General features: G+C 41.6%; 1 long non-coding RNA gene across 1 annotated transcript; it reads left to right on the forward strand.

Annotated features, from left to right (window-relative positions):
* Positions 1-9,721: 9,721 nt before the first annotated feature.
* On the forward strand, positions 9,722-56,943 carry LOC117201082 (uncharacterized). The gene is made up of 10 exons (XR_007477912.1): positions 9,722-10,177; positions 16,265-18,876; positions 19,887-19,972; positions 20,192-20,294; positions 43,046-43,127; positions 44,552-46,658; positions 47,502-47,715; positions 54,236-54,285; positions 54,673-54,960; positions 55,946-56,943. It is a non-coding gene; the product is annotated as an uncharacterized LOC117201082 (long non-coding RNA).
* The last annotated feature ends 15,146 nt before the right edge of the window (positions 56,944-72,089 follow it).

The following is a 72,089-nucleotide window of genomic DNA, read 5'->3' on the forward strand; positions in this document are numbered from 1 at the left end:
ACATGCAGCCCAATCAGAATTAGAGACCCTCTGAAGCATGAAGTCCCCAAAATAGCAGGTTGCAACTCTTGGGTGAGAAGGTGCCCCACCCAATGCTTCCTCCAAAGCCTCGGAGGAAGGAAAAAGCAGCGAGGAGAGAGGACTTTACTCAAAAAGGTGACACATGTTTTCCAGGAGCTGCCTCCAGAGATGGGATGGAGATTCTGAGCATGGTGGTTTTAAACGTTTCATTCAATTTTTCATTATTGCTTCAGGCCTGGGCAAGGTTGGACCGTTGAGTCCAAAGCAAAAATGGAAAAAAAAGGCTTTAAACTGCAGGTGGAAGGAAACCATTTCACTGTGTCTGTTTCACATGGTTCTGCTTGTGGGAATGAGCTAACCAGATTCTACTGCCCTGGTTATCTCCGGAAACAGGGATCCTGTTTGGGGAAGTTGTAGGGAGTGAGAAAGAGGTTTGGAAAAAATGGGCTTTAGCTTTGAAAAGATGGGCTTGACCTTGCACAGTGGGTTTCCTGAATTGCACTGCTTGACTGCCCACTGTTTGAGTGGTACTGAGCGCTCTGCCTGGTGCTGGGCACTAGAGGGGTCCTGTAGGAGCAGAAGAGATGTAGTTTCTAAGTGATTTGATAGTGGAGTTTGTCCAAAGCACAGAACTAGCACAGAGAAGGGCATGATGAACTAACTCTAGGTCAATTTTTTCCTTTTATGAGTCTTATTGTAAACACAGGGGGAAATATGTCTTTTCCAAATGATTACTTTCATGGAAGGAGGCTGAGTAAATATAAAGATTCATAGGAAGATGAAGATGTGCATCAGGGCACTTGTTTCTCAAGAACCGCACTGGCAAGTTCAAGTTTCCATCTACCCTCTTCTCATCACAAGGGCAGCTACCATCCCTCCCTCTCATACTCACCCTGGCTTTTCTCTAGTTGGAAGCAGAGCAGTGGAAGTTATAAGGGCACAGAGGAGCCTCCCTAACACAAGCTTCCCTCACCATGCATGATATTGTTCAGCACAGACTTTCTCACGTTCAAAAAATTATCAGAAATAAATAAGCTTAAAAATGTTCCTTCTTAGAATGGGTTCCGTTGAGCATTCAAGGAAGAGATTTTGGTTTAAAGGTTAATGTAAAGATTGGGAAATCCTTCCTTTAAATCTAATGAAAATGATAACAAGAAAAAGAAAGAAAAGCAGAAGGAGAGATAAAACCTACTTTGACTTCAGTGAAAGTGGAAATAGTTATGACCCCAAACCACAAACTTTGATAATATTCTTATTTGTGAAATCTGGTCTGTGGCAAGGGGGTGGATGCCCAGAACATGTGTGACTTCTCACACCTGGAACCGGGTGCAGATTTCCCTAGAAGTGTCACAGTCCTGAAAAGACTATTCTGTGATCCTTTGATTAAGCAGGAGACTCTAAGATTGTGGGCAGCCCAGGAAGAAGAGAGATGATGCTATGTGAAACCACTGGCTTAGAGGCAGGCTCTGTGCACTGGCATTTGGAATTGTTTATGATTTAGCCCACCAAATCCTCCTTCCCCATCTAGTCTTGACACTCCGTCTCTGAGAAAGATGATCTGAAGGGAGGAATGAATACGATGATCACCAGATCGCAAGTCAGAAGTCCTGTGACATACAGAGTTTAAATGGGAGCCTACCTCATCGCCCAAATACCTAAAGCCGAAGGAAACATTTCCATTTCCAGCAATGGAAATGTTAAATCTGGTGAAAGTGTTCTGGAAAACCAACAAAATAAGAATCCTGCCGCCTTCACTGACTTACCCATCTTTTACTTCTGCACCCCGCACCATGCACAATAATGGTTCAGCCAATATTCTGTCACATTCAAAAAATTACCAGCAAGAAATAAGCATAAAAATCTATGCATAGATACTTAATAGTCAAAGACATGGGGAAAAAAAGAAAATATATCCCTGGGGGAAGAGTTCAAGCAAATAGTTTTTTAGTTCCTAAAGGTTTCAAGGAAATTAGTTACCTTGATAGTTCATTTGCATAAAAAAATGAGCTATAAGCTGAAAAGCAAGGATTTTAGTAAAAAATTAAATCATAATAGAAGGTGAGAAAAGCTCAAGAAATAACTGAAGAAAAATGTAAAGTGTCACTGAGGTTAAAGTCACATGCAAATTTCCCAAAGTAGAATAAACTTAACTGAAAGCATAGTCAAGGACAACGTTCTCCTTGAAAAAAAAAAAACAACACATAAGAAGATATTTTATAAAATAAAAAATGCTTTAATGGAAAGAAACATCAGTGTATCCTGCCCAAAATTTTTATATAGAATGATGAGCACAGATTGTAGTAAATTTATTATATTCCAATACTATTATTCTACTGATAATAATAATAGAAATAATATAGAAGGAAAAAGTTCAGACTTGCCTTATGCTTTTCCACAGCGAACACTCAGAAAATAGTGGAATAGTGTCCATAAAGTTTGGAGGGAAGGAAATTGGACTCATTAATTTTATATCCAGCTGAGTTTGTCCTTAGAATATTAAGGTAATAGATCTACATCCTGAAACATGCAGAAATTCAACATACAGCATGCATAAATCATCCTTGGAATTAAGGAACAGAGACTAGACAAAGAAATGCACCCAATGAAGAGATGAAATTTAAAAACTTAGGAGTAGAGAAGTCATAGTGAAACGGATTGATGGTGAACTTTAAATCCATTTAAATATATAACCAATATTAATGACTCTGAGTGTTCTTGTTACCTAGTAGAAAAATATTATAAAACTTGCCAATGAAAAATAATATTTAAAATCAGGAAATGGGGAAAGCGAGGATGCAAGAGATACTATTTAGGGTGGACGCATAGAATTTTAAAATATGTCTCCAATTACAATGTTTTAAATAAAATTTCCCCTCTTTAACTTTAGAGGGGGTTTTAATAAGTGAGGTCTATTTTTAAATTTTTTAATATAATTTTTATTTTATATTGGAGTATATTTGATTTACAATGTTGTGTTAATTTCAAGTGTACAGCAGAGTGATTCAGTTAAGAGAGATCTACTTTTATAAGAAAATTTTTATTTAAATTTCAGTAACTCCTTTAGTTTTGGGTTGGGTTCTATTTTCTGTTAAATTCAAGAAACCTGAAAATAATCCTTTATATTTTAAATGGCCTATATTGGACCGTAATTTCACTGAGCAGTGACATAGGTAATGACTGGTTTTAAAAATGTATTTATCAGATGTAAAGAACAAACTTATGGATACTAAGGGGGGAAGGGGGGGTGGCATGAGCTGGAAGATTGGGATTGACATATATACACTACTATGTATAAAATAGATAACTAATGAGAACCTACTGTATAGCACAGGGAACTCTACTCAGTGCTCTATGGTGACCTAAATGGGAAGGAAATCTAAAACAGAGGAGATATATGTATATGTATAGCTGGTTCACTTTGCTGTACAGCAGAAACTAACACAACATTGTAAAGCAACTATACTCCAATAAAAATTGATTTAAAAAGTATTTATCTGTGCCTTTTTTTCTTCATCAAAGAATACATTCTAATGAAACAGTAGAATGCCAATCAGAGTTAGGTTGAAATGAAAATCTATGAACGCTAAGAAGGAAAAAGAATAAAGATACGATGATTGGAAATTGGGAAACATGTACTGTGCCTTCGGACAACTCAATATAATAATAAGCCATAATCAGTAGTAAAGGAGAATGTTGTAAGAAATAAGTGTTCCCACTGTGAGTTCTGCAGAGCTTAACAACTCCCATAGTCTATAGACCTCTTATTGCATCTGATATTAATATGCCCTTTGCATTCAAAATACAACAGTTTCTTACATATTTAACCCTTTCAAAGGTCATCAGAGAAGTCTTCAGGACTCACATTTGGTGGAATCTGCTTCTATCTTCTGAAATCTGTAACGAATATTTCTCTTTCCAGAGTTCTATCATTGGACTCTGGACTCTGAGATCTGTTACCCTGATGAGTGTACGTATGCTCTGTGAAGGATTTAGATTGTGTGTTGTGTTTTCTTATGTTTATTCACCATCCTTCAGAATCTGGCAGAGTGCTTGGCATATAGTGGTACTTAATAAATATTTGTGAACAGAATAGATGAATGAATAATGCATACATAAATGTTAAGCATACATGAACATTCCCTAACTTTATTTTTTAATTTTCCTTTTATATTGGAGTATAGTTGATTAACAATGTTGTATTAGTTTCAGGTATACAGCAAAGTGATACAGTTATATATATACATGTATCTATTCATTTTCAAATTCTTTCCCATTTAGGTTATTACAGAATATTGAACAGAGTTCCCTGTGCTATACAGTCGGTCCTCGTTGGTAATCTATTTTAAATATATTAGCAGTGTATATGTCAATCCCAAATTCCCAATCTATCCCTCTCCCTCCCCTTTCCCCCCTGGTAACCATAAGATCGTTCTCCATGGCTTCCCTAACTTTAAAGAGCCTCTGCTCTCTGCTACACTATACTCCCTTTCCTAAGCTCTGGAGAAAGGAACAGTAGACATTCTAATCAAGAAATCTGTTGTCAGTGTCAAGGGACACTTTAGCAGCCTACACTGGCCTGTGGTCCTGCCTTGTGTGGTTTTCCTTCTGATATGTTATGAGTTTGAGAAAGAAAAAAGTATTAGAAGAGATTTTGTCTGCAGATACAAAGAAAGAAAAGATGACGTTCCAAGATCCTTAGGCCCTCACACTGCTTTGGCAACAGGCTCACAGGCTGGAAAGACCTCTTCACACACTTTCTACTCAGCTCTCCTTTCTGACCAAAAAGGATGGGAATGCTGGGATTCTGTCCCCCTGATGGTGCAGCCTTGTCACACAACTTCAGGGGTCACTATAAGACTTCAATACAGTCGTAACTTTGGTATTTTGGAAGGTTGCTTTCCGTAATGAGATGTTAAAATGGGACCTTCTGTGAGTTAGTTTCAGAATATACAGTATAGTGCTAACTACTTCTAGATGCTAGTGTGGTGTTAGATGACACAAGCAGAACTTATAAAGGCTGAGGTCAAAGGTTATGGAACCATTAGCCCAATATAAAAGTATAAAAGTGAGTGAAGAGAAGATTTAAAAAGTGAGAAGCATTTTAATGGGAAAAAGTTGTTAGAGATGTAGTCTTTTGCACATGGTGGGGGACAAGAGCTTGTTCTACCTCACTTCAAGCTGAATGATTGAAATTTTAAGGAGACTGGAATCTGTAGTCCATCTGATAATGGACCCTTGCTTGTTAAAGCCTAATGGAAAAAAACTGTGTCTGGTATCTGTTCTGGTGATAGATGAAGAAGGACAGTTTTATTGGAAATGACCCACTCTCCCAGAGTTCACTGGAGCAAATAATATATGCTTCTAATGGACCAGATGGTCCCAGGGGCTGGGAGTCATCCTGAAAAATATTTTTCCCAAAAAGGACTCCTGAATGGGTATTGGGACCCCAATAAAGAGAGGCTCATTGAGACTATCAGAAGCCAGAGAGGAAGCTGTAAATGCCCCCCTTGCAGGGAACTGAATCTGAGATATCCAGAAGCAATGGTGGACCACCTATAAAGAACTCACAAATATGTCACAAGAAGGGATTGGCTTTGAACATTCACTGAACCTAGTCTCTGTATTTACCCACTATGATGCCCAAAGGAAATCAATGTCAGATTACATCAGCACTGATGAAGAAGGACTTTCCTGGCCTTTGCTTCTCCTCAGTCTTTCACTTCAATCCTGGAGGAGCCAGAGGCATCCTCATGAGGGGGTGGAGAAAAAAGAAAGAAAGGCAACTGTGAGCACCAAACCTGATGTAGACCTGACCTCGGGTAGGAAGAACCTTAAACTGCAAAGGAAGTTAAAATTGTGGTAATTCCATAGGACTGAACATACTAATCACTGAACTGAGTCTGTCCAGGGGGTGTTTTTATTGGAGAGCAACCAGACAAGCCATGGAGCCAATTCAATATTACATCTAGAGAAGAACTAGCATCCAGGATACGTCTGGATGAGCAACGGGGAAAAAAAATAAGATGCTTCCCTCCTGCCATGCACTTGGAGTGCTGACCTTTCAACGTCTTGGCTATACTTTTATTGTTTGCAGGAGGGTAACTAGAGGGCACAAAGCTCACTATAGTTGAATTCCACCTATTTTCCTAGCCCAACCCTACCCTGTGCAAGATTCCCCTCTAATATAATTAAAATAACTAGTATCAATGACAGAGCATTTGCTTCATTCCACATACCATGCTAAGTGCTTTATGAACATGAACTAATTGAATCTTGTTGTTAACCATCCCAAGGCGGTAGGTATCATAGTCTCTTATTACAGTTTAGGAAACTGGGGCTAAGCTAGGAGAAGCACTTTAACCAATACCATATGACTAGAGAGTGGCAGAGTCCAGCTTCCAGCAAAAATCTCACCAACTCAAAAGTCTCCTCTATTAACCATGACCCCACTGCCTATCTCTCAAGCAGATGTTAAGAAGATATTTGCGATTAAGACTTTGTTAGTCTCTAATTAAACTCTGATGTCTGGGAAAGAACTAACCTTAAACAACACATTCTAACTGAACTCTCCCATTGCCGTAAGAGTATCCTTTGTCTCTTGTTTGTCAAGTATCCTTTGTATCCTGTTTGTCTCTTGCATCCTTTGTGTCTTGTTTGTCAAGTATCCTTTGTATCCTGTTTGTCAAGCAGCAGAAATCAATTCCCTGATATTTCTGCTCATTGTTATTAGTTCTGCCTTTTAACACCACATTAAACCAGTTTCAATACTTGAATGCATGAGACTCTTTTTGCTACAATGGCCATATCTCTTTTAAATTTCTCTTTTTCCAGTTGAAGGATCTCAGTAATTTCTAACATTTGTCATCCTTTAACTTGTCCTTAAATGATACCAGTTAAACTTAGCTTCCCTGACAAGTCTGTCCACTGTGGGATACAGACAGCACTTTGCTTGCTACACCATATTGTAGGCAATTTAAACATCTAGATGAAATCAGTCTTTAATAGTGAATGTTTGTTGGTTGGCTGGGTTGATGATTCCTCATCAGATTGTTCTTCAATCCGAATTCCTTAATCTAGACTCCCCACAGTTTGTTAACGTATCTCTAAAATCATTCTGATCATATTAAATCTTGACTTTGCCCCTCAAGGGATTTGATATCTGTTTTGTTTTGTTGAGGGCCATGGCCTCATTTGAGTCATTTAAACGGTTCATGCTTCTGCCTTCCGCTTAGTGATCTTTTAATTCATCCCTGATACATCTGAGCTTGTTTGCTTTTTGACATTCTGCTTTGGATATAATCCCATGACATGCAAGTAGAGCTGTTTTCTAGACTTAGAAGCAGAGGGTTAGACTTCAGGGGGAATGTTAATGATAGAGCAACTTTTTGCATGATCTTAATTTAGAGATGGATTGACTTTAAGAGAACATGTGATACAGAAAGAACGATAAGCAGGGAAGGAAGAACAAACTTGAGAACGTTGGAGGGGGGACGCATCTAAACAGTAGAGATGAATAATAATGACTAGCAAATGACAACTTCGATTTATGAAGTAGTTACTACATTCCAGACTCTGAAAAGTGCTTTACCTGCATCATATTATATAATTCTTGACACAATATTAAAAGGTAAACATTCTTTCCCTCATGTTACTAAGGAAAACTTGGGGATGTTAAATCACTTGCTATAGGTCTTATAGCCATTAAATTGCAGAGGTTAGATTCAAACTTACTTTCCTTGTAACTTCAAAGTCTAAGTATATATACAATGGAATACTACTCAGCCAGAAAAAAGAATGCCATTTGTAGTGATATCGATGGACCTAGAGATTGTCATACTGAGTGAAGTAAGTCAGACATAGAAAGACAAATATATGATATTGCTTACATGTGGAATCCAAAAAATGATACAAATGAACCTATTTACAAAACAGAAACAGAGTCACAGATGTAGGAAACAAACTTATGGTTACCAAGGGGGGAAAGGGGAGGAGGGATAAATTGGGAAATTGGGACTGACATATACACATTACTATACATAAAATAGGTAACTAATAAGAACCTACTATATAGCACAGGGGAACTCTACTCAATACTCTGTAATGACCTATATGGAATAGAATCTAAAAAAGAGTGGATATATGTATAACTGATTCACTTTGCTGTACACCTGAAACTAACACAGCACTGTAAATCGACTATCCTCCAATAAAAATTAATTAATAAAAAAAATAAAGGTCCCCCCAAAAGTCTATCATGCCTTAACCACTGTGCAATATTGCTTCCCAAGTCAGAAAGAATCTAAAAGAGGATGCCTAAGACACACAAACAAAAACCCAAAAAGTCTCTGATGTAGAAGAGAGATCAAAGAGAATATAAGACTACTGGATTTCATTAGAAAGTTGGAACTCGAGGGAATAGTGATCAATGTTTCAGCAGTGTGATGCAGAACTGTGTTCTCCACTATACTGGAGGTGTGAGAAGATGATTCTACCACTTTCAGACTAAGAATAGATCTGTGGTTTTCAACCTGGGGCAAGTTTGTCTCCCAGAAGATATTTAGAGTGTTTGGAGACATTTCTGGTTGTCACAGCTGCTGAGGGATGATAGTTTCATTTACTGGGAAGAGGACAGAGATGCCACTAAATGTCCTGCAAGGCACAGGGTGGTCCCACCACACTTACTTGGGCCAACTTGTCAATAATATTGAGACAGAGAAATCCTGGAATGAACTCAAGTTAGTAATCTTTACTAAAATTGAATTTTGATCTCCTTAATACCACGTAGCACTATCACGTCTGGAAGGAGTTGAGACTTGAGTACACAAGGAAATGGGCTCACCATGCAGGAAGAAGAGGAAAAGGAATATACTGTGGGAACGGGGACTTAGAGCCTTGGGAGGAACGTGCTGACCATGAACATGTCCTTGTTAATATTCGGTTCTGAGTTGAGACTTCGTGCCGGCCGTCCTTTGCATAGGTGGTTTTTGGGTCTAGCTAGAAAGAATTGGGCTTTGAATCAATACTCAATGATTGTAGCAGATTTGCTTGTCTCGTGTGTTTTTGCTATTCCTTCTTTATGAAAAAAAATCAATGTCTGCTGTAAGTTGAAAAAGGACGATCTGTTACTTGTTATATTTAGCATCACGAGGGAGGAGAACTGCAATATTTGCTTTCCATAAATTAGTAAAGAAAAAGATATTTTCCACCCACCCCACCCATTCCATGGCTTTCCACTGACTGCTGCATATATGGATATCCTGCCATATATCTCTGGAGAAATGGAGAGCTGAGATGCAAGGACAGGCCCATGAATGGGCCCATTGACTCAGTTATTCTTCAATGAGCAGGCACGATTGCTTTTGGAGGCGGGGGGGGGGCGGGGGTCAGTCCTGTCGCTGTGAATGAATTGCTGGGGCACAGCTAGTGAATGGGCTTCACCCAGTAATTCCTGGTTGATTCCTATTTGGGCCAGTGAGGAGGTGGGCAGCATCAGCTGTAACCCTAGGATCCAAAAGCAACTCTCCAAGCTGGGATGCCTTCCAATCATGCCCTGCTGATGGAGCCTAGGGGGGAAATGTAGGGATGATCCCTCTAGGTACTAGTGGAGGAGGAGAGGAAAAAGAAGGAAATGGTTTCCATGAATTATTGCTAGGGGTTTAGAGAAATAAAAGCATAGTTTAAGCGGGGAGATGGAAGGATCTCCTTAGGTGCCACTCCCATTGCTCTTGGGATAAAGTTCAAATTGCCTAATGTGACCGACTCCATCTGGCATAAACAAGTCCCTGGCTTCTCTCTAGCCTCTTTCTGGGGTACTCTTATCTTCTCCAGCCAGGCTGACCACCATCTTTTAGTCCCTCTAATCCTCGAGGTCTTTGAAAATGCTATTCCCTCGTCCTAGAAAGGTTTGCCCCCAATCCTACTCCTGGATAACTTCTACTCATCCTTAGGGTGTAGTCGGATCATAACTTCTCTGACCTCCCAGACTAGGTTAGATTCCTGTCACATGTTTCCATAGTAACCCAGTCTTTTTCACTGTGGTTATTCCAACTGCCATTCCATAGCTATGTTTCACATCTGTGAGCTCAGATGAAAGCTAGGACATGACTGCCTTGGTCATTCCTGTATTCCCAGTACCTAACCCAGCAACTGGCCCCTGGTAGGTATGGCTGAACGCAGTACTCAAGAGTAACTAATGCGGGAGAGAAAGAGTGAAGGAAGGAAGGAGGGGAGAAAGAAAGGAGGGAAGGGAGAAGGAGGCAGGAAAGAAAAGAAAGAAGGAAAAAGAGAAGTTCATATAAAAAAACATTATCAATCATCAGGTTTAACTTCTGAGCTTATCTGTAAGTCAGTGGGAGAACTGAAGGCTAACATCTAGACCTCCTGAATCTGAAGCTGATAAAGTAAACAGAGAAATAAACACAATAAATCTAGAGAGAGTATTCAGAAAGAGGCCAACTCTCCCCATAACTCGGAGGGAGAATTGAGTTTGTTATGTTTCAGTGTGAGTCAGTGCCTTGGGGTATTCTATCAAGTAGCCACGTGTTCTTTCTCCTGCCATTACTGAGAGAATGATTAGGGCCATTGCATTTGTAAAGCAGAAACTTTACGCCAATGGCTGTGAGTAGTACGTAAAGTACATTTCCTCATTTATCCTCAAAAACCACACTTGGAGGGACTTCCCTGGTGGTGCAGTGGTTAAGAGGCCGCCTGCCAATGCAGGGGACATGGGTTCAAGCCCTGGCTGGGGAGCATCCCACATGCTGCGGAGCAACTAAGCCCATGCGCCACAACTACTGAGCCTGCACTCTAGAGCCCGTGAGCCACAACTACTGAAGCTTGCGTGCCTAGAGCCCCTGCTCTGAAACAAAAGAAGTCACTGCAGTGAGAAGTCTGCTCACCACAACAGAGTAGCCCCCCGCTGGACACAACTATAGAAACCCTGTGTGCAGCAACAAAGACCCAATGCAACCAAAAATAAATAAATTTATTTAAACACACACACACACACACACACACACACACATTGAGATAAGGATTGATCCCTAGTGGTGATGGAGAAATTGAGCCTCAGAATCTCAGGGTCTATTAGGAAAAACCACACTCCCCTGGGCACCTGGAAAACTTACTCATTTATGCCCTCTCTGATCCCCCACCTTCCTGATGACTCTTACTTGTACTTCACATGTTACTTTCTCTGGGGAGGTTTGCCTTACTGTCTTCCCTCACTGGGTCAAAGCCTCTCTTAAGGGCCTCCATCTCTTCTTTTTTGTACCTGTAATAATTCTAACTGAGCATTTTTTGTGTGTGTGTGGTACGCGGGCCTCTCACTGTTGTGGCCTCTCCCGTTGCGGAGCACAGGCTCCGGACGCGCAGGCTCAGCGGCCATGGCTCACGGGCCCAGCCGCTCCGCGACATGTGGGATCTTCCCGGGCCGGGGCACGAACCCGCGTCCCCTGCATCGGCAGGCGGACTCTCAACCACTGCGTCACCAGGGAAGCCCTAACTGAGCATTTTTGAGTGATCAGTTGACTACTACATCAAGACAAGGCAGTGCCTGGTTTGGATCGCCCTTGTTTCCCCAGCCCCTGAATAGTCCCTGACACATAATGTGTTGCCACTAACTCCTTATAAGCGAATGAGTTGGATCCGTTTTATGAGTACTTACTGCATTTTGAATCCTGTGCTGGTCTCTGGATACAAAGAAAATGAGTACATGGCTATTGCTGTAAAGAAGCTCGTAGTCACTTGGGGGGCAAGTACTACTTTAAAAAATAAGAGAATTGAAGAGTTATTGGTAACAGGGAGCCCAGGGGAATCCCTGGGTTGGGAGAGGGTAGAGTTAGTTAGTTTCAGGAGAGGATAGGAAACATTCAGAAAATGTTTACAGGAGGAGAGGAAGCTTGGTGGGAGCCCCCCAAGGTGAGAAGGCTTTTGTCAGGTGAGCAAGAGCTAAGGTGTGGTTAAGGTGAAGGAAGTGCGGATGGAGGGAGCCATATGTCCAGAGGAAAAAGAAAAGGAGGGAGGAAATTGCATTATGTGTTCGGTAACTGCAAATACATGGGTTTGTCTGGAGCACAGGGCGGGTTCAGAGGCATGGCCAGGATGAGATTGAAGAGGCAGATGTGGCCTAGATCATGAAGTGGTTTTCACGTTTGCCTTGAGAATTTGAACTCCTCACTATAGGTGATAAGAAACACGTGTTGGCAGCAAAGAATCCTTGGAAGAATACTGAATTGCTCGTTCATTATCTGAACACACACTCACTGGGTTCTAACACTGCGCCACGCCCTGTACTACGGAAGAACGTGAGTAGAAATGAATAAGAAGTATGCCCTCCTCCAAGAAGACTGCTGTCTATTAAATACGTAACAGAAGCCAAGCCCTGAAGCCAACAGGCTTCATCCCAACTCAACCTTCACTTGTTTCACAGTAGGAGTCTGAGGCCCGGGGACATTCAGCACTGGCCCCAGGTATGTTAGCGGCAGAGCCAGGACTGGGACCTATGTTCCTAATTCCTGTTCTCCTGATCTTGCCACTAACATTATAGATTCTAACGCTAGGTTCAGCCTCTTGCTTCCCATTTGACGTTCTCCTTGCAGTAATGTGTGTTGGGAAGGGCGGGGGTTTTGAAGCCAGATGGATCTTGGTCCAGATGCAAGCTCTACCACTGACTTACTCCATGACTATGAAAAGTTCCTCCCTGGGTTTCAATGTCCTGTCAAATGGGGTGGAAGATATCTCTCTAGTAGGTTTCTAATGAGTGTAAATAAGTTGGCACGTGTGGAGTATCCAGCACAGGGTGCAACAACATGTGATACAACTGAATCCATGTTAATGCTCCAGACCCCTTGCTGGAAGACAGAAGGAAGGTACATCTTCCAGTATCACCAGGATACCCCAGGGTACATCCCAAAGGATGTGAACTGTTTTCGCTCTCTCCCTCCTTGCAACGAGGATTTATCTCTTATGTCTGTGCCTGTGCCCTCTGAGGGGGAGAATTGGTTGGAAACACTTTCGTAAACTAGAAAGACTGGCTGGGATTAAAACATGTCTCTCTGGAGTCTCCATGTCAGCAGGCTTCTCCGTTCACCAGTTGAGCAGACAGTTACCGTTCTGGGTAGATAAAGCAATTTCATTATTCATCTGCCCATAAAACTCTGTCCTCCCTTGTCAGGACTGAGAGGTTAGTTTTATGATATGAGGGCAGAGGCTACTCTTCAGTCTCTAGTTTCAAAGAGCAGCTTTTCTTAGAAAATGGTAGGAACAGGCCTGCCTCTTCGTGGAAGGACACGTTGCTGAAATAGTGGGGCTTTGTGAGTCCCTGAAGGAATGGAGGCGGCTGAATTTCCAGGCTTGGACTTGGCTGAAGGAATTTCTGACAGACACATTCCCTCAATGGTAACTTTGGACTCACTAGAGCTTTGGGAGCAAAATAAAGCATGTTTTGCATTTGGGGAATAAAAACCATGCCCTTCCTTCTGTCCTCCTTTCCTCCCTCTTAATAACTAAAAATAAAAACAAAAAACTTTACTATGGCTATATGTACAGAAAGACATGCACCTACGTTCTACATTTTCAGTGGAAAAGAACAAGATTCAGACACTTCTCCAGATGTCTCCAACCCTATAGCTTTCTAGAATTATAGAATTTTTTCAAAATTTGAGAAGTTTCCTTGATCCGATGTTCTCAATGTAGAGACACAAGTGAGATCTTCTATTGTTTTTCTTTTCATTTTCCTCTAAAATTCACTTTTAAGTACTCCCATGAGTTGTTTTTTTGTTGTTTTTTTTTTTGATAAAATTTTGACCTGCCTAACTCCTATGATGAGACACTGCAGACACTGTATATTACAAGTGAGTGAGGCCATGGCATTGGCTGGGATGAAAACAAAGACCATGAAGTAACGAATAATTTCCTACTTATTCAAGGAAGATGTGCAGAGTGCCTGCCCTGTGGCATATACAGTGCTGGGAGCTGAAATTACAGCAGAGAAAAAGAAAGACACGATCCTTTCCCATACAGAGCTATCCTCCTGTAAATTTTTGGCAGAATTCATGAATTTGGGTAGTTTTTAAATATTAAGACTTTATTTTGTTAGAGCCATTTAAATTAAGAAGAAGGTACAGGGACCTCCCTGTTGGCGCAGTGGTTAAGAATCCGCCTGCCAATGCGGGGGACGTGGGTTTGAGCCCTGGTTCCGGAAGATCCCACATGCCACGGAGCAGCTGAGCCCGTGTGCCACAACTACTAAGCCTGTGCTCTAGAGCCTGCGAGCCACAACTACTGAGCCCACACGCCACAACTACTGAAGCCTGCACACCTAGAGTCCATGCTCCACAACGAGAGAAACCTGCACACCGCAACGAAGAGTAGCCCCCGCTCGCAGCAATTAGAGAAAGCCCGTGCACAGCAGCAAAGACTCAATGCAGCCAAAAATAAATAAATAAATTTAAAGAAAAGAGGAAGGTACAGAGAGTTCCCATATACTCCCTGACACCATACATGTATAGCCTCCTCTATCATCAACATCTCCCATCACAGTGGTACAGTTATTACAACTGATGACCCTACATCAACACATCATAATCACCCAAAGTCCATAGTTTACATTAGGGTTCACTCTTGGGCTTGTACGTGCTATGGGTTTAGACAAATTTATAATGATAAGTAGCCATCATTATATGATCATACAGAGTATTTTTTACTGTCCTAAATATCTTCTATGCTCGGCCTATTCATCCCTCTCTCTTGGGTATATAATAAATGCTCAGTTAAATTTTGTTGATGTAATTCGCTAAAGCCAAAAGACAATGAAATTTTGTGATATAGGTAGAGTTGGGTTTGCTTTTGGATGTGTGACTCTCCTAAAGCAATTAGTTTCGAGAGGCGTTGTTTCCAACAAAGACCTTAAAAAATATTACACAGCTTATGGTAATTTGGGAAAACTTTACTCATGCTTCTAATTCATCTCCCCTGAGGACTGTTTCCCTCACACTTCCACTTTCTTCACTGGTGTGGAATTTGGTCAGAGAGACAGAGTACTTTCCCTTTAAAGGATACCCTAAGCCAAGTCTTTTGCTTGAGTTTGCGATTGAGCACGTGATTTCTTAGGAAGTTATAGACAAGAGAATTATGGTATTGGTAAGTCAGGCACTCAAGCAACAGGGATTCAGTTTAAATGAACTGGTAACTGGGATCCCTTGAAACTTGTTATCTTTTAGACTTCCCCTGGCTTCTGTGACTAGAGGTAGATAGATGGTGACTCTCAATATCATCTTCCTTCCTTTCTTCTCAATCCCACCTTCACTGGTTCAGTGATCACATAGCCGATTCCTTCATTAATCAAAGATTTAGGGCTTCCCTGGTGGCGCAGTGGTTGAGAGTCCGCCTGCCGATGCAGGGGAAACGGGTTCGTGCCCCTGTCCGGGAAGATCCCACATGCCGCGGAGTGGCTGCCACGGCCGCTGGGCCTGCGCGTCCGGAGCCTGTGCTCCACAACGGGAGAGGCCACGGCAGTGAGAGGCCCGCGTACCGCAAAAAAAAAAAAAACAGATTTACTGTGCTTACACTATATATTAAGCACTATGCTAAGTGCTAAGGATTTAGATATGAATAAATTGTCATCCCTCTCTTATGAATGCTGTCTTCCAGTGGAGGATCACATAAGGAGGCAAGAAATTTCAATAGATTATGGCAGATGGGATGGTGGTGCAGAAACAGGGCTGGACCACAAAGCAAGGCTTCTATCTCCTTTAGGAGCCAGAGAGCACAGAAGATGAGCTGTCTGAGCTGAGGCCTGAAGGACAAATAAATGTCAGCTAGGCAGAGTGGAGGTGAGGTTTGGGGTGCGTTTTAGCCAGAGGCAACAGCATACAGAGTCCTGGGGATTAGCAAGAGCATGGTAATTACAGGAGATAGCAAAGAGTGGATGAAGCCTGCTGTGTAAAGTCGGATGTGGATGTAGCAAGAGCCGAGGTTGGAAAAACATACAGAAGGCAAATCTTGGCAGCCTTGTAAGTTCCCTAAGTAACTGGAACTAGTACAGTGCTTGGAACATTGGGACATCTTTGTTGAAAGGCTGAATGGATCAATGAACTTTATTCTGAGGGCAACGAGGAGTCCTTAGTTGATTCTGAATCACCTTCTGATTTTTGTTAGGTGATCACTTGATTGAGGCAAACAAATGATTCGCCCAGTGTGGAAACTTGACCCAACAAGAACAGTCTTTCTCCATGTTTTGCAGTCAGTGGGACTCTGGGGAATGAGGAGAAGGAGACAGATAGAAGGGGATTCATCCTTGGGAGAAGGCTAAATAAGGCAGGTCTATGCCAAAGCAGAAGAAATGCAGAGACCATCAAGTCACAGGTAAACAACTGAATGGAACACGTGTGGTTTAAGCTTTCAGAGAATGGAGCTCTAGTCCTGTCTCTGTCCCTTACTTAAAAAGTCTATGGACTTTTTAAGACCCAGTTTCTTCTTGTGGAAAATGGGTCATAACATCCTGGCACATGGCTGTTGTCACTGTGTAATGCCTTCATATATAATGTCTATATACAATGCATATATAATGCCTTGTACAGTGTCCATACTTCTGTTTGGATACTCAGAACAGATCATTTAAGGTAAGGAGCCATCACATAATTTGGGTATTTTGTAAAATATCACTAAGAATAATTCTATCGACTGAGTGCTTATACTGTTTTAGGCACTGTTCTAAGGATTTGCAGTGAGAATTGATTTAATCCTTCCAAAGACCCTTTGAGATAGGGAATTCTATTATCCTTATTTTACAAAGGAGAAAATGGAAGTACAGAGGGAGAAGATCTAAGTTCACATGAGACTGTATTGCCAGAAGTGACAGAGCTGGGAATCAAACCCAGGCTGTCTGCTTCAGAGCACAGATTGAAATGCTTTCTTATTATATTAAAAAAAAAAAAAAAAAAAACACAAAACAGACATATTATAAATATCAAAACGCCACATGTGAAGTTTTTGGATCGGGCAACCCTGATCTGATGTTACATGGGATTATAAACTAAAGTCTCAAGGAAGTTGTCTTTTGGAACAATCTTAAATCATCTTATTTAGCCTCCTAATACTCAGATCAGAAATAGTCCCATTTTGTGTAGATTGCTAGACAATTAAACTACTGTTTTGCCTAAGCCTGTGTCTGAGTCACACAGGTTTATCTGGAATAAGTCGTGGCACTGCAGAAACATTTTTTATTATCTAACTAAGAATCACCTTCTATACACAAAGAAAAACAGGGCTCTGTTTGATGTGAAGAGACGTGGCAAAGTGTCTGGGATCTGTTCATGGAAATGATTTCCTAACAGAAAAGATATCTGGGGCAATGGAGTTTGGTAAGTAGGAAAGGATATTCAGGTTTGAGGTAGTTTTCATCACTGAACTCGTTAGACAGTTTGGTTGTATTTAACAGAAATAATCAAACTTGTTTAGATAATTAAGGGACTTTACTGATGGTCATATCCAAAAGTCAGAGGTAAGGCCAGGGTTTCTGTAGCCAGAGCTCAATATTATGAGCAAAGGTCTATTTTCTGTCTGTTTCTTCACTCTGCTTTCTACCTGTTTGTTACCATCTTAGCATATAAGATGGATATAAGATAGCAGCCAGACGCTCTAGGTCTGCATGTTCATTTATAAGTGGGGACAGGAAGAACTTCACTCTCATTAGGGCTCCTTAAAATGGGAGAAAGCTTCACTCCCAGAAGCTTCATTCTCAGCTTATGTCTCCTTGCATCTCATTGGCTTAAATGGTGTCACATGACCATTTCTAAACCAACTGTGCTGCCAGGTAGATGGCCTTCACGGATTAGCATACACCAATCAAAGTCTACCTCTGGAGTCGGAGGTGAGTCAGTCCTACCCAAAATGCATAGCTAAGAATGGCAGAGTTGGTTCTCCAAAGGAAATTTGTGGAACTGTTACCCTCAAGAAAGAGAAATGGGTGGTAAATGGTAAACCAAGTTATACACAGTCATCTCTGTCTAGGAGAGAGTCTAAGCTTGCAAGTTCAAAGCACTGTCTTAAAGCAGGTTATGGAAATCCAAACATTTACACTAAGAAGGAAGTTTTCATCAGTTGGATTATAAAATCTGGGTTCACTCAGCATGATTGGATCATCTGGCCCATAGCTATCTGGAGGTCATTCTCAGAGCTTAGAGGAATATTAAAGTGGGAATGTTTTATTTCCCAGGGAAACTGATCTGGGAGAGAAGTCGCCTTGTCTAAGCCCCCCAAGGTGATAAACCAAAGCAGGCATGAGAATAACACTCTTCCTTGCTGTCTTAAGAAAGCACACAGAGATTAAGTGAGGTTTCAACTAGTCATGACAAGCGCCAAACTATTCAAGAGATTACCCAAACAATTTAGCTAATTCCCCTGATTATTTCAAACATTAACTCACAAATAAGGCAGGACAAGAGTTAAGTAGAGGCACACACATGCACTTTAGACAGGCCTGTGAGTGGTAGCATGTTGTGTTCTTATTTATTTACAGGGCTTAGTATCCAAGGGACATGCTGTATAGCCATTTATCAAAACTGGGGCTTGAGTTTGACTCTGGTTTAAGTTTTCCATGATCTGCTCACAGTATTTCTTCCTTTAGGCAGTTCTTCCATCTGGCCGATCCCAAGTTAATTTTCATGTAATTCATCATTTTTAGAAGCTACCTCCCAACATGTTGGGCCCAGCTCAACCAGTCACAGCTTTTGATGAGACATCATTCAACTGTCTTAGCATCTCAGAAGGAAGAACTCCACAATTATCTTTTATGGAAAGACTCTGAACACACATTTTGAAGTTGCCCAGGACTTTATGTGCAGAAGAATCAAGGTACCGTATTAACCAATGTCCTTGGCAAGTCCCTAGGACTAAATTTCAAGCTACAAGATGTTTATTGTTCATCTCAAAGGTCAGCTTTGACCGCATTTATTAAATTGCAAACTTGCTTGTCTTTTGTCATCAGAAGATGGTATGAATTAAGGCTTTCTTGCTCTGGTCACAGTGCAGATGAGAGCTGAAAAACAGCTAAAGGAATTGAAGTGACCGAGAACATTGAACCAAAAAAACATAATAAACACTCATTGCTCTTGGGAGTCCCCACACTATTTGAGACAACACAGAAATGTACTATATTTTTAAATATAAGGTGGACTAAGTATCAACCCCTTCCTTAAAATAAATAAAGCTGTAAGAAGATAACCTCCCACACCACTGAGCTTGCCTCCTCCAGTTCCCACCATCCCGATCTGTTCTTATCACTTTTGCAATCAAACAGTTTCAATGGGTTTTCACTGCCTTGGTTACCAAGTTCGAATGCCTTAAAAGATGTGCAAAGCCTCCATCTAGCCCCATCTCCTGCTATTCTTCAAGCTCCCATTTTATCACCAAATAAATAATGAGTTAATTTTCTATTACATGCTATGTATCTAGTCACAAACCTAAGCTTTTTGCAAATACTGCTTCTTTGGCCTGAAATGACCTCCCCTACTTACCTAAATAATGGCATCACCTTTCATGATTTAGCTTAAATATTGAAACTCTTGGGAAGGGTGAATTTCATGGTAAGTGAATTATATTTTAATAAACACCTTATTCAAATTGACAAAACCTTGAGAACTCTTTTCTAACAAATTCTCCTCTCTTACCTAACTCTACCACACACAGATACCTGCAAGCAGATATCAACACACACACACACACACACACACACGCGTGCGCGCACACACGATACCAGGTTAGAGACCCATACTTATATACCTTATATAATAGCTTATATACCATAGCTTATATACCTATCTATCTCCTGTATTTATGGAGTTACTTGTTTATTTTCCATCTAGATTTGGGGTCTCCAATATGGTAGCCATTAATGACATGAGGATGTTGAGCACTTGAAATGTGGTTCAAACTGAGATGTCCTGGAAAGGTAACAATCACACAGTACAGAGTCTTGTTATAAAAAAAAATTGTAAAATGTCTTATTCATAACTGTGTAATGATTACATGTTGAAATTAAAATATTGTGGATACATTGGTCAAATAAAAAGACTAGAATTAATTTCATCCCTTTTTTTAAGCCTGTTTAAATGCATCTACTTGAAAATTTAAAATGATGTTTGTGGCTCACATTATTTCATTTGGACAGCACTGATCTAGACTGTGAGCTCCCTGAAGGTAGGAATATGTCCTGTTGGTCTCTGCAAGAATCGGGCCCATGGTAGGCACTCAAGAATACATCTCTGCATAAGGTGAGTGAATGAATATAATTAAGTCCCAAACCGAGAACACTGAGACCACGGGGGAGAAGACATGCAAGGCAATCTGTACAAAGGAGGGAAGACTTCAGCCTTGAAGCTGGGAGGGATTTCAGTAATACAGAAGAGATTGTAGGGTGACTTTCCCAAGTCACTTCCTCCTTCCGAACTTAGGTTTCCCATATAAAAATAAAAGGGCAGGGCAAAATGGGCTTTGATGCCAGTCCATTAAGAATCTGTGATAAAGATGGTATCCACCAACTAATGTGACCACTCCAGTTGGATTGCACATTGCCAATGAACTCCCTATGTGTGTAGAGGGTCCAGGCATGCCTGGGGTTTCTTTTAAGAATTTTCATATACTTGTGTGTTTTGTGCCTGTCTCAGTCGATCAGTAACCAGTGTTGAAGTTGGACAGGCCTTTGTGGTTCTTATTATGATTGTAGGATGCCTTATTATGATTGTAGGATAACCACCGTGAAACTTTGAAAAAATAGTGGTGTGGAGTGTTGTGCCGGAGGGGTGCGGGGTAGAGTAAGGGCCTGGGGTTCTGTTTCTATTGGGGTCAAGGCTGGAGGCCTAGGGTTTCAGGGCTCATTCTTTATTGGTGAATTTAAAACATAAAAGCGGGAATTTAAAGCATGAGAGAAAAAAAAAAAAAAAAAAGTAGCCCAAATGAGCTCTAAAGCAATAGAACCTGAGGGGGGGCAGGTGACCGGACTGTTTATCTAGTCCTGTGGCTGGCAGAGGTTTACTCGCGGTAGCCTGCTTTGAAGTGGATGCCTCTTTGAAGTGGATGCCTCAGCAATCAAAGCTTACGTCGGGCCTTACATTCCAAAGAAGGGAAAACCCAACTGTCGGGGCTCACGCTACAGAGTGGTTGGTTCAGCTGATGAGCTGGACAGATCAACCTAAGGTCTGCTCTACCTGAAACATCATGTCCATGGTCTCAATTCACGAAAGGCTCTGTAAGCTGTTCTTTGTGCCTCTGGTTAGGCCTTCAGTGGACATCTGACCCAAGGCAGCCACTGACAGATGACCCAGAGGTAATGTATTCTAAATAATCCATTCAGACAGACTACCTCTAACGTTCAGATCTGAAAGTACAACAGAAGAATAGGATAGCTATTTGCAAAAGAAATCTCGCCCAACCATAAATATAAATATAAATGTATATGACATGTGTTATAGAAACAGTACTGTTATTTAGTGGCCTTGACTAAAAAGTTTGCGCTGTGTTAGGCTGTGCGTGCTCTTTGCATTGTCTCAGTCAGACTCCGCAAGAACAAAGTTTGGACTGTTGTTTTACACTCATCGTTGACATGATTGGCTCAGGAAGTGGAAGCAACTTGGCCAAGTAGTAGAGGAAGAATTAGAACCTGCATCTGTTTTGTCTTTGCCACGATGTGATGCTCTCTTTAGTGTCCCGGGTGTAAATCTGGTCCATGCTGTCCTGCTGCTGACTTGATAAATTGATCCTTCAGGGGGAAATGACATACACACAAAAACCTCCAACTCATTTGAGAAAACAGAAGCTTGGAACCCTGAGTTTCTGCTGAGTATCACCCTCAGCACGTAATTGGAACTAACACTGTGGTCCCATGAATGCCAGCCCTGTCATCCACGTGTCCTCGTGCAGCCAGCTCTTCAAGGATCACCTGAGGTCTGACCCTTATTATAAGAAGGAGCCTCTCTGCTCAGCCCTTCAGGCTGGCTGAAACAGCCCCTTCTCCCTGAGATCCAGCAAATTTATCTCAACCTTTATTTTTCATTTTGATGGCCTCATACAGACTGACTTTTGTGAATTGACACAGATAAAAGAAAACAAAAACCTGGTTCTGAACCACATGTCTGAGTCTGTAAACCAGACCCTTTCCCGAATGTGTGGAAAATATAACTGCCGGTTTTTTCCTTCCTCTTAGACTGTTAGTACAAGGTCCTTCTTTTAGAACGGGCAGGAGTCTATGGGGAGCTTTCGTTTTTTCTCCCTGACTCTACTTTTTTTCCAGATTATAATTTATATCTGAAAACATTTCCTATGGTTTAGAGATATTTTTAGAAGTAGGAGGGTGGCCTCAGGCAAAATATGAAATACTCTGAGTTTTTTTAGAAAATGGAAGTTTTTTAGAAACTTCCAACTTCTCAGTTTCTATCCTTAGATTCCAATCTGGATCTTGCCCTCCCTCTTGCCCTTCCCACTATCCCAGCAAGTTATCCTTGTCCCCTGCTTAATTCTCTCGGGAAAGGATAGAATAGGAGCTGGCAACTCTGATATCTGTCATTGATAAGTCACCTCCTTCCAGAGATCACAATTTCATTCTCACGGAAGGCTTTTGCGCCTTAAATCAGAGAAACAGCAATTTCCAGGTTGAGAGTGCCGGGAGGAAGACGTTTTCCCCTACCCTTTTAGCTTCTTCTGGCTGGCCTAAGAATTAAATTGACGTGAGGCAAAATTAACAGCAGAAAGTCACACAAAAGTTTAATCACATGTATAGGCAGCAGAGACCCAGAAGAATGGAGTACTTGCCAAACGTCTGAAACCCTCACCTTAAATACCATCTTCAGCTAAAGACAAAAGGGGATGTTGGGGGTAAAGGTTTGGGACTTCAAAGGGGAGGAAGGCTATTCACATGGAGATGGATAAGTAAATGCTTGGTAAATGAATGTTTGCTGGGTCCGTGCAGAGACAATGGGACGCAGAGAGGAATGTTAACAAACAGGCTTTGCAAGGGTCCTCCCTGTCTCCCCACCTAGTTCACACTACACTTATCCACGGGAATAGTTCCCTTCCTGGAACAGGTCCCCGATCCACATTCTTTAGGCAGCTAGGGGGACGTAAAAAGAAAGACTTCCGTTTCTTAAAAACAATTAGCCTGAATTAACCCTCATGCCACAGAGACACATTTTGGGGTGGAAAATTTTGTTCCCCTACAAGACTGTCATGTGTGGATTGTACACTTGGGAAGGAGGGAGGAGGGGTGGCACTGCAGTGTTATTTTATAGGCAGCTTCCTACCTCATCTGTAAGCACAGAAAGGCAGAGGAGACCCTTATTGTATATCTCTATCAGAAGGTGGGATTTTAGCGCTGAGGAGATCTTAGGCCAATGCTCTAGTTAATCTGTAATGTTCATTATACAACACCCCTGACAAAGGACCATCAAGCCTCTATTGGTATACCTCTGGTAGTGGGGAGCTCACTTCTTTAGGAAGCTTGCTGTTAGTATCTTGTGCTTCTCACCCTGAAGCACATTCTTAGAGTCCATTGAGTGCTAGGAGGATCTCAAGTCCTTTGGAGAAATCCAGTCCTGCGTGTTTGCCCGTCAGACCGATCATCCTACAGGCCAAGGTCATCACGTCTGGTGCATAACTAAATAGTGCAAAGGCAATATGGGGTTCACAGGTATTTTCACCCACACTTGGTAGGAGGAGAGGGGATTTTGGAGATCTGGTTTCTGTAACCAAGCAAACAGCTTGTTTGCCTGCGGCACAGAAAGCCCAACTCAGACAGCAGGAGTTTGCAGCAAGGTAAGGATTGTGGGGCACCCAGCAAGGGAGCAGACGACAAGGCTCAGATGCACTCCAACCTGGCCTTTGAGTTCATTTTTTTTTTTAAGGGGAAGAACAAAGAGGCTGGGATTAATCATCGTTTCGTGACATTTCTGTGATATTTCTTATCGGGAGTCAGGGTGTCTCTGGTTTAGAATTCTCTGGCCAGGTGGTCCACAGCTTGGGGGTCTGTGAGCTCATCGTGCCCTAGAGAAACAACCTGAGTTTCAACAGTAATGTTGATAGACAACAGCGATCTTAGTCGTCTGACTCTGGCTGGTAAGTATTCAGTTAGCACAGGATTGAGGTCAGAGGAGACAAGAAAGGGAACAAAGTTTTGGACAGAGAGATTTAATCATAAACTTGGTAAGGGAACTCGGTTTTAGGGGGACTCTTAAAGGGGGACAGTTTCATTTCAAAGACAGTTCCAAAACAAAATTACTACGATTTATGTCAAAGAGTGTTCTGCCTATGCTCTCTTTGAGGATTTTTGTGGTTTCAGGTCTTACATTTTGGTCTTCAATCTATTTTGAGTTTATTTTTGTAATGGTGTGAGGGAGTGTTCTAATTTCATTCTTTTACATGTAGCTGTCCAGTTTTCCCAGCACCACTTAGTGAAGAGATTGTCTTTTCTCCCTTGTATATTCTTGCCTCCTTTGTCATAGATTAATTGACCACAGTTGTGTGGTGTCTCCAAAGCAAAAGAAACAAGCAAAAATAAGCAAATGGGACCTAATTAAACTTAACAGCTTTTGCACAGCAAAGGAAAACATCGTCACAATGAAAAGACAACCTACTGAATGGAGAAAATATTTGCAAATGATATGACTGACAAAGGGTTAATATCCAAAATATATAAACAGCTCATACAACTCAATATCAAAAAAACAAACAACCCAATCAAAAACTGGGCAGAATACCTGAATAGACATTTTTCCAAAGAAGACACACAGTTGGCTAACAGGCCCATGAAAAGATGCTCAATATCACTAATTACTAGAAAAATGCAAATCACAACAACAGTGAGGTATCACCTCACATCTGTCAGTTGACTGTCACCAAAAAGCCTACAAGAAATGTTGGATAGGATGTAGACAAAAGGGAACCCTTTCGCACTGTTGGTGGGAATGTAAATTGGTGCAGCCACTATGGAAAACAGGATGGAGGTTCCTCAGAAAATTAAGACTAGAGCTACCATATGACCCAGCACTTCCATTCCTAGAATATATATCTGGAAAAAATGAAAACACTAATTAGAAAAAATCCAACGTTCATAGCCAAGATATGAAAGCAACTCACACTGTCTATCAACAGAGGAATGGATAAAGAAGATGTGGTATATACATACAATGGAATATTATTCAACCATAAATAGAGTGAAATTCTGTCACTTGCAGCAATGTGGTTGGACCTAAAGAATATTATACTTAGTGAAATAATTCAGACAAACACTGTATGATATCACATGTGGAATCTAAAGAATAAAACAAAAAGTGTATACAGCAAAATAAAAATAGACTCACAGATATAGAAAACAAACTAGTGGTTTCCCGTGGGGAGAAGGAAGGGGAGAGGAGCAGGGTAAGGGTATGGGATTAAGAGACACAAATTACGCTGCATAAAATAGATAAGCAACAGGACACATTATACAGCACAGGGAATTATAGTCATTAGTTTATAATAACTTTTTTTTTTTTTTTGCGGTACGCAGGCCTCTCACTGTCGTGGCCTCTCCCGTTGCGGAGCACAGGCTCCGGACGCGCAGGCTCAGCGGCCATGGCTCACGGGCCCAGCCGCTCCGCGGCATGTGGGATCTTCCCGGGCCGGGGCACGAACCTGTGTCCCCTGCATCGGCAGGCAGACTCTCAACCACTGTGCCACCAGGGAAGCCCTAGTTTGTAATAACTTTTAATGCAGTGCAGAATCACTCCGCTATACACATGAAGCTAATATAACATTGTAAATCAGCTGTACCTAATTTTTTTTTTTTAAAGGCAATTACAGGTGAAATAGCAAAGTTCGATGGTGAGGACACTGCCTCGGGATCCAGAGCACCTGAGTCCACAGCCTGGCTCCACCAGGCTCTCTGCATAAAATTGGCCACTGACTCAACCTCTGTGAGCCTTGGTTTCAGCATCTGTAAAATGAAACTAATGATACCGTTTGCTTCTTAGAGGGATTAAGGGGATTAAATCATCTCATACATGCAAAGTATTGAGAGCACTGCCTTGCACATAGTAAGCACTCGGTAAACTTTTTTTTTTAAGTATTTATTTTTATTTGGTTGCGGCAGGTGGGCTCCTTAGTTGTGGCTTGTGAACTCTTAGTTGTGGCATGCATGTGGGATCTAGTTCCCTGACCAGGGATCGAACCTGGGCCCCCTGCATTGGGAGCGCAGAGTCTTAACCACTGGACAACCAGGGAAGTCCCAACTTTTGTTATTACTACTACTACTACTAGTACTATGGTTTACTCTCATACTGAGGAATCCTAAACCTTCAAGTACAAATTGCTTCATGTAGGGATTCAGCACTCGAGTGTTAAATCCTTGCATTTGCAAGGATCTTACTGTGCACTAAGCAGTTAGCCTTCACAGTCCCATTTGCTCCTCTCCAAAACCCTGTTGTCTGGGCACATTTTATTATTCCCCATATTGCAGCTGGGAAACCCAAAGCTCAGAGAGGTCAGATGCTCTTCCCAAGGTCTCAGCTTAAATGTCACATCTTCAGAGAGAGATGCTTCAAACCACCCAATATAAAGCAGCCACCCACTCCTCCTTTACATTTACTCTAAACTTATTGCCTGTATCTTATTTACTATTATCTGCAATTTTTTATATATTTCTATTTATGATTTTGCTTGTTTTCTGCCACCTCCCAGCTAGAATACAAGTTCTCTAAGAACAGGAGCCCTTTCTGTCTCGCCACAGAATCACCCCCTAGCACCTGTTTTGCTGCAGGCCTTTGGTAAACATTTGTGAAAGGGAAAAATGAAGGACACCAGGAGGTATAACAGGATAGAACAGCTGTTCTGTGGGAGCACCTGAAGGAGGTGGCTTTGCATTCTAGAGCTGTCCCTGATTTCATGACCTTGGGCAATTGACTTCCTGTCTCTAATTAGTGAAATGAGAATGATTATCTCTACGTCCTCTTTGCTGTGGTGAGGAAAAATGAAATAAAGTTTATAGATCACTTAGCATAGTGCCTGCAAATCATGAGGGCTCAGTACATATTGGGTCTTACTCATCTGAGGAGACAGGATTTGTGGGGTTTGGTTTAGAATCCTTCCTGCCATGGTATTTGCATATAGAGCAAATTATGAATAATAACTGATGAGCACAGAGAAGTTCAATAAACCAAAAATCAGCTTCTTTTTGCTCCATTTAGCTACTTCAACTTTGACAGTTATCTTTTTTATTTTTAATTTTGATTGGGATATAGTTGATTTATAGTGTTGTGTAAGTTTCAGGCATACAGCAAAGTGCATCAGTTATACATATACATATATCCACTCTTTTTTAGATTCTTTTCCCATATAGGCCATTACAGAGTATTGAGTAGAGTTCCCTGTGCTATACAGTATGTCCTTATTAGTTATCTATTTCATATGTTGGGATTGACAGTTATCTTTTAATTGGAGAACTGAACAGAACTTTCTCATTATTTTTCTTCCAGACTAAATGTTCCTTTTTAAACGAAGTCTCTCAATTCCACCTCAAAGGCAACCGTTTTCTTTCTTTCCACAAGCCCAGGGAATGTATGAAAAGGAATCCTAAGATGTTAAACTTAGTGGAATGGCAGGGAGGGCTTTGAGGTTGCCCAATGTGACTCCTTCCTATGTCCGGGAAACTGAGGCCCAGAAAGGGGAAGGGATCAACCTCAGGATGACACAGTAGGCAAGCCAGGACTTGAGCCCAGGTCTCTTGAGTTCACTTTTTGCCTCATTTCACTGACACTTCTAGAGAAAAACAAAAACCAAAGAAAAACAAATACCCCAAACCGTGTGTCTTCCCCTCATTAACCTTGCATTCTTCGTAACCACTCCCACAGGAAGAAGGATGACAGTTACAGGAATACAGTGATACTTCCCCACTTTAAATTTCCACCCAGGGACTCCTTTTTCTAACATGTTTATGTAAAAGATTAGGCTACGCTTTGCTCTATCTAATTGGCCATTTTTCCACTGAGAAAGAGAGCTGCATCAGTGTTGGATTAGCTCAGACTGAAGCAGGAAGGCCCACTGATAGATGTATGTTTTAATCTGTCAGTATCAATGAAGAAAGAAAACTGTCACTAACTTTTTGTTCCGACCTCACCATTTAGCCACGGATTTTTGAGAGAGGACTTCATTTACTAAACTGCTCAGTGGCGTCAAAACTCGTTTTTAAGAAGACTTCATGTGACACTCAATCCTTGATTCCCCAATAAAACAACACAGCTGTTCCCTTGCAGCTCGTCTCTCAGCAGGAGCTGCAAAATCATATTTAATCAACTCTGCTTAAAAGCCATCCAGTTTCCCCTAGGGCTCTGGCATGCTTCCCCAGGCCAAGATGGCCGCTGCTGACAGCTCAACAGCAACAGCCCAGGCGGAGTGATCTGCCATTTTGCAGAGCACTTCCTCATGTGCCGGGCCCTCCATTTGGTACCTTATATTCAAGATTTCATTGAATCCACCTTGCAGTCCCCTGAAATAGAGATGATTGTCGTATTTAAAGACAAAGAAACTGAGGCTTAGAAGTGAGTGGATTGGGATTCAGACAAGTACTCTCAACTTCCAAAATCTGAGTGTCTTCCAGTCTTCAGTCTGGCTTTGTATTACATTGACAGGTACCACAGACTTATACAGGGGGATGAGCATGAGTCCATCTGACCAGCATAATCAAACCTGGCAACAAAGAGTCCCTGCCAAATGTTATAGGTCTTAAACTCCCTTAAGCTCAGCTTTGTCTCCCCATGATGACACTTCCTGTTAGAATGTGAATGCCCTTGGGGACTTCCCTGGAGGTCCAGTGGTTAAGACTCTGGGCTTCCACGGCAGGGGCCACTGGATTCGATCCCTGGTCAGTGTAAATGAGATTCCTGCATCCTCCATGCTGTGCCATGCGGCCAAAAAAAAAGAGTGTGAATGCCTTCATGTCATCTTTTATCCCACAATCCTTGAGGACGACCGTATACAATTCATTCTCCAAAGTGAGGTGGAGGGATACAGAGATGAAATGGATATAGATCTTGCCTTCAAGAAGCTCAAAGTCTAGGAATAGAGATGTAATAGCAACATAAATCATTCTATTGAGAGGTAGACAATGATACCTATTATGAGTGGGCCAAAATATTATATTATGGGAGTCTGAGAAAGAAGAAGTCTATTCCAGCCAAGGCGTAAGATTAGGCTATAGGAAGAGTGCAAGACTCAGGGTAATTAGCGCTAGCTGCTGTGACGCAAAGCTGCCAAACACAGAGGCTCAACAGCACGAGGATGTCTTCCTCATATTCTGTTGGGGTTCCTCAGGGTTCTCTTCTAAGTGGTGACTAAGGACACAGGTGTCTTGCATCATGGGACTATATCCTTTGACAGCTCTATGTTTCTGGCCATATGACCAAAGAAGAGAGAGAAAGAGTGGAGAATCAATGAAAGGTTGAGAAGCCACTCCTGGAAGTGGCTTAATCCATTTCATTCACATCACAAGGGACAGACTCAGTAGCATGGCCCTAATCCTAACCCTAACTTCCAAGGATCCTGGGAAATATGTTTTATTCTGTTTGCCTTGAACAGCAGAAGTTTCACTGAGCACATAATATTATTTCTGTTACAAAGGATATGGACACAGATACTGTGGAATGGTTTTAATTGAGCAAATTGAGAGACAAGCAGGATGTAGATAGTGTAGGGGATGTTAGAGGAACACTGATTCAAAGGATATTTGGTTTGGAAAGATAGTTGATATCAGATATGAAAAGGCCTTGAGTGACAAGGCACATTTCCCAAAATGTGTTTTCCTCAGTGTTAGTGATTATAATGTTAAGAATGATTTGTGTGGTCACACAGATTTGGGAAAAGCTGGGTTACCAAACTGTAATTGTTTTGGTCCCTGTAGGAGCTCTTGAGATTTTTGGAAAGAGTCATGATATGTCAATTATAATAAACCTTTTGACTACAAAACCTCTTTTTTCACAGACTATTTTGTCAGATTAAAGTTTTGTGAAACATGCTTTACATAAGGAATCTTAGGCAATGGAGAGCCATTAAGTAGCAGAGAAAAACAGTTAGAACTGCTTTTAAAAGTATAAGCTTGCCAGAATTGATCAATTGGTAATAGCTGGCAGCAATGCTGTTAGGAGAAGAATCACAAAACCTCATCTGAATTCATCTGGGAAAGTGCAATGATGGATTAATAATGTCTTCTATGGGTTAAAGAATGTGGAGTTGTCACCATAACAACTAATTAATAATCTAATTAATTTTATGTGTCAACTTAGCTAGGCTATGGTGCCCAGTTGCTTGGTCAAACAATAGTTTCGATGTTGGCTGAAGGTACTTTGTAGATGTGGTGAACATTTACTATCAGGGACTTTAAATAAAGGAGATTACCCTTGATAATGTGTCTCATTCAATCAACTGAAGACCATAAGAGTAAAACTAAGGTTTACCTGAGAAAAGAGAATTCTGCCTCAAGACTGCAACATGTAAATCCAGCCTGAGTTTCCAGCACGCTGGTCTCTGTATAGATTTTGGACTTAAAGTTGCAATGTCAACTCTTACCTGAATTTCCATACTGCTATCCCGCCCTACAAATTTTAGACGCACTAGCCCTCACAATCATGTGAGCCAATTTTATCTATCATCTATCTGTCATCTATCTATCTATCTATCTATCTATCTATCTATCTCTCCTACTGGTTCTCTTTCTCTGGAGAACCCTGACTGATAAAACGTGTGACAATAGCTTGAAGATCTTTGACTTCCTTGTTTTAAGTAAAGGTGGCAAGTTGGGTAAAAAAGAGTGCTTGGGTATTTGGAAGTCAACTCCAAAATAGGGAAGGAATTCAAGAAGAGAAAGAGATGAGTTTTGATTTGGGGTTTTGTACTTCAGATGTCTGAAGAGCAACTAATGGACATCCATTAGAAGCGCATTCATGCAGGGATAAAGAGAAGCCCGCATTATTTCCAGTGTGTAAAAATATTTGGTGAGAAGGGCATATCTCCTTTAGAATCTTTTGAGAGATACACCTGTCTGTCCCTAACGGTTTCCTGAGGCTGAAATCTGGGAGAAATGTCTCCAATGACATGGAGACAAAGAGCTACTTTGTCCTGAAAGGAGGGAGGCGTCTTTTGGGGCTAAATGTCTAAGGCACACCTGAGTGTGTGAGTTAAAGGAGAAGAATGAACGTAGAGAAAGGAGGAGAGGAATGCCATTAGGGAAAGCTGGATGGAGCTGAGTCACTGGGCATGACTAAGGCGTGACTAAGACCTTCAGGGTGATGGATGAAGGTCTCACCACTAGGAGAACGGAGTAATTATTAATGCATGTGTTCATGGTGAGCCACTTGGTTATGAGAACCACAGTGGAAGCTCTTTATTGTAACAGCTCAACAATCATATACTGATTCCCACAATGCTGCAGGCACTCACCAGGCATTGAAGTCAGACAGGGGAAGACAAATTCAGCCTTGTTCTGGATCAGTCTCCCCTGTGTTCTAACAGCACCCTCAGCTAACTCTGTCTCACCATTCACAGGTGTCATGAGGTAGCTTTGTTCTTACGTTCATTCAACAAAGATCTATCGAGTGCCTACAATGAGTCACGTACTGGTCTTCTCATGGTAAACATATCAGGGAACAAAAATGGCAACATTCCTTGCTCTCACAGAGCTAGCATTTTAGTGCGGATGGCAGAAAATAGCATGAAAAATATTTCAACTATATGATGAGTAATGACACGTTAAGCACAAATAAAATAAAGCATCTGTGTCAATCAGGGGAGGCAGGTTATGATGGAGTAATCAACAACTCTGGGATCTCAGTGGCTTCTCCTACAAGCCCCATGCCCATCATGGGCCAAGAGAGACCTCTGCTCCCACATGCTCACTGTCTTCCTCACTCTAGAACCCAGACTGATGAAGCAACTAATGTCTGTAATATTGCTGGTAACCTTGGCATAAGGAAAAAAGAGATTCCCCCCTCCGCCCCCCCTGCCCCGCCCCAGTGTCACCTGGGTAATGCAGTAATACAGCCTGGAAGTGACACAGATTATTTCTGCACATAACTCTTTGGACAGAACTGATCACTTGGACTGACCCCAAATATGGAGTCCACAAGTACAGTCCAATCATGTGTCCAGACTGAGGGGAAACCTATAAATTTGGCAAATGACAGTAGAGCTGTTTAGGTCATAGTAAGAAATCTGGCTTTTCCTAGGAGCAAAATGAGAAGCCATTATGGGGGTATGAACAGAGAGTGAGTGTAGAAGGAAACATGTTTGTTGAGATCTTGGCTTGCTACTTGCCTTGTATGTGTTGGGTCCTTTGAACTGGGATAATAAAACCTACCTTATTGGGTTGATATGAAGAGTAAATGACATATATGTATAATGTTGGGTATGGAAAAGTTTTTGTAAACGGATAGTAATATACTGAATTTTCTCTCTATATATTTGTTTTTCTTAAAAATAAGCATTAATTTCATCAAAAGCAAAAACGAAGTATTATTCGTCATTGAATTCCCAAGGCCTAATAAGGTTTGACCCACTTTATCTATCCTCTTAATATGTGTGCTTAATTCTCCAAAGGATGGCTGAGAGTAGGAGCAAGATGCAGACGACATCTGTGTATGTGTCTTTCTCCTAAGAATTCGCATTTTGTCAAAAAACAAGGAGAGCTGTCCCCTTGAATATGAAAGGTCAGGATAGCAACTCATAAGCCATAGTTAATGGGAGCTCCTGGCATCCCAGCTGCCCAGTCTGGGAGAGCCGTGTTCTCTGTGGCCTCATGGCTTGGGGGACTGTTTTGGAATAGGATTATCTGTCAGCTTCTATTTCTGAGATAAGATATGACCTACCCGTGGCTGACACATCTGTCAGCCCCACAGAGTCTTTGTTCAGAGAGAAATGTAGCCTAGCAGCAGTTGCAATGCATAGAGATAGAATTACAAGAATCCTGAAAACTCCTGTTCTGAGCATGTGTCATTATTACGAATAGAGGCGCCGCGGTCCAGGGTCCACCTTGAAGCACAACGGAGAAGTTCGGAATATTCTGTATACTCCTCTGCATGTGTCTCCTCTTACTGCATAGTCTCTTTTCCACGCTCCTCTCATCTTGATCTGGCAGTAATTTAACTTTGGCCCATCTAGTCAGCTCTTTTCCCTGCTCCCTTCCTTGTGTTTTCTCCAGAGGCATTCATCTTTCATATTATTGAGCACATTCGGTTAGTAGCTGTGAATTTAGAGAGATTAGCATATCATAGCTATGATGATCATACTTCTTGGTTTGCTCAGGACCATCATGGCTTTTGCCTAATGTCCAGGTGTAATTATTAATAGTGTCCCTTTTTGCTTTCAGTGTTTTCTCAGTTTGAAAAATATGTGGGTTGGGCTTCCCTGGTGGCGCAGTGGTTGAGAGTCCGCCTGCCAGTGTGGGGGACACGGGTTCGTGCCCCGGTCCGGGAGGATCTCACATGCCGCGGAGCGGCTGGGCCCGTGAGCCTGCGTGTCCGGAGCCTGTGCTCCGCCAACGGGAGAGGCCACAACTGTGAGAGGCCCGTGTACCGCAAAAAAAAAAAAAAAAATATATATATATGGGTTCATTCATCATAGCAGAACTTTATCCCTTTCTAAAGGATCACAAAAAGATTGGGAACTCTCAAGTGTCTCCAACAGAGTGATCTTAGAGTTGGTTTAAAGATTCATATAATATTAGAGCTGGGGGGAGGGGGGAGGGTTGGTGGCCACCAACCAGCATAAACTTCTGAGGCTCAGGGTGGGCAGTGAATTGTCCACTCTGCTGCCAAGTCATCTGGAGCTTGACCTCCCCACCAAGTTCAGATGTCACATTCTTCCCTTTTGAGAGAGGCAAAATGTTATGATGAAACACCCAGCCTCTGGTCTCTGATGATCCTGGGTTCAAAATTTGGCTTTGTCAATTAATCTATGACAGTTGCTTCTTAACTTCAAGTTCTTAATAAGAATAGTAATATATAACTTAGCCAGATTGACTTAGCCACATTTAGTCACATAATATGTGAAAACTTTAATGTCATTTATTGATAATAATTTAGAGCATCAATTAATATTACTAATAAAGTAAAAATTTACTTTCCATATCACTGCAAGTATCCATACCTGACACTTTGGTGTGTCAGATATGGATATGGTGGATTCGAACTGTTGAAATGCATTGGTGGATTCGAACTGTTGAAATAACCATAAGCAAACTCTTCATCTTGGATCTTGAGAGAGAGATATATATATATATATATATATATATATATATATATATATATATATATATATATATATATATAATAAATTGGTCCTCCAAATATTTTATTTTGATTAAGATAGGAGAAATCTTGGGTGTGGGGAAAAAAAAGAGAAATATGAACACAGCCCAGATATTAGAATGAATGGTAAGATAGTGCCCTGACCTGAGTTCTGAATTTACATAATAAATAAGTGGACCTGCTACCGTCCCATTACAGAACAAGCAAGATATAAAAATTATGCAAGCAGTCTTGGAGAAATCAGCACCATTTTTTTCAGTGTGTCTTAAGAGTTTATTGGGCATATAAGAACAGATTGCTGTGAGTGTGAGTGATAACAGGTTAGCTGCTACCTCAACAAGTGAAAAGGAATCCAACCAAGTCCAATTGTTCATAAAAACAATTGAATGGAATCTGCTGAGTGGGATCACAGTCGGGTACACTGAGCACAGGCCCTCACCAAGGTGTGGTGGGACATGCTCTGGGGTGTCCTATACAGTGTGGCAGCAGGGGAAGGGCCCCATCACCTGCCACCTGGTTAAGATTTGAGATGCAAATGGATACACTTAACTCACAACCACTCTAGCCCAAAGCAAAGCTTTTCACTCCCTGGTCCTGCCTCTTTGTCATTTTTCCCCCTCTGAGTATGTCCTTGAGGTTCAGCCCAGCTTGATACCCCAGGGGCAAGAGCACACATGGGGTTTGCCCCTAAGTGCTAAAGACATTACCTCAAATTTGGGCTTAACCTGTTTGGGGGCCCATAATTGCCTAGGGAGTTGAAATTTGCATTAGAGAAATGCGAAGAGCCATCGGAGAGAGACATCAAATTATGGTCTTTAGACCATGTGGGTTAAAATACCTTGGAAACCATCTTGAAAATGCTGATTTCTGGGTCTCATCTTTGACCTATCTAATTAAACCATTGGGAAATGGGATCTGAAGATACATAAGCTCACAGGCTATTTCAATCCTCAAGAACATTTAGAAACCACTTGGTTAGTGGCTCTACGAACAGTTCAAGGAAAATTACCTTTATCAAAATCCAATAATGGTAGCCGCCACTACCTCCCTCTGACCATTGAGAAAACTGAGGATCGCAGGAATTACAACTGGCAGAAGAAGCAAAGGGTTTGGTTACAGAAGAGAGAGATAATTGTTCTTTGTTACTTTACAAGGAAGTGGCAGTAAGGTGCTTGCCCAGATTCACATCTCCCTGAAGCTGTAGGGGCATTTCCATGGTCTGGGGAACATAAAATTAAATCTTATTTCGATTATTTGGTGAACATTTTTTATTATGTCTGAAAACAATTACAATCAAGCATAAAATAGTCCTAGCATTTGGAATGAACCCCTCTAGATCCTGCCACCTCTGAATATATCTAGAAAGTCAGAGGCATTTTCCAGGGGCAAAAGTGACTATTGCCTTAAGTTTGTATTTTTATTCATGTTAAATGAATTGGAAAAAGTTTAGATTTTCAGGAAATAGTAACTCACAGGTTAGTCAGCAGATGGCAATTTCCCCTCTGCTTCTTGCCTAAAAACACACATTGGGTGCGTCACAAGCAAAGCCCAGCCTGATCACAGCTCGTTACTCAGGACTACAGCATTTGCTTCTGTAGTTATCATGCAGCCAAGGGTATAAATACAGACCTTAGACATTTGTAGTAAGATGGTTTTAGGAGCCCACAGGAGCAGTACAATCAGTACAGAATCTGGAGAAAGAACATTTGTTTTGGAATAGGTTTGATTTATACAGTGAGCACTTTGAACCCTTCCCTTCGAACACAATGTCCGTCTGACCAGTTTGTTTTTTGCTATTGCATAGAAAGCAGTCATTCATTTACTCCTTTCCTTATTCAATCGACAGAGAGCCTAGCATGCTGATTTAGAGCAAAGATTCTCAAACCCTAATGTGCATACAAATCACCTGAGGACCTTGTTGAAGTGCAGATTAGGATTCAACAGGCCTGAGCTTCTGCATTTCTAATCAGTTCCCAGGTGATGTCACATCTGCTGGTCCGTGGGCCACACTGAGTAACCAGGTCTTAGAGCATGGTCTTTCACCCAAGTTCACATCCAAGCTTTACCTCTCACTAGCTATGAGACCATGAGAACATTACCGAACTTCTGAGTCTCCGTGTCTTCATTTTAAACATTTGTATGTAATATTTACAGATAATGAGAGTGCCTGACGTACAGGACTGTTTTAAGGACCCAGTAGTGGTAGATCCTAGAGTGATCCAGGCCAAGTGCTAAAACAATTTCTTGTAACATCATGTTGTATCAGTGAATGTTAGCTATCATTATAATCAGGCACTTATAGTGTATGCCTATCATATGCTAGGGCTCTAGGAAAAGAAATAGAAGATGTGATTCTTATCTTCCTAGATCTAATAGCCTGCTGGGTAAAACAGATATGTAATATATAGATACATACATCTCCTGTAAGTTAGCAGAAGGACCAGGTTAGCAGATGCTGTGATGGCCTCCTGGTCGTGGAATCAGGAAGCCTGTGTTTCCTTTTCCTTTGTCATAAAGGATTTTGTTCAAGCCCCTTTCCTTCTCCAGATGGCTGTCTCCCCATTCGTAACAGGAAAATGATCCCAGACCATATAGTCCCATATCCCAAGCCATGACTTGCTAACTTTATGACCTTGGGCAAGTTTCTTCTACTCTCAGGCCTTATTTTCCTTATTTATAAATTTGCGATTATAAAATGATAGTCGTGAGGATGAAATGTATTAGTATAAAGAATTTAGATAATTATCTTGCTTCCTTGAACAGTCAATAAGTGTCATTATCAACACTATCATCACCATCACCATCATCACCATCATCCTTTACTGGCTCTTTTTCTTACTCTTACTCACCAGCTCTGTGACCTTAGCCAACTCATATTAGCCATTACACAGAGCTTTCTGAAACTGCTCAACTCTATACTGTACTTATTTTAAAATTTTATTTAGAATGGTTCATAAAACCAATCAGTTCTTTAAACCAGAGTTCAGCAAAAAAAAAAATTTTTCTGTAAAGGGCCAGACAGTAAATGTTTTAGGCTTTGTCACAGGCAACATGTAAACAAATGAGAGTGGCTGTGTTCCAAGAAAACATTATTTACTAAAAAAGGAAGTGGACTGGATTTGGCCCACAGGCCATAGTTTGCTCGCCCCTGCTTTAAACTAAAGAAAGAATAAATGGTTTTTGATTTCTGAGAAAGTAATACAAACCATGAAATGCATGATATTGTAGCAAAGTTCATGGCTCTGTGCTCTTCTCCACCTATCATCAGCCATGCCTACACCTTAGAAACACAGAGTTTTACCTTGGAGAAGGGCTTCCAAGGTCAAACCTCCCCTTTTCACAGCTAAGGTAAACTGAGACCCAGAGAGGAGAGCTGGTTTACTCAGTCAACTGCTCTGGGGACAGAGCCAGCCCCAGAATCTTGGTCTCCTGACTCCAAATCAGGAACTATATACATTTATTTTTTCTTTCAATTGAAAGGAGGAAGAAATCATTTCCTTCAGAAAAAGAAAAAAAAAAAAAACAACCTTTATTTTTACTAGAGCTCTAATACAGAAATGGATTTTTTCAATCTTCCCGTTAATGGAGACGCCATAGTCAGACATGAAAACACTACTATGTCTGCTTAATGGAAATACCAGTTCCCTGCCCTTGTCGCTTGGATCTCATATTAAAGGTCTCTTTTCATTTCCAATAGAGCAGAAAAACACCCTCTCCCTCCACTCACATCTACTCGAATTCCAGAATCACTTCTTTGGCAGTAAATCAGCAGCGAATGAGATGGCCACTCACATCCATCCATATCCTATCCGCAAAGAAGAAACGGGAACAGAAAGCCCTGGAATAGAAACAGGCTTCCTTCTGCTAGAATCTGAATGGAAATAATTCCTCTCCTTTTTAACGTGTCATTTTGATGTCTTTGTTCTGGTCTTGCTGAACTGTGCTGGGGTGAAAATCTTAGAGATGGTAATAATAACAACAACAGCAGCAGCAGCAACAATAGTTACGATTTACTGAGCACGTACTATTTACCAGTTATTGCACTAAACGCCTTAATCATGTGCGGGAGCATTGTGGGTCCCATTTTATAGATGAAAAAACTGAGGCACAAAAAGGGTAAGTCAGCCATGAAAAAATATAAAAATGGTATGCTCAAATTCTCCCTCCAAATAACAAACAGGTATACATTTTGACGTAAAAATTAATGATGTGGACTTGTATGATTCCATTCATGTGACATGTCCATAGAAGGTAATCGATAGAGATAGAATGCAGATTAGTGGTTGCCTGAGGCTGGGGGTGGGGATGGGAAGTGACTATAATGGCCCTGAGAGAGATTCTTGGGGTGATGGGAATGTTCTAAAATTGTATCATGGGATGGCTGCACAACCTTATAAATCTACTACAAATCACTGATTATTTCATACTTGAAAGAAATGAATTTTATGTCATGTAAATTAAACCTCAATAGAGCTGTTAAAAATTAATCATGTGGACAGAGGTTGTAAAGGCTTTTCTTCATCCTCATAGCTACTCCCCCTACTTAGGTATCTTCATTTCTCAGCCACAGACAGATCTGAGCGCAGGAAGGTCCCTGCTCACCCAAGATTTTTAGTTCCATTTCTTTTTCGGTGACAGAATGCAGAGGGATGAGTGTTGCTTCTCCTTCAATGCTAATTTCTTGCCAAAACAATAATCCTGGAATTTGAGTGGGTGCAGGTAGAGGAAGAGGGTGCTTCCTTTCGTTAATAGAAATGAAAGGAGACTATTATTATAAATGGAATATGACAAGAACAGGGGACTGTTTTTTCCATTAAATGGACACAAGCATATTTTAATCTATTTTAGAAATGGTTATTGCAATAGCTCATTCATGTATTTGTTTATTCACTCAATACATATTCATGAAGTCCCTGTAATGGGCCAGGCACATTTCTTAACTCTGGAGATAAGACAATGAACACTATTATAGTCAGTATCCTTATCCTTCCAGAGCTCACAGCCCAGCAAGCAAACCATCCTCTTCTTTCTATCTTCATGAAAATCCTACCTATTCTCCTTGGCTCTGACTCTACTTGGAGTTAACCTCTCCCATACAACCCCCACATCATTTTATCTATTTCTTTTCTATGACTCCAGTCATGTCTAAATAGCACTGGAGTTATATTTGTTCACTACCAATTACTAGAATCCCCTTCTCTGTGAGTCTGTAACATCCTCCCGAGTAGATGCCATGACAAATTCATCTCCTTGCCCCCAGGGTACCCACCACGATGTGCACAGTAGATACCCCATAAGCCTCTATTATATGAATGTGTTCATTTATTCATTAACCGAATACAGTGGGCGACTTTCAAGGTGACAGGTGATTTTCTGAGCATTAAGAGACCTAGTGGTGAACAGGTCCCTGTCCTCTAGGAACTTACCTTGGCCTAGACACAGCGAGCTCAGATAGTGAAGAATATCACAGAGGGAATAAGCAGAGGGTAACTTATTGTGGGTGGCAGCAGGGGGCTGCTTCACTACAACAGTCAGAGAAGGCTTCTTTGAAAACTCGGTATTTGATCTTAGACATGACCGATGAAAAGGGGTCAGTCTTAGGAATAGTTAGGTGAAGAGAACGACAAGTAAAAAAAACCCAGAGGCAAGAAAGAATTTGGAGTGTTGGGGAAAAATGAAAAAGAAAGAAAGAAAGAAAGAAACAGACCAGTAGGACCAGTAGCTGGAGCTACTGAGGAAGAAGGAGAGCAGAAGACTGGGGAGGTGGTCAGGGTTATGTCATTAGGGGCCGGCAGGCCACGATGAGGAGTTCGAATTTCATTCTAAGTGTGATGGATGAAGGCTATTAAAAAGCCAAGTGACACAGATCTGATTTATAGTTTAACCAGATCATGTTGAATTCTTTGCGAAGAATGTACAGAAGAAGGAAGCCTGAGGCAGCGAGACCAAGAATAAATACTTGTAGAGTAAGATTCCCTGGGAGGTAGTCTGAGACCTGGGTCTAGGTTACAGAGTGATCCCAGCATTATCAGACAGGTACATCAGAGTTCACTGTTTTCAAACCCAACTCATTGAACTTTCTGGCATCAAATCTTCCTGTTAATTTCATGCATCTCCCTAGGCACATCTGAAATTATATACATGTACTACAACCAAGAATCATCAGGGCGGTCACTCAGAGCTCTGGACATCTCTTGATGTTGTATCATATATTTGGGGAGCTTCTGTGTCTCACTCCTTCTCCAGGGAATCTGATGCACTTCCTATCACCCCAGTGTAACTCTGACTGCAGCTCTCATTACAGCCTTTCATTGGCCAAATTCTGCTGGCTTTGGCACTCCACACACTTCCTCTCATTAAGAGAAATCCATTTCAATCCCAGGCTCCTCATTAGAACAAATATTTTACGTGGGCAACATCCCATTCCATGCATCCCAGGAAGAGGAATAAATGGAGAACATTGGCTTGAGGCGTCAAGAGAACTGATTCAATTCTGTTACTTGACTATAACTCATTGTCCAGCCATTTCTCTTCTCTGTGCCCGTTTCCCTAGTTGTAAAATAAGAGGACTGAACTTGGTAAGCTGTGGGTGTTTCTTTACTGACTCTCTGGAATGCGCTTCTCTTGATCCCTAACTGGTCTTACTCATTCTTGTGCTGTCCTCTCTGTTGTCCTCAGGGCTGTCAGGGACTGTGGTTTATTAGGTTGCCTAAGCTTCGGCATGTACAACAACTCATGGCAACAATTCTCAAATTTTATTCCATCCAGCTATCCAGCCAGCAAGACATCCTCTGATTTGTTCATGTCAGAAATATCCTTAGAATGTCTACTGTGCATCAGACACCGTGTTGAGTGGTGGGGATGCAATACTGATATGGTCTATCTACTCAAGGGCTTCAAAGTATGGGGGGAGGGGAAGGTAGACAGATGCCCCCACAAGCACAGGGCAGCACGATGAGTGCTACAGTGGGAAGCAGCTTGGGATGTGGAGGAAGTAGACAAAAGGAGACATCTAAGCCATGCTCAGAGCAACCCAGGGAAAGACTTCTGGATGAAGCAACTCCTAGGCCAAATCTTGAAAGCACTGAAGAAGTAAGCTAAGTGAATGGGCAGGGAGAGGTGCTCCAGGAAGCTAACACACGTGACAATGAACCAGAGGTGAGACTCTGCCAGGGCTCCAACATGCCTACATGACAGAATGAGAGGAGCTAAGGCTGAGATTCAGGCAAAGAACAGACTATGCAGGGCCTTGTATATCATGCTAAAGAGTCACAATGAATGGAGGATAGAAGGAGGAAAGAGCCACTCACTACATACTGTACTAGGCGCTGCAGCAGTGTGCACGGTGTCATGTGAAGTGTCTAGCACAGCACCTGCCACCTATGAGGCATTACTGCCTTGGGCTAAAACCTGCAGGTTCCCTGAGCCACCAGCTCTGGGTCTGAATCCCATCTCCACCACTTACCAGCTGTGTGACCTAAAGAAATTTCTTAACCTCAGCAGGGGCCATCTTTCTCATTTGCATTAGGGTTGTTGGAAGGATTCAGTGAGATTACATATGTAGAGCTCCTACTGCAATTCACTAACTAGTGCAACTCAATAAATGTTAACTACTATCACAAATAAATGCTACTCTTTCCTTCTCTTCCTCACTCCTTCACTCCCTCCTTTTCTTCCTCTTTTCGTCTTTCCTTCCTTCAGTTCCTAGATTAACAGACAAGGATTCTTAGATTAACAGACGAGATTGCAAGCCCTCCCATTTTCCCAATATACATAATAATGACCCATCATCTATTTGGCTCAAATGATGTCTAGATGTTGGTTCATTTAGGCAGGACTGTTCACAACTGGATGATTTTGGGTGTACATTGGTGAGAATGGAGGGTAAATAGTCAAATCCAGTAGAAATGGAGGCTGTAGGTTCAACTCACATCTTCCCTTATGCAGATTCTTCTATGAAGACAGAGGACCAAACCCCACTCTGTTCTAATGGATGGTTTACCTGACCCCATGGATGAGAAGAGAAGCAGAGTGTTAACTGACTGGGCTTCCCAGTCAGCTCTGGGCATTCTCCCTGGTCCTGGTCTTTATTAGCTGTATGATATAGGCAAGTTACTTAGCGCTTCGGGATCTTAGTCTCTTTATATGTAAAATGAAGATTATATGATCCACTCACAGCTACCCAGAGATAGTGCAAGAGAAATCTTGATACAGAGTGAGTTTTCAATATAAGGCATATGTTTTTTGTTTGTTATTTATTGAAGTACAGTTGATTTACAATGTTGTGTTACTTTCAGGTGTACAGCAAGATGATTCACATATATATACATGTATTCTTTTTCAGATTCTTTTCCCTTATAGGTTATTACAAAATATTGAGTATAGTTCTCTGTGCTATTCATCAGGTCCTTGTTGGTTATCTATTTTATATATAGTAGTGTGTATACATTAATCCCAAACTCCTAATTTATCCCTCCCCACCCCCCTTTCCCCTTTGGTAACCATAAGTTTGTTTTCTATGTCTGTGGGTCTATTTCTGGTTTGTATATTCTTATTAATGTTAAAGTTTTTACTAGTGTGTATATCAGAGCTATTACTAATAGAAACATGAATTTATTATGAGTGTTATCTAACAATATTTATTCATGTTAGTGTTAATAATTTTTTGTGTGTGTGTTCTTGTTATTTGTATTCATATTATGCAGTAATAAAGAAGATAAAAATACCCCTGGTCGAAGTCTACACCTGGACCATTGTTCCCATGGTGAAGACCAACAGTTGGGCAAGGTGAGATAATCTTTTGAAATGATGGACCAGGGCTAAGTTTATCTTCTCTACAAAGTCTATGCTCAGAAAACCGAACTTGAGTTTGCTGTTGTATTAGAAGTCATCTGGATGGTCTTGTTGGGGACTGGGGCTAGAAAGAGGACAGGGAAATGTGCTGGCTGGATGTGTGGGCAGCTGCAGGTGAGTGGTGCCAATCCTGATATGCACAGGTTCACAGCACCTGCTCCAGTCAGAAAGCACAATTCTCCCCAAAGAACAGTGCGGCAACGTTTTCCTGTGAGGAAAGTGCCCGTGGACTCAGAAAGGAGGAATGAGGGCAGGGCTTGGCTATCTGGGTCAGAAAGTATTTGGAGGGAAATAAACATGACAACTCGTGAGACGTCAGAGGGAATTATCTTTAAGAAAAAGACAGGCATGGCTTAACTCATTTTCCCATGTGGTTACATTTTATTGGTGCTTGCTAGGTGACAAATCACCCACTTTTGGCTTTTATTTAGCTTTAGTTTTGATCTTATGAGTTAAGAATGACTAATACCCCAAAGAGTATGACCCTGGAGGAAAGCATGCTGGGAAAGCACATTTCTGGGTGCGTGTTCCCTCTGTGCCTGCAGACGTGGATTCAAAGAAAAGTCAAGACTGCTACCCCACCAGGGGCCATTGCTTTGGAAAGTAAAACAGGGTTTTTGAATACGTCTTTGTTTGCCACTCTTATTCGAGGTTATCCAAAGACGAATCTGCTTCAAGAGAGGAGAAAGTAGTAAATTTAATTGGAACTTTCAAACAATGTTCAGTCCCAAGCTGAGAAGCTCAAGATCAAATAAATATTTAAAATCTCTGGCCAAAAGCCAAAATGAGTGTCTTCAATGGACATTATTTCCTGGGTCTCGCTGGCTCAGCAGAGCAAGTGCAAGGGATGAAATTCTGTCCTTGCTTAATTCCACTAATGGTCAGACTGTTGGGGGAAAAAGCGAATCACCTCACTTCCTTTTCTGACTGTTTTTGCTGTTTAGAGTTATGCCCACTAAGAGTTCAACCCTCTATGGCTGAAAGGGAGGGAGGATTGTGGATATCTATGTGTGAACTTCTACATGCACTGGCTGTGATGGGCTAGTCCGAGGTTAACCCTGTCTCTGGGGCTAATTTGTTCCCCTCAGCCATTCTGGGAGGGAAGCATGGTTATTAGGACCTCCGTGGCCAAACCCTACATCTGGCCTTAATTCGCTTGACGTCTGGGTGGAGATGTCTCCTCTTTCTGAGCCATATAGAATTGCCAGTTGGAACCTTCTCAGTAGACTTAGTAAAAGCAGGTATGTGAGTTTACAAATTGGGGATTTTGCAAGTCACTTGCTGCCATCATTTGCATCCTTAGAGTCCAAGGATGTTGGAGCACGAACAAAGCTTAACCCTGTCATATTATTTTACAGAAAGGGAAATTGGATTTTGGAGAGAAAAAAGGGATTGCTCAAGGTCACACAGATGTTGTGACATACTGCAGACCCCTCAGTGTCCTTCAAGAAATGATGACATAGCTGATAAAGGACGTTCATGGAGAAGTTAAGAAAAAAGAAGTGTGCATTATTATGAGGCAACCGCTGCCACTTCCTAGCTGCACAGCCTCAGATGAGTCTCTTAAACTCTGACTCTCAGCTTCCTCCTGTGTAAGAATAATAGAACCTACTCCGTAGGGTATGTGAGGATTAAATGATGCTATACCTGCAAGTCCCTCAGCACAGGGCCTGGCCTGCTGTAGGAACTCAATACCTAAAAGTAGTCATAAATGTTTATCAGGTAAGAAGCACAAGAGAGAGAGGGGGTCTGTGAGTCAGAGACAGTGCTGGAGGGAGCAGAGGCAGTGATTTATGTCCGGCTGTTCCCATACTTAGTTCTATTTGGGAAAACAGAGTGGTGAAGATAACAGGAAAAGGGGGCATGTGCTTAAGTAAATCGTCTATTGTTGCCCAGATGACATTCTGGTAACAAGGAAACCCCCTGAAATCAGTTTGTGCATAGCTCCAGATATGACTCTCCAGGGCTTTCAGTGGCAAGTTCAGGGGTTCCAAGAAGGGTCCAGGAATGAGGCAGTCACAGATGGGAACATTTATTTCTTTGGGACTCTTCCTCTTCGGATGTCCTCAGAGCTTCAAATGAACTAGAGGGGATCTTCAGGCTAGAACCTGGTCGGGGAGGCGTGTTTCCCCTTTACCTTGCCCCTGTTTATCTGACTCCCAACGTGGGAAAGATGTCAACTTTCCTATTCAGTCAACAGATGAGACTCTGGGAGGTTTATAAATAGCTTCTGTAAACACTTTCTGAAACTTCCCCTAGGACTTCTAAACACTCAATAGGGACAGATTGCAAGAGAAAAAAACAATTTTCTAAAGGCAAGTTGACAGGGCTGAAAAAGGTGAACAGAATATAGATAAAAATCATAGTGAAAGTGGGAATTTGGGAGTGGTGCCCTGCTTAGGAACATTTTCTAATTTCAAGTTTATAAATAAAATATAGAGATGAATAAAAATATAGATGAACACTCAAAGACAGGATGTGGTTTAGATTGGCTCCTTCATGATAATAATTTTTCCACATCAAACAACAATTAATATTAATAGAATAGACATTCATAGACATGGCTACCAACTCAGGGTGCTTACTGTCTAGGGAAGTGGGGGACACAGGTGATAGATGATCATCAAAATACTAGCTTAAATACTAGAGAAAATGTGGTAAGTGATCTGGAAGAAAGAGAGCGGGGTCAAGGGGATCAGGGATACTGGGTAGAGAGACAAGTAACATTTTACATAGGATTGGCCATGGTAAAATTCATTGAAATGGTAAATTTGAACTTGATGGAGGTAAGAGATAGAGTCATCTGGGTAAGAGCTTTTCAGGCAAAGTACACAGCAAAGACGAGACCCTAAGGAGCCGGGGATGGCTGGAGTGGGGAAGAGAGCAGTCAAAGTTGAAGTCCGCAAGATAAGGGGACAAATCATGCAAGGCCATGCCAGCGATGGTGATGATTCTAGCTTTTGCTCTGCAACAATCTCAAAGCCTCTGAATAGTTTCAGTCACAGGAGTGGCATAACCTAATTATAGTCAATATTTAAAAATCATTCTATTGACCTGCTGGGTCGAGCTTAGGTTGAAGAGAGCAGGGTAGAAGAAAGAAATCCAAAGAGTTTTGTGTATGACAGAGACAATGCAGTATGTTCCTGAAACCTTTCAAGTTTGTCCTAGACGCACAAGAAGAGATTTCCCATTCTCTTTTTGCAATAAGGTGAGCATGACATGATGGCGTTTTGTCTGGAAGTGAGAGTACCACTTCCAGTCCTGGCCCTAACACCTGATGCGTGACCCTCAAAACTAGGGCCCCTCTGAAGCATCCCTGGAGACCCTGTGTTGAGGACAAAAGCACCGTAAGATGGAAGGAGCCAGGCCCCCCGTGATATCGTGTGGGACAGGGCTGCTTCATCCCACACCAGCCACGTTGCCCGGTGGCTTGAATATGTGTGGAAACTGTGCAAAAGAAAAAAGGTGAACATTTCTCAAAAAGTCTCAATCCTCCTCTATTTCTTTCAGCCTTGTCACTAGTGATTGCCGAGATACACTTCCTGTTTTGATTTTCCAAAGCAAGAAGAGCAGTGCGCAGATGGGCTGCACCTCTCCTCCCTGTCTCACTAACAGCTGCTCAAAACCACACCTATGTGCTGTCACACCGTCAGCATCACAGCGTGCATCAGAACTCTGATGGCGGAGAATCTCTACGTCCCTGCAGTACTGGCAGTGGACAATAAGACAACAGCACAACAATAATAACAAAATAATTACAATTAAAACACATTTCCATTTTCTTTCATCTTAAAAAGATATCAAATTTGTAGTAAGGTTTCCTTGAACATTTCAACAGTTTTACTCTTTGTTAGAATTCTTTTTAAAATAGAACATCATTCACTATACCAGTCACTGAAAAATACTTAAACTCCTTGCCACTATATTTTGTATCTATCTATCATCTATCTATCATCTATCTATCTATCTATCTATCTATCATCTATCTATCTATATCTATAATATATCCTTTCATCCATCGATTTTGTGATGCTTTATCAAATATCACTTATTATATAAAATTCCCAAAGACAGAAACCTAACTGGCCTAATGACAGGCAGACACTGAACTTTTCTCCAAGAAACTAGCATGATTCTCACCTTGGGCACAGGAAAGGGGAAAGGAGAATTAACGTGGCTCTGTGTGCCAGGTTCTGCACTGGGGAAATTATTTAGAAGATCTCATTGGTCGCTTCAGGGTCAATCTCAGCGGGTTGGTAGTTAAGGTGGAGAGAGCCCGTACTAGTATGATCTCCCTCTGACTAACAGGTGATCAGACTCCGCGAGCTGACGTGACTGCCACACCACCAGAAAGAGCCTCTAGGTGCAAAGGACATATGGCGTCACCATCATCGCGGAAGCTGCTGCTTTCTTAAGCTGGAGAGGTAGAGGCTGAGCGACCCTGCAAGCCCAGCCCAGACCAATCACGAAGCACAGCAGCAGAGGGGTTTAGGAAACCGACTTTGGATTCAGCCAGAATTAGGTGTGGACCCTGCTTTTTGCCACTTTCTAGATGTAGTCCTTATCAGTGTTGCTTAATCTCTCTTACTCTTCATGTCCTTAAGTATCAGTAATGGCTGTAAAACATTTACCACAATGCTCGGGTTTCTAGTGAGTACTCAAATCGTAACCGCTGTGGTTATTCTTGTGCCACTAAAAGGTCTCCTGACTCAGAAAGGAGCATCCCCAGAGCATTGTTAGATCTGTAAAACATCACACTTAGTTACAACTCTCACAGCTGCAAAATGCTCTCAACAGGCCATGGCTGTGGGTCAGAATCGACCTAGGCAAGGAGGCTTTTTCAGGGGTTCAAACGAGAAGGGTGGTTCCTAGGGGCAGAGAGGGAACCACCCCTGGCCATCTCCTTTCTTTGCTCTCGTCTCCTGCCACATAAGTGGGTGCTGTGTGGGTGGGCTGGGGAGCAGCAGGCTTGTCCTCTCCTCACATCCCCTCGCCCTCCCACCAAGGATAGGGAAGGACAGATGGCAGGACAGGCACCGGAGAACCAGGGAGCAGGGCGGAAGGTTAGAAGGCAGGAGGGAATGTGACGAACACTAGTCAGTTATGTATCCTAGGGTATCCGATGTGTTTGCTATCTAGGCAATGCCAAAAAATCCAACAAGACAAAAGATGACTGTTTCTCATCTTCCTCTCTATAAACCCTTTATGGTGAGATTGTCAGAAAGAACTAGCCCTGAAGATTTCCTTTATCACCACCTCTTACAGGGAATAGAGTGATATCCACTGGGTCTGCTAGGTAGACTGGGGAAAGAATGGGGACTAATAAATTATAAGCATATGCTTTGTACCACACAGGAACGTGCATCTTACACTATTTCATTAAATCTTTACAAAAGGTGGCTATCCCCTTTTTAGAGAAAAGGAATGTGCATTTTAAGAAAAATTGCATAGCAAGGAAGGGCCAGAGCTGGAATTGACCCAGGTTTGTCTTTTCTAGGCCCTTAGCCACCCACATGTCTCTGTTACATCACCAGATTTAAGACAAAGGCAGTGTAGCATGTGGTCCTACCTTACCGAGGGACCACTGGGGGCTTGTTTGCTAGAACTCCTGAGAGAGGCGCCACATCCGGAGAGCTGGTGTCTGGCCTCAGCCTGTACAGGAGGAAAAGGCAATCATCCGTTAGTCTTCAGCACATGACATTGAAATTTTTTTCTTTTTAAAATTTTATTTATTTTTTTATATAGCAGGTTCTTATTACTCATCAGTTTTATACACATCAGTGTATACGTGTCAATCCCAACCTCCCAATTTATCACACCACCACCCCACCCGCCCACCGCTTTCCCCCCTTGGTGTCCATACGTTTGTTCTCTACATCTGTGTCTCAGTTTCTGCCCTGCAAACCACTTCATCTGTGCCATTTTTCTAGGTTCCACATATATGCGTTAATATATGATACTTGTTTTTCTCTTTCTGACTTACTTCACTCTGTATGACAGTCTCTAGATCCATCTGCATCTCAACAAATGACCCAGTTTCATTCCTTTTTATGGCTGAGTAATATTCCATTGTATATATGTACGAAATCTTCTTTATCTATTTGTCTGCCGATGGACATTTAGGTTGCTTCCATGACCTGGCTATTGTAAATAGTGCTGCAATGAACATTGGGTGCATGTGTCTTTTTGAATTATGGTTTTCTCTGGGTATATGCCCAGTAGTGGGATTGCTGGATCATATGGTAATTCTATTTTTAGTTTTTTAAGGAACCTCCATACTGTTCTCCTTAGTGCTTGCATCAATTTACATTCCCACCAACAGTGCAAGAGGGTTCCCTTTTCTCCACACCGTCTCCAGCATTTGTTGTTTGTAGATGTTCTGATGACGCCCATTCTAACTGGTGTGAGGTGATACCTCACTGTAGTTTTGATTTGCATTTCTCTAAAAATTAGTGATGCTGAGCAGCTTTTCATGTGCTTATTGGTCATCTGTATGTGTTCTTTGGAGAAATATCTATTTAGGTCTTGTGCCCATTTTTGGATTGGGTTGTTTGTTTCTTTAATATTGAGCTGCATGAGCTGTTTATATATTTTGGAGATTAATCCTTTGTCTGTTGATTCATTTGCAAATATTTTCTCCCATTCTGAGGGTTGTCTTTTCATCTTGTTTATGGTTTCCTTTGCTGTGCAAAAGCTTTGAAGTTTCATTAGGTCCCATTTGTTTATTTTTGTTTTTATTTCCATTACTCTATGAGGTGGATCAAAAAAGATCTTGCTGTGATTTATGTCAAAGAGTGTTCTTCCTATGCTTTCCTCTAAGAGTTTTATAGTGTCTGGCCTTAACATTTAGGTCTTTAATCCACTTTTAGTTTAATTTTGTGTATGGTGTTAGGGAGTGTTCTAATTTCATTCTTTTACATGTAGCTGTCCAGTTTTCCCAGCACCACTTATTGAAGAGACTGTCTTTTCTCCATTGTATATCTTTGCCTTCTTTATCATAGATTAGTTGACCATAGGTGCGTGGGGTTATCTCTGGGCTTCCTATCTTGTTCCGTTGATCTATGTTTCTGTTTTTGTGCAAGTACCATATTGTCTTGATTACTATAGCTTTGTAGAATAGTCTGAAGTCATGGAGCCTGATTCCTCCAGCTCCGTATCTTACCCTCAAGACTGCTTTGGCTATTCGGGGTCTTTTGTGGCTCCATACAAATTTTAAGATTTTTTGTTCTAGTTCCATAAAAATGTCATTGGTAATTTGATAGGGATTGCATTGAATCGGTAGATTGCTTTGGGTAGTATAGTCATTTTCGCAATATTGATTCTTCCAATCCAAGAACATGGTATATCTCTCCATCTGTTGGTATCATCTTTAATTTCTTTCATCAGTGTCTTATAGTTTTCTTCATACAGGTCTTTTGTCTCCCTAGGTAGGTTTATTCCTAGGTATTTTATTCTTTTTGTTGCAATGGTAAATGGGTGTGTTTCCTTAATTTCTCTTTCAGATTTTTCATCATTAGTATACAGGAATGAAAGAGATGTCTGTGCATTAATTTTGTATCCTGCTACTTTACCAAATTCATTGATTAGCTCTAGTAGTTTTCTGGTGGCATCTTTAGGATTCTCTAGGCATAGTATCATGTCATCTGCAAACAGTGACAATTTTACTTCTTATTTTCCAATTTGTAATCCTGTTTTAAATTTTTCTTCTCTGATTGCCGTGGCTAGGACTTTCAAAACTATGTTGAATAACAGTGGTGAGAGTGGACATCCTTGTCTTGTTCCTGATCTTAGAGGCAATGCTTTCAGTTTTTCACCATTGAGAATGATGTTTGCTGTGGGTTTGTCATATATGGCCTTTATTATGCTGAGGTAGGTTCCCTCTATGCCCACTTTCTAGCGAGTTTTTATCATAAATTGGTGTTGAATTTTCTCAAAAGCTTTTTCTGCTTCTATTGAGATGATCATATGGTTTCTATTCTTCAATTTGTTAATATGGTGTATCACATTGATTGATTTGCATATACTGAAGAATCCTTGCATCCCTGGGATAAATCCCACTTGATCATGGTGTATGATCCTTTTAATGTGTTGTTGGATTCTGTTTGCTAGTATTTTTTGAGGATTTTTGCATCTATATTCATGAGTGATATTGGTCTGTAATTTTCTTTTTTTATTGTATCTTTGTCTGGTTTTGGTATCAGGGTGATGGTGGCCTCATAGAGTGAATTTGGGAGTGTTCCTTCCTCTGCAATTTTCTGGAAGAGTTTGAAAAGGATGGGTGTTAGCTCTTCTCTAAATGTTTGATAGAATTCACCTGTGCAGCCATCTGGTCCTGGTCTTTTGTTTGTTGGAAGATTTTTAATCACAGTTTTAATTTCATTACTTGTGATTGGTCTGTTCATATTTTCTCTTTCTTCCTGGTTCAGTCTTGGAAGGTTATACCTTTCTAAGAATTTGTCCATTTCTTCCAGGTTGTCCATTTTATTGGCATAGAGTTGCTTGTAGTAGTCTCTTATGATGCCTTATATTTCTGTGGTGTCTGTTGTAACTCCTTTTTCATTTCTAATTTTATTGATTTGAGTCCTCTCTCTTTTTTTCTTGATGAGTCTGGCTAATGATTTATCAATTTTGTTTATTTTCTCAAAGAACCAGCTTTTAGTTTTATGGATTTTTTATATTGTTTTCTTTGTTTCTATTTCATTTATTTCTGCTCTGATCTTTATGATTTCTTTCCTTCTGCTAACTTTGGGTTTTGTTTGTTCTTCTTTCTCTAGTTCCATTAGGTGTAAGGTTAGATTGTTTATTTGAGATTTTTCTAGCTTTAAACTTCCCTCTTAGAACTGCTTTTGCTGCATCCCATAAGTTTTGGATCGTCATGTTTTCATTGTCATTTGTCTCTAAGTATTTTTTGATTTCCTCTTTGATTTCTTCAGGGATCTCTTGGTTATTTAGTAACGTATTGTTTAGCCTCCACGTGTTTGTGTTTTTTACGTTTCTTTCCCTGTAATTCATTTCTCTTCTCATAGCGTTGTGGTCAGAAAAGATGCTGGATATTATTTCAATTTTCTTAAATTTACTGAGGCTTGATTTGTGACCCAAGATGTGATCTATCCTGGAGAATGTTCTGTTCGCACTTGAGAAGAAAGTGTAATCTGCTATTTTTGGTTGGAATGTCCTATAAATATCAATTAAATCTATCTGGTCTATTGTGTCATTTAATGCTTCTGTTTCCTTATTTATTTTCACTTTGGATGATCTGTCCATTGGTGTAAGTGAGGTGTTAAAAGTGCCCCACTATTATTGTGTTACTGTCGATTTCCTCTTTTATAGCTGTTAGCAGTTGCCTTATGTATAGTGGTGCTCCTATGTTGGGTGCATATATATTTATAATTGTTATATCTTCTTCTTGGATTGATCCCTTGATCATTATGTAGTGTCCTTCCTTGTCTCTTGTAACATTCTTTATTTTAAAGTCTATTTTATCTGATATGAGTATTGCTATTCCAGCTTTCTTTTGATTTCCATTTGCATGGAATATCTTTATCCATCCCCTCACTTTCAGTCTGTATGTGTCCCTAGGTCTGAAGTGGGTCTCTTGTCGACAGCATATATATGGGTCTTGATTTTGTATCCATTCAGCGAGCCTGTGTCTTTTGGTTGGAGCATTTAATACATTCACGTTTAAGGTAATTATCAATATGTATGTTCCTATGACCATTTTCTTAATTGTTTTGGGTTTGTTTTTGTAGGTCCTTTTCTTGCTTGTGTTTCCCAGTTAGAGAAGTTCCTTTAGCAATTGTTGTAAAGGTGGTTTGGTGGTGCTGAATTCTCTTAGCTTTTGCTTATCTGTAAAGCTTTTGATTTCTCCATCGAACCTGAATGAGATCCTTGCCAGGTAGAGTAATCTTGGTTGTAGGTTCTTCCCTTTCATCACTCTAAGTATATCATGCCACTCCCTCTGACTTGTAGAGTTTCTGCTGAGAAATCAGCTGTTAACCTTATGGGAGTTCCCTTGTATGTTATTTGTTGTTTTTCCCTGCCTGCTTTCAATAATTTTTCTTTGCCTTTAATTTTTGCCAGTTTGATTACCATGTGTCTCGGCGTGTTTCTCCTTGGGTTTATCCTGTTTATCTCTGTGCGCCCTGGACTTGGGTGGCTATTTCCTTTCCCGTGTTAGGGAAGTTTTTGACTATAATCTCTTCAAATATTTTCTTGGCTCCTTTTTCTCTCTCTTCTCCTTCTGGGACCCCTATAATGCAAATGTTGTTGCATTTAATGTTGTCCCAGAGGTCTCTTAGGTTTTCTTCATTTGTTTTCATTCTTTTTTCTTTATTCTGTTCCGCAGCAGTGAATTCCACCATTCTGTCTTCCAGGTCACTTATCCGTTCTTCTGCCTCAGTTATTCTGCTATTGATTCCTTCTAGTGTAGTTTTCATTTCAGTTATTATATTGTTCATCTCTGTTTGTTTGTTCTTTAATTCTTCTAGGTCTTTGTTAAACATTTCTTGCACCTTCTCGATCTTTGCCTCCATTCTTTTTCCAAGGTTCTGGATCATCTTCACTATCATTCTTCTGAATTCTTTTTCTGGAAGGTTGCCTATGTCCACTTCATTTAGTTGTTTTTCTGGGGTTTTATCTTGTTCCTTCGTCTGGTACATAGCCCTCTGCCTTTCCGTGTTGTTTATCTTTCTGTGAATGTGGTTTTTGTTCCACAGGCTGCAGGACTGTAGTTCTTCTTGCTTCTGCTGTCTGCCCTCTGGTGGATGAGGCTATCTAAGAGGCTTGTGCAAGTTTCCTGATGGGAGGGACTGGTGGTGGGTAGAGCTGACTGTTGCTGTCTTGAGCAGAGCTCAGTAAAACTTTAATCCACTTGACTGCTGATGGCTGGGGCTGGGTTCCCTCCCTGTTGGTTGTTTGGCTTGAGGCGACCCAACACTGGAGCCTAACGGGGCTCTTTGGTGGGGCTAATGGTGGACTCTGGGAGGGCTCACACCAAGGAGTACTTTCCAGAACTTCTGCTGCCAGTGTCCTTGTCTTCACAGTGAGCCACAGCCACCCCCCACCTCTTCAGGAGACCCTCCAACACTAGCAGGTAAGTCTGGTTCAGTCTCCCCTGGGGTCACTGCTCCTTCCCCTGGGTCCCGATGTGCACACTACTTTGTGTGTGCCCTCCAAGAGTGGAGTCTCTGTTTCCCCTAGTCCTGTCAGAGCCCTGCAATCAAATCCCACTAGCCTTCAAAGTCTGATTCTCTAGGAATTCCTCCTCTTGTTCCTGGACCCCCAGGTTGGGAAGCCTGACGTGGGGCTCAGAACCTTCACTCCAGTGGGTGGACTTCTGTGGTATAAGTGTTCTCCAGTTTGTGAGTCACCCACCCAGCAGTTATGGGATTTGATTTTCTGTGATTTCACCCCTCCTACCATCTCATTGTGGCTTCTCCTTTGTCTTTGGAGGTGGGTTATCTTTTTTGGTGAGTTCCAGTGTCTTCCTGTCAATGACTGTTCAGCAGTGAGTTGTGATTCTGGTGTTCTCGCAAGAGGGAGTGAGAGCACGTCCTTCTACTCAGCCATCTTGTTTCCAGGAATCCTGTCATTGAAATTCTTGCAAGGAGTCTGGTCGGAGCTGGTGCTGGTCCCCGTGCATGACCTCAGTCCAGCCAGCAGCCAGCAAGAGAGAAACACACCGCGGTTCCCAGGGCGGCCTCTGCTGAACGTCTGCAGCCTTTCCCGGAATTGCTCCTCCTGCTCAGCCTAGTGTACAAGGAATGAGGTGAGCGGGGCTGCAGGAGAGACTGTCCATACAAACAGCTTCTTTGTGTCTCTGTTATCTGGGGTTTTGCTAATGCAAAAGCCTCCTGCCTGCAGGAAGGGAGTTCTGTAAACTGGCAGGTGGGACCCTGCTACCATGGAGGAAAGGATTTTATTCCATCTTTGGTTAGGTCCAAGGTTGCCGAGGGGCTTGGTAATACACCTGGCTTAATAATAGTGTTTTAAAATATGTCATCACTTCATTGTATGAGGCAGATATGATTGGCCTCACTTTACAGAGGAAAAGAGAGAAAGCTGGGGTCCAGAGATGCCTGCTTGTGAGTTCCTTGTGGATTTCAGACTAGAATCCAAGTCTCCTGACTCTTGGGCCAGTCCTCTTTCCAATATGGGATCTTAAACATGTCAATAAGAGATGTAAAAATTCTTCTTCGAGGCTTGGATAAAGGTTTCAGACATGGGTTTTCACCTAAGTGCAGAGTCGATTCTAGTCTGATATTTTAAAGGCTTTGAAATGATCCATAGTTTATGAGTCTCCTTTCCCTGTGTTCTAAGTAGTAGATAAACGTTTTGACCTTGCTTACCTCAAATACAAGATCAAAACAAAAGATTATGTGTGTTGATGCTTTGGGAGATGAGGAAATCCACACATATATAGGCAGAGAGGTTCAGTAATTAATCAAATCTTCAGAGCTCACAAGTTCACAGTATTGACCATTCACAACTTAGTCATAAACTCAGACATTTGAAAAGGCTCCTGAAAATGGGAATATACTTTTTCAAAAAGTTACAGCCCCCAAGCAATGTGCTTTACTGCCTAGAACAAGTCACAGTCTGTGGATTACCACAAGCAGCCCCAGTAAATATTTACAGATGGAATTTAATGAATGAAGGCACAAACCCTCTGGGTCTCCTGCTGGGGTTCATGAAATCTTATTAAACACACTTTTTAGCAAGCTTGGTTATTTGCTTTTTTTTTCATCCCGCAGCAGATTAACTATAAGCGAATTGGAAAAGAAAGAGGAGCTGTTGTGAACAGTGAAAATGTCAATAGAAGGCTTGACAGCTTGAGAATAGAAGAGGAAAAATAAAAGCAAAGCAAAGAAACTTAGCTCCTCTACAATATAGCACTGGGTTGCTGAACCAACAAAAAGCTAGCTAAGTTTAAGATCATCAGAGATGTGCACAGACTATTTTAGATTGACTTTCAGCTATAATAATTTGCTTTAAACTGTTTTTGCAAACCTCCTTTGAAGAGGGGGTTAAGCATCAGTAATCATTTATTAGAAAGGCCTCTTTTGGGCTTCCCTGGTGGCGCAGTGGTTGAGAGTCCGCCTGCCGATGCAGGGGACGCGGGTTCGTGCCCCGGTCCGGGAAGATCCCACATGCCGCGGAGTGGCTGGGCCCGTGAGCCATGGCTGCTGAGCCTGCGCCTCCGGAGCCTGTGCTCCGCAGAGGCCGCAACAGTGAGAGGCGCGCGTACCGCAAAAAAGAAAAGAAAAGAAAAGAAAGGCCTCTTTCTATGAGAAGATACAGATGAGTTTACTCTGAGCATTTAACTGGGCTTCCCTGAAGGGTATGTGTACCCTTCATGACCTAAAAGACCCGTGAATATAATCTCTCTGGCATACTTTACACCTTATGGTTCTTTTGTATTCTAGATAGTCTGGGGAGTTTGAAGTCAGGGGTAATGCAAAAACAAACAAACAAACAAACAAAACCCTCCCCAAAACCCTCCTTTTCGTCTTATCTCTGTAAGTCCATTATGGTGCAGCTGTCAGAAAGCGCTTACCCCAGAGATTTCCTTTATCACCAGCTCTTACAGTGAATGAAGTGGGTCGGCCATGATCTATTCTGGCTTCAAGATCTGGTCTTACATCTTTTTCCCCTTTTGTGACAAAATACAAAAAAACAAACTAGCAAACAAAAACAACAAAATAAAGGAACATACATTAACATACACACACAGACACACACACACACACACATATATATGACACACACACACACACACACACACACACACACACACGCATATATATGATAATGGTTGTTAGCAAGGAATGATGAGCAGATTGTCTGCAGAAAGCAAAAGCTAGAAAAGGCTCTGTTTCCATGCTGAGCTTTCCTGATTCCTAAGTCCACAACCTGCATTAACTGTTCAGTCACTATCCACTTGGGATCAACGAAGAGGTAAATGCAATGTGCTGGCTCTAATCTTTCCCATGAATGAATGGATAAATGACACTCAAGTGGCTCACTGGGGGCCATAATAGATTTACTGTGCTAAGCCATAAGGGTTTCCTGGAGAGTAAAGCATAAGAAGCAACGGTTAATAATGTCACAATGGACATAATGATGTAACAGTAATGTCAACAGAGGAAATAATAATGGCTACGATAGGTAAGAATTGCCTTTTGTTGGACATCTGGTGTTTGTCTGCAGTACTCTGAACACTTTACTTGCACTCTTGCAAGTAATCCTCACAAGAACATGTTGAGAAAGAAGTCATTAACTGCACATTAGTGATCAGGAAACTGAGGTTCAAGGAAGTTAACTCAAAGCCCCAACTCACATAGCTAGTAAGTGACAGGGCTAGACTTGAACCCTAGCTTTACCTGTCTTCAAAATTCAGTCCTCCATCTCTCCCTCCTCCTCCCCCGTCTCTCTTCCTCCTCTGCCTTCTTCTCCATCTTCTTCTACTCTAACTCCATAGATAGCTAACTCTGTGGATATCCTCTTTGATCCATTACTTCCAATAGCTTTTTCAGGAGTAAAATGATTCCAATAGCAACATAAGTTTCTGAGCATCTACGTATTACAAGGCAACATGGCATAAAAACTCACAGTTTACAGAAATAATGGAGGAAAAGAGCACATATGTATTAAGTGCCTATGATGACTCAGGCCTTATAAATTTTATTATATTACCTCTTAATTTTCTCAACTATAATGTGTATTTTATCCCAATTTTACAAGCTAAGGGACTGAGGCCAAGAAATTTTAAAGAAGAAGCTTATCTAGAATCATACATTCAGTAGAAACTCTGACTTGACTAAATATTCACCAATCCAGGCAAGGTGTCTGGCTGGACCGAGATATGTACAGCCATAATCAGCGCTCTGAACTTCCAGGACATCAGGGCTTGGAAAGCCCCTGTGCTCAGGTACCTGCCCGGACATTCCTGTACAGCATGCGGAGGGCACTTCGATGACAGCTATCAAATAGGTGAAGGAGTGCATTTGTTGACAGAACAGTTATATTTCTGTAAATAATAGGACAGGTGCTAAAAATGCACTATATAGTGATGTTTATTGTGTGTGCTTATAAAAATAATAGTGAAGAAGTAGTAGTGGAAAATAAAAATGTAAATATAATAAATAACATCATTAGTAAAATACTGTCATTGCCATATAATGGAACAAAATGCAGCTACTAAAATGATGAATTACACTGACATTTATTGACATAAAAAGATGTCTAAGATACAGTCCGGTTAAAAAGCACTTCAAAAACGATGTATCAGATGATGAATAAACCCATATTTCTGAAATAGAGACCCCACTCCCACCCTCAACATACACACGTCATGGAACAAATGTATATAAACTCTGCAATTTTAACTGTGGTTGGCTTTAGACAGCGGAATAAAGGATAATCTTAATTTACTTCAAATTTTCCAGAATTTTCTTAATTTCATTTTGCAATAACTAGCATTTGTTGAGTGTTCTAACTTAATTACATTTTTTTCATTATCAAAATAATCCTACTTTATAGATATGCAATTTGAAGCTTAGAGAGGCTTGTAATTTGCCTAAGGAGTGGCAGAGCTGAGATTTAAGTAGATTTTCTGCTTCTACAAACCTGTGCTCCTCAGTATTATTCTACACTACAATAAATGTATAACAATTTTGATATAAAGATGCAATTTAATTATAACAATAAAATAATTTAGAATTTTTGCTGTCCAGAAAATGGACGATTATCCCTGCATTCTGCACAGCATACTAAATTGTGTTTCAACTGTTTCATCATGTTAGGGCTCAGCCGTTCTTTATTTTCAGATCCCTCCCTTTCTTCATTTCTAATACATACTTAAAATAAGTATTGTCTCATGTTTCCTTAACTCCTGAGAGAGATTGTTTCACAAGAACTATTTAGTCTCCAAGATGCCACGGAACCTTTAAGAAGAACACGTGGTTTTATGGTGGTGTGGTTGGTTATTCTTCGTAAAGGAATTCCTAGATTGCCAGGTGTCAAAACTCAAGGGGTTTAATCAGAAGTTACCCTCAAAGCCACAGCCTTCAAGTGCATTTGGTGCTTTATAAGATATAGAGCTGCTCCTCTCAGACCCCACAGCCCTGTGGGATGCCCTACTGTGGGATGCCCTACTGTGGTACTTAACGGCTGATAAAACCACTTGTCTTCTTGTTTAAAGGTCTCATTAGACCGAAGTCTGGGTCTGACTTATTAGACTGCTGCATCCTCAGAACCTAAACACTCACCTTCATAAGTCTGCTTGTTCACAGGGTCAGAATGCCCTCAGAACTCCCCCCAAGCCTCCTTAAATTTAGTTCCAAAATGTCAGTGATTGGTTTCTGCATTCTGCAGAGAAAGATGAAATCTACGGCTTAGCAGAGGCTCTTGGGTGAGCCTTTGGTGCCTTAGAGATGTCATTTCTCACTTCCTGTGCCAGGGAACGTGTAGAACCAAAGTGGTAATATGAAAGGTCTGTGCTCAGCCTAGACTAAGTTTCTCAAACAAACGTTGTGCATTGTAAGCAGGGTATATCTCTTGGGGATCATGATGTTAATTCATTTTATTTTTTCACTCTTTTGATGGGGTTATGAGACTGCAGGCTGGGGCCTTAGGTTCATAAAGAGGCAACGTAAGAAGAGAACTGTTTTTCATGGCATCACAAGAGAGGGATTAAATCATCTGCTAGGGAGAAAGATGACCACAGGGGATGCCCCGTAAAGAGAAATGCTGTGCACTCGAGGAGAGAAACGTTTGGTATTCAGCTCTGGATTTCCTTTTTCTGCATTGTCATTCCCTTCAACCATCCTCAGGCTTTAGCAAAGTCTGATGAAGTTGAGTGCATCTCAGTTGGGCTTAAAGAAATAAAGTGAGATGGTTCTTTCCATGCAAGGGTAGAAAGAGTGAACTGTAGCAGAGAGAAAAGGTGGCAGAATGGAGGAGAAGTTGAGGGTACTGACCTAGAGTGAGAGACATGGCCCAACTAAGATAAATTTGTGGAACATATAACCACTTCCTAAGGATTCTCAGAAACACTTGAGAAGCAGTCAAGTCTTCCTGTGTACACCGTTGGGGCCTGGATGATGTCATTTGGATATGAAAGAGAAAGCTGCCCTGAGAATGGAGAGCTTGGGGACACTTGGTTTATTCTTGGTTTAGGAAATTTAAGTTTCCCGTAAGATGAAGAGAACAGGGAAGATATCTGTCAAACATCTAATAACCACCAGTAACTGAATCTGTTATTATTCCCGAATCACTGTAGCTTTACAACAATGATTTTTTATTCCCAAACATATAAGGTAAATGCTTACATGTCTTTGAGACATACAGCTTAAATGTCTTTGAGAAAACATAGATTTTTTTTCTGAATCCGGATCTCCTGACAACTTCGTCAAAGCACAATGGAGCTCCAGCTTGGAAAGATCAAAATCATGGTCAGAGAAAGGTCCTTGCAGGCCAGGCCTGGTTCTTGCACTGATTATAAAAATGACTAAACAATTTTCATACGATTCTAAGAACAAATCGCCAACATCCCGAGGAGACATTTCAACACATCATCAGCTTGGAAGCTAATACCGGAAATGTCAACTGGGAAAAAGTATTAGACTCATCTGATGGGCCAGCCATAGGCACACGTCTCTTAGGCTGATGTGGGTAAACCCAGGACCTGGAGGGTCAGGGGCAGATGAACAAGCCCACTCAGAATCTTCTTCCCCCTGAACATATGTGGTTACTGCTGTGCAAACTACCCCCCACATTCTGTCAAGAAGTTTTCTGTGACAAAGGCAAGGATGTGAACGGGAAAAGGAGGTAATTGATGGTCCATCTGATAGGATTTCCAGAGCAGAAGTTGAGGCCTCTGAGTACAGACTCTGTTTCCCTGACATCCTCTGTCACCCCGCTTTTGATTGAGAGAGGGATTAAATCATCTGCTAGGGAGAAAGATGACCATAAGGGATGCCCTGTAAAGAGAAATGCTGTGCACCAGGGAAAGCCATTTGCTTTCCCGGCATGTCTGCAAAACATCATCATCTCTGGGTGCCCAGCTCTTGAGTATACTGCCCATGAGTATGTGATCTGAACTGGTGTCTCCAATGTCCTAAACAACTAAGGCAGAGCACGGATCAAAGTCTTTAGGAAAAGAGGCCAGACCAGGGCTGAGGGGAAGTTTTTCCAGGAGGGAAAGGTAATCATTTCTCAAGACTTAATCTGATTGAGCCAATTAATATCATTTGCGTCTTGCATGACTTCTGTTGGTGGGGCTAGGCCAACTTGATATTTTGTTATGTTTTAGTGTTTACTTCTTCTAAATAAGACCATGACTATTCATATGACTGTTATGTATAAACTAAACAGAAGTGACTTTTAATGTGTATAATGACTAATCTCAGTTTTTAAGTAAAACACACGGAAAGATACATATTAAAGTTGAAACTTTAAACTCATTTGAACATTTGGAGTTTTGCTTTGCTTAGAAGGACAGAAATGTTCATTTTTTATTGTTAGTACTCTCATTCGACACACAAACAAATGAAGATTAGATGAGCCAAGGGCTTGAAATGGGGCGAAGCTGGGAGCTTTACAGCTTTACCTGAGGTAGAGGCAGTGTTTTGCAGTGAGAAGGAGTATTGGTAGCAAGTAGTCAGACAGATTTGGCCAGTGTGCTGGATGTGGAGATACAGTGGCCAGAAAAACATGTCTTTTGTCCTCAGCGTTGTCAGTCTCACTGTGGAGACCTCTTAGAAGCAGAAATTTATAGTAAAGGAATACGAGATGGTAAAAGCTGAAAGGGGAGAAGAATGAGGTGCTGGAGGCGCCTTATGAAGACCACCCTTTCCATCTGGGGGCAAAGTGATAGGCCAAGGAGCACGGACTATGACAACAGACTGTGAAGACAGGAAGAGTACTGTATCAACCTTAAGTAGGTATTTAAGTGTGGCTGGGACACAGGGTACATGAGTGTAGGTGAGTTGTAGTATGGTTGCCATTGAGGGGTAAAGGTCAAGACAGAGTCAAGAGATTCTGGAAGGCCTTGGGCTCTAATGAATTTGGACTTTATTCTAGGACAATGGAGGGCCATCAATGACGCAATGAGATTTATTTCTTTGTGCATCCGTTCATTAAATATTCACCATCTAATACTTTTTATTTAATAAACATTTTTGAGCACAGACAGGCACAAACACAGAAATAAACAACAAACCCAAAAACCAGATGAAATATCCTGCCTTGAAGGAGAAGGTGGCAGTTTTAGACATAGTGGGCAGGGAAAGCGTCACTGAGAAAGAAGGTGGCACTTGGGCAAAGAGATGAAGGAGGATATCCAGGAGAAAAATGTTCTAGGTGAAGGGAAAAGCCAGGGCAAAGTTCTGGAGGCAAGAGAATGCCTGGTGTGTTTGAGAAACACCAAGCCAGCCCACTGGGCTGGAGTGTAGAAGTCAGAGATGGTGGACTTTCAGCTTCTGTGCTGAGTCAGGAGGGAGGCTGCCGGATTGTTCTGAGCAGAGACAGGAAGTGCCTGGCCTTCTGGCTGAAAAGGGGGGTTGCAATGGGTCAAGGGCAGAAGCAGAGAAGCAAGTTAGGAGGCTAGTATAGTAACCTAGGAAGGAAAAATGGCAGACACTTGGACTGCTGTGGAGCAGTGGGTAGGGTCAGAAACCCGACAAGGTTTGCTGACCATTGAAGGGGTGTGCAAGGACAGCTGACAAGTCCAGAGAATGAACTTATGTTTTCCGTCAAGCCCCTGGAAGGATGGGTTGCCTGAGTCCCATGGGGAAGACTGTGGAAGTGACATGGGGAACAGATACCGGGGGACGATCAGGAATTTCGTTTTCAATGTGTTCAGTTTGAAATATTGATTAGAAATGCAAGAGCAAAAACCAAATCAACAGATGCCAAAGTTCTGGGGGAAGGTATGATCCAGACACATAAGTTTGGGAGTTTTTAGTCTACAGAAGGTATTTAGAAATAGAAGAATGGATTAGAACACTGAGAACGTAGTGTCAAACATTGTTAGGCACTGAACATCCAGCGGTGAGAAGAATAAACCAATCCCTTGTCCTTGAAGACCTCACAGTAAAACAAAATAAATAAATCAAACAATAGTATATATGAAACAATGGTTAAAACTGTATTAGAATGAATTCTGGATGCAGAGGAGAGAACAAAGTGGGAGGGAAGACCCAGCAGAGATTGTTCCACAGGCTGCTGTCATGATTCCCAGAGGATGTCTTGTCTTGAGTTTGGTGTTGGCAGTGGGAATGGAGAAAAGATTTGAGGGACACTTAGGAGGCTTAATCATCAGAATTGGGTAATTGTTTAGTTCCACCAAAATACCTGACTCAGAAGACACGAAAAGAGTTTTGCTCCTTAAAGAAAAAGTCTTGGCAGGGCGAGACTGTCACTCATTGGGCTGACCTTAGGTGTAATACCTCCTCTGCTGTGTAACCCTTTGTCAGCTTGGGTAGATTTTTAACTTTTCTGTTTTTCAGTTTCCTTACCTGAATGAGATAAAATAATGCTTCCTAATGTTCTTATGAGGATTAAAGGGGAAATTACACAGAGGCTCCTAGCAGGGTTGTTGTAGAGCACTTAGCAGATGGACAGGAGGAAACATTTCCTTTTCCTCTACTCATCTTAGGTTCACTGCCCGGGGGCCCAGCACATTAGACAGAAAAAAGACAGATTAACAAGAGAAAACCAAAGAGAAGTGTATTAACATAGCAATCACACAAGCACACAGGAGTACTTACTTAGTGATGAGTAACTCAAAGAGATGATTGCATCTTGAGCTTATATAGCATCTTAGCAAAGAACAACAAAAATTGTGGAGAAGTGACAAAACAAAGGAAATGGCCTTTGAGCTTCTAAGGTTGGCAGATTTTAGGAAGGGAAATATATGGGGAGACTAACGATAGAGAAGGGTTCGTTTCAGCAAAAGGTTTATTATGCAGACTCTTCTGTCATGTCTGGGGTGAGAAGGGTCTAGAGTTGTCTGTTGTGATTAACTTGTGTCCCTCCTGGTAGAGAGAAGAGAGGGGACATTTTATAAATTTACGGCCTGCTTTTAGGCAAATAGGGGGAAGTCAGAGAGCTTTCCTTCTCTCTGTTTCTTCTCAGTTATCTTCAGCTCCAAATAACCAGTATGTCAAAGCAGTATATTCTGCTATACCTTTCATGGCCACTTAGAAGATATTACTTCTCTTTCTGTTGAGTTAAGAAGCTTAAAAAATCAATAAAATAAGATAAAAACAAAACTCACTAGATCATACAACTAAAAACATACATTGAAAGAAGAAATGGTTGTAGGCATGGCTGGATCCACAGTGATCAGCCCTCAGCTTGTCTTCCTGCCTCAGCCTGCTTGCAGATCTATTCATTTGATCATCACACAGACTTGACTTAATAATGTCAGAACCTGAGGTGGTAAAGCTGGACACTGAAAATATCCGGCTACAGCCTGTTAACTGTTTCATCGTCAAATTGTCCCACCTCAAGTCCAGTATTTGTAAACTATCCCCCACCCATGTCCTTCTGATACTGAACTGGTACACTGATCGTTGGCAACCTAAGTAGAAAGAATGTCGCTTTCCCAATATCCTCAGCGAAATTTCCGGATATGACCCTTCTTGGCCCATCCTACGTACAGCACACTGCATCCTTGACTGTGAACAGGAGGATGGAATTCTCATCCAAGGGCGGGGATCAGCCTCACCCAAACCTCATAGAAAAAGGGTAAGGGAAGAGCAAGGAAGCAAAAACATAGGTCCTCCAGCTTGCCTTTTCTTATTGGGTTATACTCACAAATATCTCAGAGTTCCTGACCTTCAAGCCCCTGACTTATCTATCTAATAACCATGTTGAATTTCATGGTCAAACACTATAACCTGCAAACTCCTTGAAAACAGTAACCTTGGGTTTAGGGAAAACTTGCTAAGTGTATGGTCAGACTCCGTCCCACCACTTCCCCCCTCTGCCCAATGTACTCACTCCCTCTTCTTGGGCCTGCTCCACAGTTATCCATCAAAAACATTATGCAGTGAGAAACAAAACATACACTTCATTTCCACCCAGACTTTTAACAATTGAAGGCAAAACTACTGTTGTTAACTACAGGATAAATAAAGGGATTCCTAAGGCCATAGTGCAGAATGACAAATTAGCAAGAACACGGTGCTAGGACAGGAGGGAGCGTCCCACCCAGGCTGAATCACCAGCTCACTATTGGGAAAAATTTATTTGATGCAAATGAAAAACCAAACATTTATAAATCACCTAAATAAGAAGCTTAGGGGGAGAGCTTCTGGGATTTGGACCAAAAAAAAAAAAATTGTTCTCCATGGGAGTTGGAGGATTGGAAATCTATCAGGACTTGGAGCATTCACACATCTGGTATGTGTTGCTGGGACACTTTGTCACTTTGTAAAGCCTTGATCAATTTAAGACTTCTGTTTATGGACCTTACGCTCTTACGGTTGGAAAGCCTTTTCTTAATGTCAGAAGGACATTCTGGAACTGTCAATTCTACTTCCAAAAGCAAAGCCCTGATTTGTCCTTCTCTGGCTATCTTAACGACCTTACTATAGCCCATGCTGTTGCCTAGACAACTGTCTGCAATAGTCATCTAAAAAATTTTCCTGCTTCTATTTTTTTCAAATAAACTTTTTATTTGAGAATAATGGTAGATTTATGCAACAGCTGCAAAATGCGTACAGAGAGTTCCTGTAGATCCCTTGCTTCGTTTCCCCTAATGTTGACATCTTACATTAATGATATATTTGTCAAAACTAAGAAACTAATACTGATATGTTATTCTTAACTAAACTGCAGATTTTGTTCAGATTTGACCAATTTTTACACTAACGTCTTCTTTTCTGTTCCAGAACCCAACCCACTATACCACATTGCATTTAGTCGTCACATTTCCTTAGTCCCCTCTGATCTGTGACAGTGTCTTTGTCTTTTCTTACTTTTCATGCCTTGACAATTTTTTTTTGTTTTGTTTTGTTTTGTTTTGTTTTTGCGGTACGCGGGCCTCTCTCACTGCTGTGGCCTCTCCCGTTGCGGAGCACAGGCTCCGGACGCGCAGGCTCAGCAGCCATGGCTCACGGGCCCAGCCGCTCCGCGGCATGTGGGATCTTCCCGGACCGGGGCACGAACCCATGTCCCCTGCATCGGCAGGCGGACACTCAACCACTGTGCCACCAGGGAAGCCCCACGCCTTGACAATTTTGAGGAGTACGTGAGGGAAGCTATTTTGTAGAATGTCCTTCGAGTTTGTCTGATGTTTGCTGCATGATTAGATGAAGTGTACGGATTTGGGGGAAGAATTCCACAGAGGTGAAGTTCCTCTTTATCACATTGTATCAGGAGGTATTTATTGTCAGCAGGGCCTATTGCTGGTGCCTTAGTCCCCTTAGGCTTCTGTAACAAAATACCAGAGACTGGGTAGCTTATAAACAACAGAAATTTCTCTCTCACAGCTCTGGAGGATGAAAGTCCAAGTTCAGGGTGCCGGCAAATTCAGCATATGGAACGAAGCTTTGCTTAACTATAAAGCCATAAATAAAAGCACGAGATATGCCCCAGGTCATTAAGTGAAGAAATGAAGTCTGCATTCTGCTGGCCGAGTTCAGCAAGATAACAGTCCTTAGGATCAAGGACAGGAATTTAAGGGAAAGATGACGTTCCAAAGTAGGAAACCCTCATTATATGGAAACCTGCGACGATTCAACATATTTTAGTATATGTTGCCACCCTTCTGCTGATTTGAATAAGCACTGTGACAGTCCCAGTTTGACCTCATAGGGTCAAATACTCTCCTGCCCAATACAAAGGAGGAGCTAGTGATGTAAGCCTGACGTCTACTTAAAGAATGAGAAAAAAGCCAGTCTTTTCCCCTCCCCCACTTTCCTTTGATTATAAAAAGGTAGGCCACTTAATTCTCAGGGCAGAGCCCCCTCACCTGCACGCTTGTATCCCTCGCAAGCATCCTGTATTAATAAATCTACTTCTTGCCTATCACTTTGCCTCTCGCTGAATTCCTTCTGCTCTGAGACACAAAGAACCTGAGCCTCAATAAGTCCAGACACCAGTTGAGTGATTCTAATTCAAAGACGGTGGGTTCAAGTCCCAGTCTGAAGTGCACGGTTTCAGCTCCATTCTACCTTTGTGAGACAGGATTCAGAAAGCTAGAAACCCCTGAAAACATAATATGGGAAATCAAAAGGTGCTGGGTAGCAAGAAAATAAGAAAAAGGTCCCATTCACTAACGTGCGACTGATTCTCAATATATACCTGTCAAAGGAAGGGAGGATTATAGGATTTCCAGGCTTAGCAAATAAAAATATAAAATGCTTAGTTCAATTTGAATTTCAGATGAACAATGAATGAGTTTTAAAAATAAGTATGTCTCATGCAATATTTGGGACACAGTTATACTAGAAATTTATTTGTTGTTTACCTGAAGTTCAAATTTAACTGGGTGTTTGGTATTTTATCTTGCAACCCCGAGGAAGAAAGACGATGGGAAGGAGGGAGGAAGGAAGGCAGAGAGGGAGGGAGGGAGGGAAGAAGATATGAATCAGGCTACCTTAGGTTCATGCAGTTAGATTTTTGGTTCATCTGACTCCAGATTTACCAAGAGAACATCTGTCTATAATTTGACGTTTCATGAGAAACTAGCCACTAGGAAAGAATAAACTGGTCAGACTGCCTGGAATTTCTCACTGTTAACTGACAAATTAGCTTTTGACTCAGATGTGGCATACTCTGTAGCTTGGTACAGGAAAGGAATGTACTGACTTCAAGGACAGTCATATTCCTGTCCATGTGACAGATTTTGCAATATAAATTAATAAATTAAAACTCCAATTTTATGTCCCATTCCCGAGAGTTCAATTACTGCTATGCCAATCTTGAGAGATAAATCTGCTCCCCTGGGTGTGCTCAGGGTGGGGATTGCAAGGCTCTATTATGATGTTCCCATGTTTTATTTCTTAAACTGAATGGTAAGTATATGGTGTTACTTATTTTATTCTTTGCAACGTTTTGTACATCAAAATATGTTATAAGGTATTTTCAAACAAAATGAAATAAAAGCCAGAGCGGTTTAATGGAAGAAGGATGGATTTGCTTTGAGAAGATATTTGACTGAGCCCAGATTAGCCACTATTTTATTTCCTTCTATTTTATACTCCAGCAACATTGAGTTAATCAGAGGGTTTTTAGTGCCATCTCATGCTGTGCTCTTTCTTTTACATTTCCATGCCTTATGCTTTGCCTTTTGTCTTGGAAAGCCTTCCTTTATTCTTTCTTCCAGGCTCTCCCACTCCCTTTTTTTAAGAAAACCCATAATCATCATACAGGGCAATTCAGGAATTTCTTTCCTACTGGCAACTCTCTCTGCCGCCCAACCCCTCCGCTCACTGCAGGAGGGTCTCCTTTTGCCACTGCCTTATTTCTCCATCTCCCAATCAATGTTAGGTTCTCTGTTGCCTCCACCACATTGTGCTATGATTATCTTTTTACAGGTCTGTCTTGCCACCAATCAGAATCTTCTCAAGAGAAGAACTGAGCTTTATTCATTCCTCTACTCCCTGAAACTAGCAACACGACTAACCCATGTTTACCCATCTGAACTGACCATAGGAAATGCCTATCTGTGAGCCTTAGTTCCCGCCATTATAAAGTTGCTACATAAACACACACACACACACACCAGCAAGTACATTTTCAGCCACATATTAGCTGCTTAGAGCAAAGCTCACTTCTCTATATTCCCAAAGCATCAACTTCCTAATCCAACTTCCTTCTTTTACCAGTGAGAAAACTAAGGCCCAGAGAGGGAGAGTAACCTGCACAGTATCACATAAGAGTGGGGCAGCTGATTCATAGCGAGAACCCAGGTGTCTTACAGTGGTGCCTGTTGCTACGGGATGATAAGCGGGTTGTCCAACTTCCCAGCTTCCCTAACTCTTTAGAGAATTTAGGTGGAAGTGACTCTCCCTAGCACAGCCCCATAGCCAACCCAGGCCTCGAAAGGGCAGCCTGTGGAAGTGTCCATGGTCCCATGGCCATATTAATGCAGCATTTTCACACTTCCCAGAGCCTGGCTCAACCCAGCCGTCCCGCTTTGTTTTGGTTAAAAGTGTCACTGGCAGACACAGTAAGTAACATCTGTGGACTCTTTGAAGCCCTTTCCCCTAGAGCCTAGTTAGCCTTGACTATCAGCGGCATTGACTGAGGCTGTCCTTTCCATATTCTGCTGACCTGAGGTCATTTGGTGTGAATGGAAACAGAGGAGCTGGCGCCCCAGAATTGCTTGCAAAACAAGTTACTCTTTTTTCAAGCTGTGGATTCCATTAACTAACTGGAATGGTCTTCATGTATTTGGCATCGGATGTAGGCTTGCCCTCCCCCTGCCGCTTCAACATTCTGGAGGTAAGAATGCTCTACAGTCAGGGATTTCCAGGGCCAACCCGGAAGGAACATTCTGGCATAGATTTCCCAGACGGGTTGTCCTCTGGTTTGGAAAGTGTCATCCTATTTATCGCCAGTCCCCATTGCTGTGCTTTAAGGGCCATAAGCATGACCGTTAATCACTCCTTCCTTCCTTCTTTCTCGGTTTTATAGGGCAAGTCTAGAATAGCTCCATTTGGTTCCAGGTGGATTAGAATATGAACATTCTGAAAGCTGCAAGGGCCTTTGGCCTTCACCTGGGAGAATCCTTCATCCTTACAAATGGAGAAACAAGACAAAGAGGGAAGAGCTTTTTTTTTTTTTTTTTGCGGTACGCAGGCCTCTCACGGCTGTGGCCTCTCCCGTTGAGGAGCACAGGCTCCGGACGCACAGGCTCAGTGGCCATGGCTGACGGGCCCAGCCGCTCCGCGGCATGTGGGATCTTCCCGGACCGGGGCACGAACCCGTGTCCCCTGCATCGGCAGGCGGACTCTCAACCACTGCGCCACCAGGGAAGCCCGAGGGAAGAGCTTTGACTAAACGCCCACAATATTAGAATTGGGACTCAATCTAGTTTCCCTGGCTTCCCATCCAGGACTCAGAACTTCAAGGAATTCTCAAACAACAAACAAACAAACAAACAAAGTCCTCAAACACTGAGAGTATTTATCTGAAATTTCCTACCAGTTTGTGCTTTCAGATGCTGTCCTACTCTCTCGCTTGCTTTCTTTTTGTTTATCCGTTTATTTATTCCTAGTTTTTCATCTTTGTTTCCTTTGCCTAAATTTTTTTCTACTCCCGTCAATTTGTCCTTCAAAACCTAGCTCAGGGAACTTCCATGAAGTAGATGGAAGGGAGGGAGTCTGAGTTGTTGGTCTTGGTTCTTCAATCCCCTATTAAACCGTATTAACTATCAACACCCTTGCTATGGCCTCACTGTAGCTGGAATATATAATCCACTGTGTGACTTTGGGCCCTTGGTTTGTCGTCAACATGACATGACAGGCTATCTTCTGCTTCTGTCATCACCATAAGCACATGGCCTGGTAGGTACCGTCCCTTTAACCTAGGCTGCAGAATGAGACAGAAAGAATAGACCTGACCCAGACCTACAGCTGGAAGCTAAACCCAGCAGAGCCCAGCGAAACCTACTGAAGTCACAAGGTGTGCCTGCAAACCTCTTAGAAGAGCTTCTGCCTCAGAAGGGAAGAGTGGTACCAAGTATACATATGAAATAGCCTTGCCCTAGGACAAAATAGGTTTCAACATTTATTCATTCAGTCATTCATTCAGTCATTCAACAAATAATCACTGAGCACCAACTATGACCTCATCTACTCTCTGGAACTATACATCATGAAAACTATTTTTCCATGACTGCATATTTCTGAGGAAAGGGTTTATGGCTTTCCTGAGCTACTTCTATTTGTCCTTAACCTCAACCACATGAGTACAGGCCCCTGGTAATAAGGGGTCACTTGGGGCCTGATTCACTTGCCACAGAAGGTCAGTATCGAATAGTCCTATTGTATGGCTGCTCACCTGTGAGGACAGACTAAAGAAAAGAGTTTGCTCAAATAACTTGAGTTTTACTAGAAGAGTTGACCAGAAAGGTTGAATGTTAATTTGCTAATTACTAAATGAGTGCATCAGTCATTTGGGATGATCACCTATGCTATTTGCAGTTGACTCTCACCATATAACTTATACCCTAAAATTGTAATAAAAATACTGAATGTTTGTAAACACCATGTTAAATTTTAAGTATCACCCTGATAATTTTGTAGGTTGGGCTCCTGTATGTCTGTCCGTTAGCACCTTAACATTTTTAACTATTTTCTCCTGTTGCACTAGTCCAAGTCCCCACTGGTTCCTTTATGGTTGACTTACTATTTTTCTTTCTTGTATAATATGATTTTAAGATCCTTTACTATTCTGATCTCTCTTCTCTACATTTCCTAGTTTGTCCCTGATTCTCTTAAATACATTATTGAAAACTGACCAGACTCGAAATGTAACCAAATGCTTACCTCCTGCTGTGGACTGAATTACATCCAGAATACCTATGTTGAAGCCCTAACCCCTTATTGTGATGGTATTTGGAGATGTGGCCTTTGGGAGGTGATTAGATTTAGAGCTCATGAAGGTGGGGCTTGATGATGGGCTTGGTGCCCTTATAAGAAGAAACACCAGAGAGCTTGTTCATTCTCTCTCTCCACCGTGTGGTAACACAGCAAGAAGGCAGCCATCTTCAAGTCAGAAAGAGATCTCTCACCAGAAACCGACCATGATGGTACCCTGATCTCAGACTTCCAGCCTCCAGAACTCTAAGAAAATAAATTTCTGTTGCTTAAACCACCCATGGCAGCCTGGGCAAACCAAGACACTCCCCCTCCCTGCTCCCCGCACAGTCTAGCA

This window comes from Orcinus orca, chromosome 6, assembly GCF_937001465.1.
Source record: "Orcinus orca chromosome 6, mOrcOrc1.1, whole genome shotgun sequence".
NCBI classification, from domain to species: Eukaryota; Metazoa; Chordata; class Mammalia; order Artiodactyla; family Delphinidae; genus Orcinus; species Orcinus orca.